The sequence below is a fragment of the Plecotus auritus genome (assembly GCF_963455305.1).
Source record: "Plecotus auritus genome assembly, chromosome: 3".
NCBI classification, from domain to species: Eukaryota; Metazoa; Chordata; class Mammalia; order Chiroptera; family Vespertilionidae; genus Plecotus; species Plecotus auritus.
Genome location: NC_137772.1, coordinates 188,384,173 through 188,456,261, shown reverse-complemented (window position 1 = coordinate 188,456,261; position 72,089 = coordinate 188,384,173). Strand labels below are relative to the sequence as shown.

Genomic DNA, 72,089 nt, shown 5'->3' with positions numbered 1-72,089 from the left:
ACTATTATATATCTTCACTTACTTATTTAAGAAAAGATGAAAAGGCATTGCCAGGTGAGTAGAATGTTTTATTTTGAATCTCAATGACAAAGCAATCTTTTAGAGGGTGTATAACCCAAAAAAAGAAGGAAATGTGGGTATTTTTCCAGGGGTTGAAGACATGGTTATATGCATATGGAAAAGGGAAAGAGGCAGTTAATTTAAATTGCAGATCTAATGTCTTGAAAACAAAGGGCACAGTTGAGGAGGTGTCTGGTTGATGTAACGGGAAAACAAATAACTCGGCTTTCAAAGGAGTTTGTTTTTTTTATGCTTGAGTTATCTGGATTGCCTGATTTAACTATAAATCACCAGCTTTCCCCTTTATGTTAAAAAGTGACCAAGGATCATAGTATGATGGAGAAAGCCTCATGTGCCCCGGAATGCTTTGCTGCAACTTTCACCTATGTGTGGAGTCTCTTTCCCCACCTCTTGGACCTGGACTGGCCTTGTGACTTGCTTTGGATATGGGACATGAGCAAATGGGACACAAGCAGAACCCTGAAAAGCATTTATGCAGTGGGTCTGCTCTTGCTGCTTTTGGAAGAAAGCTGTTGAACTGGGCTGAGATTTCCCTTCCATTGTGCTCAATCTTTCTGGTCAAAAATTGGTTAATTAAAATGTTTTTTTAAAACCCTGGCCCGCATGGCTCTGTTGGTTGAGCATCATCCCATGCTCCCAGAGGTCACCAGTTTGATTCCAGTCTGTCAAGGCACATGCCCAGGTTGCAGGCTCAATCCCCGGTGGGAGGCATGCCGGAGGCAACCAATGAATGCTTCTCTCCCTCTAAAATCAATAAAAACATTTTTTAAAGTTTTTTATAGAAGATATTTATATTTACTTGACAAGGAACTATGCAAGGAGATTGGTGAAAGTCATGACAATGAATACATTCCTGTTTATGTCCTGGAGGAAATAAAGTAAGTCAAAAAGAAATAAGGCAACAGCCTTAAATATTTACAGCAGGGTTCCAACTAACAAATAGGTTGTATTGTAACAGTTATTTGTAAGTCAGTTGTCTGAATCTTAGAATATGTATCCATGCACCTAGCATAGTGTCTGGCACATGGCTGGTGCTCAGGAAATAGTTCTTAAATGAATGAATGATGAATGAATGAATGGATGGATGGATGGATGGATGGATGGATGGATGGAAAGTATAGATGGCTGTTCTATTCCCTGACCTACAGCTAGTAAGAAATTGGATGTGCTTTGTGTTGGTCAGTTTTATATGTCAAATTGGCTAGGCCATAGTACCCACTTATTAAACTAAACACTAATCTAGGTGAAGATATTTTTTTAGATATGGTTAACATTTACAATCAATTGACTTTAAGTAAAGGAGATTATCCTTGAGAATCTGGGCCTTGTCCAAAGAGTTGAATGGTTTTAAGAGCGAAACTAAGAGGGCTAAATGGAGGGGGGCAAAGTGAGGGGGGAAATGGGGGACATCTGTAATACTGTCAACAATTTTTTTTTTAAAACAGCAAGAGAGACAGCAAAATGTCAACAATTGGTGAATCAATATGAAGGGTATATAGAAGTTTATTGCACTATTACTGCAGCTTTTTGATGATGTAAAATTTTTTTCAAAAAAAAAATTTTTAAGTCAGGAGAAAGGTAAATGAAGTGAAATTGTTCAAAGTCCTCACACTATCCAAGTGGGAAAAGTACTTATTCATATTAAAATTATAATCAAGGAATCATGTTAAAAGTCTTGGGTGACCTCTAAAAGAATAGTAAAAAAAAACAAACAAACAAAGCTAAGGGATGGGGGGAGCAATGGAATAATAAAAATTGATTAATCCAAAAGAAAGCAAGAAAAGCTAGGAAAAAAAGAATAGAACACATGGGATAAAATAGAAGATGATAGATTTAAATCCAAATATATTGGTGATAGCATTAATTGTAAACAGATTAACTAAAAGAAAATGATTGTCAGAACGGATTAAAAATTATTGTTTTCATAATAAAAGACATTATTTGCCTTTTCACTCTGTTGACATTTGTACTGATGGTGGAAAAGCAATGGTGGGAAAACTGCTGGGGCCTTAGACCAAGTCCAGTCAGTGACTCCACACCGTAGAGCAGCCACTGTACTCTACAGCCAGGCACCCACCCAAAAAGTCAGCTGCACTTACCAATGTCCTTGATGAAGCATTAAAAGGCATTAATTTCAGGGATCTAACTCTCAAGTACAGTTCTCTTCTAATACAAAAGGAATCTTAACAGTCTTCTCCTCACATCCTATTTTCATATACACATCCTCTTCAGGATTCTAATAAATGGTCAATTCGTTTTGGCTTAAATGCTATAAGAATTAGGGAATGTGTTCCTTAGAATAGAGTTTAATGAGAGAGCATCTATTTCTGTTGTCATATTCCTGATGAGCCTCTTAGCACCCCCAGAGAACAGGTGCTCAGTCTCGGCAAAGCAAACAGTGCCCTCTTTGACCATGCTTGCTGCTGAAGGATTAGTCCTTAGAAAATGTTTGCTTAACAAAGTTGAAGATTTCATGAAAGTTATAAACCCAATAATAGTGAAAGAGCCAGGAGATTACCATGTTTAAGATAACCAAACCCAGTTCTAACCGGTTTGGCTCAGTGGACAGAGCTCTGGCCTATGGACTCAAGGGTCCCAGGTTCAATTCCAGTCAAGGGCATGTACCTTGGTTGTGGACACATACCCAGTAGGGAGTGTGCAGGAGGCAGCTGATCAATGTTTTGCTCTCATCGATGTTTCTAACTCTCTATCCCTCTCCCTTTCTCTCTGTAAAAAATCGATAAAATATATTTTTAAAAAAGATAATCAAATCCACATATTGTGGATGTATACATTTCGTTTAACCTTATAATAAACACATAAACCTGACCGGTGTGGCTCAGTTGGTTGAGCGTCTTATGCACCTAAAGGTCGCCGGTTCGATTCCTGGCCTGGGTTGCAGGCTCTATCCCCAGTAGGAGGTGTGCAGGAGGCAGTTGATCTATATTTCTCTCATATCTTCCCATATCTACTAGTATGTTTCTCTCTCCCTCTCCCTTTCTTTCTCTCTAAATTCAATAAAAATATTTTTTAAAAATAAACATAAAAATTAATAAACTACTATGGTTCACTCCACAGTTCACACACACACACACACACACACACATTTTAACACATCCCCTATATTTACTTTCAGAAACTATAATATGCACATCACTAATGCTAAGTATTGTGGGAAATAAGACTACATAGACAGTAACTGCCCTCAAGTAGAGCGCTGTGCCTTTCCTGTAGACTTATGGTCACTTCTACTCTGCCCATCACTGAGAAGTAAACTAACTGACTTTCCTTTTCTGCCCAGGACCATTGTGGCAAGGAAAAACCAGCATCTTACAGAAAATAAAAAAAACAACAACAACCAAAAGCAGCCAAGAATAGAACACCTGATAGTCTATTTAGATAAACTTGGTATTAGCCACAAAGACTCGAGGAGTCAAATTGTATCTGATGGTCCTGAGGGTTACATTTTTGGAGAGAATATTTCTGACAAAGTTGCATTTCTTACATTCCAGTGAATACCAAGGATGTTCAAGGCAAAAACCTGCCTGACCGGCTTCTCTGGTGAATCTTAGTCATAAAGTGTGTGCCCATCTAACTGGGACATATTCCAATGTACACATTCATGGTAAACAAGCAGCGGATATTTGCATTGCTTATTTTGTGTTGCATTTACCAAAAAGTATAAAAGATTTCTAAAATCTCTGCTGTCCAGCTGCTCCCATCAATATAGAATAGGTGCTTCAAGTTAGGAAAATGATGGGAATCACATCACAGAAGATATTTTTTAAGTGACTTCAAATAAATGACCAATAAGCTTGGGAATGACAGAAAAAGTCTAGCCAATCTAATCTCTTTAAAAAAAACTATAAAAGCTGCCAGGCCAATGTGGCTCATTGGTTGAGCATCGACTATGAACCAGGAGGTCACAGTTTGATTCCCAGTCAGGGCACATGCCTAGGTTGCGATCTCCATCCCCAGCGGTGGGCGTGCAGGAGGCAGCCAATCCATGATTCTCTCTCATCATTGATGTTTCTATCTCTCTCTCCCTCTCCCTTCCTCTCTGAAATCAATAAAAATGTATATATTTTTTTAAATCAGAGGTGCATGCTAAAAGTGTTAACAGCCAAAGCACTCCTTAGAGCTGAAACAGCAAGTCCAGTTTCTTAAAGGGCGATCTTTGTGGTGTACCTCACGGCTGCCACAATGAAGCGGGTTTTATTGTGACCCCGTTTTTCATAAAGAAGAACAAAGCACAGAGATTATGCACATCTTCCAGTGTTATACAACTAGTCAGGGCGGAATAAATGTCTACTAGCTTCCTTGCGGATGACAGTAAACATTATTTTATAATTTACTGGAGTTTTTAGAAATGTTCAACTTTCATCAGTCATTTTAAAATGCTTTAAAAATGTTGTTTCATATTGTTTTTAAGCCTGCTAAATATACAAAAACTTTTCCCTTAAAAGCAAAGTGTGGGAGAATATAAAATATTTAGCCTTGTTTTTCTTTTCTCCCCAATCAAAAGGCACTGTTGTTAATTAAATCTCTGGGCTGCAGTCGGAGGTGCGAAGTTTCAAGGTGGAGGAAGAGTTTACAGCATCGTTTTAAACATCTGAAAACTGGAATCGCAGGAAAGCCTCGGAGACCCATAATTACAGTAGCACTCCCAGGTGCGGCCATAACAATTTTATTGTCAACCCCCTGGTCTCCCTGACTTCCTTCACTAGGGAGGTATGAAGGGCCTGAGGACATAGTCTAGCAGCAGGCGGTCTATCAGTTACAGGTACCGTTTGCCTAATAACATTTTTTTACATCGTTTTCTTTATTACCTGGAAACCCTTCTCTTTCCCCTTCAGTGTTCATGTTTTCCTGACTCTGAGGGAAATACGCCTCTGGCAAACCAGTCAAAGAGGTGCAGGCCTTCAAAGCTTGCGGACGCATCCATTGGCCAGTTCTTGCACATAACTTAGTTATGGGAAAGAGAAAGAGGAAGGGAGACCTTGGAAGGCAAATTTTAGAGCTAGAGTTAGAATCAACTTTGCCATGAAGAGCAATCCTTCTGGCTCTTTGTTTTTAACATAACTTAAAAAAAAAAAAATACAACGTAAGTTTATTGTGGAAAAATCAGAGAACAATAGGAGGCAAAAAAAAAAAAAAAAAAAGGCTGGCTCCCAGAGCTATCTAAATTTTAGTGTATTCCCTTCCAGTCTCTCACTCTCTAGTGTATTTTGTTTATTAGAGAATGTGTTTTTTTTATTTTTAGAGAGAAAGAGAAAGGGAGAGAGAAATATCAGTCGGCTCCTGGGTGCCCCCGACCAGGGGCTGAGCCCACAGCCTGGCATGCACCCTGACTGGGAATGAACTGGCCACCTTTTGGTGCATGGGATGGCGGCAGCTAACCGAGCCACACCGGCCAGGGCTGCTTTTGTTATATTTTTCCAACTATAAGATCATTCCTTAAATACTATTTTGTAATTGGTTTTTCTTTACTCAGTATCATGAACATCTTTTTATTTTTATTTTATTTTTTATTTATTTCAGAGAGGAAGGGAGAGGGAGAGAGAGATAGAAACATCAATGATGAGAGAGAATCATTGATCAGCTGCCTCCTGTACGCCCCCTACTGGGGATTGAGCCCACAACCCAGGCATGTGCCCTTGATTGGAATCGAACCTGGGACCCTTCAGTCCACAGGCCAACGCTCTATTCACTGAGCCAAATCAGCTAGGGCCATGAACGTCTTTTTAGATCAATAAATTAATTTCTACAAATTTATACATATGGCTCTAGCACCATTCAAAGAATAACCATCATTGAACACTTACATTTTTTCTTTTTTTATATTAAAAATAGCAATTGATTGAACAAACTTCGTAGCTAATTTTTTGTCAATTTTTTAGAGAAAGTTTACAAAACAAGATTTATCATTTTAAGCATGTTAGAGTGTACAAATCAGAAGTTTTTAGTATTTCCACAAGGTTGTGCAACCATTGCCAGTATCTAATTCCGGAATAGTTCCATCACCCCAAAGAGAAGCCCCATATTATTAGAAGTCACTCCCAATTTCCCCCTACTGCCAACCCCTGAGAACCACTAATCTTCCTGTCTCTATGAATTTACCTAACCTGGACATTTTACATGAATGGAATTACACTACATGTGTCCTTTTATGTCTGGCTTCTTTCACTTAGCAAAGTGTTTTCAAGATTCATCCATGTTGTGGCATGTATCGGTGCTTCATTCCTTTTTTATGGCTGGAGAATATTCAATTGCATAAATATACCACTTTTGCTTATCCATTCATCAACTGAGGACACTTGGGTTATTTCTCCTTTCTACTATTGCGAATAGTGATGCTATGAACATTTTTGTTCCCATTTTTGTGTGAGAATGTGTTTTTAATTCTCTTGGGTACAGTGTATACCTGTAAGTGGAATTGCTGGGTCATGTGGTAACTCTTTAACTTTATGAGGAACCACCAAACTATTTTCACAGTGGTTACACCATTTTACATTCCCACCAGCAATGTGTAAGGGTTCTAATTTCTCCATCCTCACCAACACTTGTTATTTTCCTTTTAAAAATTACTGTTATAGCTATCCTAGTAGGTGCCAAGTGGTATCTAATTGTGGTTTTGATTTACAATTTCCTAATGACTAATAAAGTTGAAGGTCTTTTCATGTGCTTACTGGTCATTTGTAGATCTTCCTCAAAGAAATGTCTCTTCAAATCCTTTGCCCATTTTTAATTGGGCTGTCTGTCTTTTTATTGTCAGTTGTACAAGCTCTTTATATATTCTGGACACTATGTCCTTATCAGATATATTCTTTGCAAATATTTCTCCCATTCTATAGGTTGTATTTTCACTTTCTTGACAGTGGCCTTTAATTTTTATGAAGTCCAATTTATCTATTATTTTCTTTCATTGCTTGTGTTTTTGGTGTCATATTTAAGAAACTGTTGCTAATCCAAGACCATGAAGATGTATAACTAGGCTTCCTTCTAAGAGTTTTAGCTCTTACATTTAGGTCTTTGATCTACTTTGAGATAATTTTTGTATATGATACTATTTGTTTCCTCCACTGCCTGTTAATGGAAAGCCTCCTGTTCCATATAAAGTCCATTTAACAGTTTACCTATAACAAAGATTTCTTAAACAGGACATAAAAAAAAACATTACCCATAAAGAAAAAAGGTGATAAGTTAGTCTGAGTAAATTCAAGAACATCTTGCCAGGCCAGTGTAGCTCAGTGGTTGAGGTAGACCCATGAACCAGGAGGTCACGGTTAGATTGTCAGTCAGGGCACATGCCTGGATTGTAAGCTCAATCCCCAGGAGGGGGTCTGCAGGAGGCAGCTAATCCATGATTCTCTCTCATTGATGTTTTTCTCTCTCCCTCTCCCTTCCTCTCTCTGAAATCAATTAAAAAAACACACATTTAAAATCAAGAACATCTATGTTAATTAACTTGATTAAGGAATCTTTTCATAATACATATAAGCATGTACGTTTATCAAACCATCACATTGCACACTTTAAATATTTTGCCATTTTATTTGTCAATTATTTATATAATAAAGAGCTAATATGCTAATTAGACCGAACAGCAGACCAACCATCCGGACAACCTTCCGGACGAAGCCGGGGCTGCGAGGGGCTGTGAGGGCTGGCCAGGGCTGCGAGGGGGTGCGAGGGCCGAGCCCCCTTGCACAAATTTCATGCATCGGGCCTCTAGTCTATAATAATAAAAGTGTAATATGCTAATTAGACCGGACATCCTTCCGGGTGACCTTCTGGACAAAGCTGGGGCTGCAAGGGAAGCCCGTGTCTGCGTGCCTGCCAGTGGAAGGAGGGAAGCCCAGGTCCCAGGTGCCAGAGGGAAGCCAGTGCTGGCAGCCGGGAGAAGGAAGACCTACTCTTGCACGAATTTTGTGCATCAGGCCTCTAGTGTCAAATAAAGCAAGAAAAAACAACAGCAAGCCCCACCCCAGGTATGTGTTTGAAAGTGTTTGGAATTATATGAAAACTCAGCAGTTCTCAGTTCCTCACAACCTAGGGTTGACCAAGCCAGACACATCTCCCTACACACCAGCCAAAATTAAAATTAAGAAGATACTATTCAGAAGATACTATTAAGAAATCTAAAAGGCAACCTACAGAGTGGGGAAAAATATTTGCCATTTATACATGCACACACACACACACACACACACACACACATATCCCTCAAAGGACTCATAGCCAGGATACATATAAAACTCTTACAAATCAATAAGACAATCTAATTTTTTTAAAAGGCAAAAGACACTGCAAACATTTCATAACAAGTTATACAAATGGCAATAAACGTGAAAAGTTACTCAACTGATCAATCATCAGGGATATTTGGATAAAAACTAAAATGTGACCAGAATGGCTAAAATGAAAAGATGCAAAATACCACATGCTAGCAAGGATGTGGCACAGTTGGACTCTCACTCACTGCTGGTGGAGTACAAAATGATACAGACACTTAGGAAAACCATTTCCCAATAACTCCTAAAACAGAAAAAATGCATAGCCTATAATGCAATAAGTCCACTCCTGGTAGATACCAAACAGAAATGCATCCATATGATCACCAAAAGACACATGCTACTATGTTCATCGAAGCTACCCAAATATCTAAGAAAAAGGTATGGTACGCTCACATGATAAAATAACATATAGTAAGGAGAATGGTCTAAAACTACATGCCACAATATAGATGACCCATGAACCAGGAGGTCACGGTTAGATTCAAACAAGGGTGAGCAAAAAAAAAAAAAAAAAAAAAGGCAGACAGAAAGAAGACATGCTGTACAATTCCATATACATAAAGTATGAAGAGGCAAAATTAATCTATATTTTAATAATATTTTGAATTTTATTTATTGATTTATTTTAGAGAGAGAGGAAGGGGGGAAGAGGGAGAGAGAGAAACATTGTTGCTCCACTTATTTATGCATTCATTGGTTGATTCTTATATATGCCCTAACCGAGGACCAAACCCACTATCCATTGGCATATTAGGATGATGCTCTAACCAACTGGGCTACCAGGCCAGGGCAAATCTTTAAAAGTCAGGGGAGGAACAGAGAGAGCCTTCTGGAAAACTGGTGATGTTCCATTTCTTAAAATGGAAGTAAGTTAAATGTGTGCCCAGTTATTAAAATTCACTGAACTGTACATTTATGTTAGTGCCTTTCTCTTCATGTATTACACGCGGATAAAAAGTTTGAAAATAAATGTACCCAGGGAAGCTTACATTTTCAATGACTACATTGTTTCTTTTATCTATAAACTAGAGGCCCGGTGAACGAAATTCGTGCACAGGAGGGTGTGTCCCTCAGCCCAGCCTGCACCCTCTCCAATCTGAGACCCCTTGAGGGATGTCCGACTGCCCGTTTAGGCCCAATCCTACCGGGATCGGGCCTAAACGGGCAGTCGGACATCCCTCTCACAATCCAGGACTGCTGGCTCCCAACTGCTCGCCTGCCTGCCTTCCTGATTGCCCCTAACCGCTTCTGCCTGCCAGCCTGATCAACCCCTAACCACTCCCCTGCCAGCCTGATTGATGCCTAACTGCTCCCCTGCCAGCCTGGTCACCCCTAACTGCCCTCCCCTGCAGGCCTGGTCACCCCTAACTGCTCTCCCCTGCTGGCCTGATCACCCACAACTGCCCTCCCTTGAAGGCCTGATACCTACCAACTGCCCTCCCCTGCTGGCCATCTTGTGGTGGCCATCTTGTGTCCACATGGGGGCAGGATTTTTGATCACATGGGGCAGCCATCTTGTGTGTTGGAGTGATGATCAATTTGCATATTACTCTTTTATTAGATAGAATAGAGGACTGGTGCATGGGTGGGGGCCAGCTGGTTTGCCCTGAAGGGTGTCCCGGATCAGGGTGGGGGTTCCCTTGGGGCATGGGGTGGCCTGGGCGAGGGGCCTGTAGTGGTTTGCAGGCCGGCCATGCCCCCCGTGACCCAAGCGGAGGCCCTGGTATCTGGGATTTATTTATCTTCTATAATTGAAACTTTGTAGCCTTGAGTGGAGCCAAGCCTCCTGCTTGCTCCATGGCCACAGCCATTTCTGTTGGGATTTATTTATTTTCCATAATTGAAACTTTGTAGCCTTGAGTGGAGGCCAAGGCAGGCCAAGGCTGCAGAAGCTTGGCTTCCTCCGTCGCCGGGGGCAACTCAAGCCTCCTGCTCTCTCTGTGGCCGCAGCCATCTTGGTTGGGTTAATTTGCATACTCGCTCCTGGTTGGCTGGTGGGTGTGGCTTGTGAGTGTAGCAGAGTGGTAGCTAATTTGCATATTATTCTTTTATTAGATAGGATATTTTTAAAATTAGTTTCTATTTTCTTAGATTTCTACTTACAGAAATTCTTGATATTGGCATCAAAATTGTTTCTTACTAGTTGGCCTCTCTGAGCCTCTGTTTTCTCATCTGTAAAATGAGGACAACATTAGAGTTCATTAAAAACTTTAGTTTTAAAGTAGAGTCGTTTTGCCCAGCTGGCATGGCTCAGCGGTTGAACATCCTATGAAACAGGAGGTCACGGTTCAATTCTGGTCAGGGCATGTGCCCGGGTTGCAGACTCGATCCTGAGTATGAGGTGTGCAGGAGGCAGCGGACCGATGATTCTCTCTCATCATTGATGTTTCTATCTCTCTCTCCCTCTCCCTTCCTCTCTGAAATCAATAAAAATATATTGAAATAATAATAATAATAAAGTAGAATAGTTTTAAAAAGCCAATGTCATTTTTAAAGTGCTTAGCACAGAGCCTGGAACAAAAATACTCAGTAAATGTAACCTGACATCTCCCTCTAAACCAGTGGGACTTGTTTAGAAGCGCTTCCCATTGCTGACACAGCACCCTGTACTCACCCTGCTGAGCATTTCTTACTGTGCATTCCAAGACTGCAAGGCACCTGAGAGCAGGGGTAGTGTGCAGTCCACCTGGTGTGGAATAAGAATTCAATATTTTATTAAACAGATGATTGAATAAATAAATAACTGCAACATACCACTATATTATGGAATCATATTCCTTTTCCCTGAAACAAGTTTTCTCAGTTTCTACTACCCACTAATAATTTTCCCCAAAATGTTCTGGCTTGATTGATTCTGCTCCAAGAGAACCTCTTTCCACTATTTCCTCATAGCCTTTGTTACCTGTCCTGTTAGGGCAGACATACAACAGCTAAATCTAAGTAACTTAACCTCCCTTACAAAGCCCTGCAAGCAATTTTATCTGTCCCCACCCATTTCATCACACTCAATCGTTTGGCCAGTTTGAGCATTCCTACTTATTTTCTATGGAGTTTCAACATGATAAAGAAAATACAATTTGGGGCTGAGAATCGTGGGTATCCAATTGAATGGGAGGAAAGGAAGAAGCTAGAAGTCCCCAGGTAATGCCAGGGTGTCTTTTTTTTTCCCGTCAATAACAAGGCACGCTTAATAACTTGACTCCCGAGGGAAGACAGCCCATTCTGAAAAGCACACCACTCCACATGATGAAGGGGAGAGGAAACATTACCCTGTGGGAGAGGAAACAGCCACTTGATAAGCATGTAATATAACACAGTTCTGGCAAGCAACTGTCATCCTCCTTCCCTTCAAACCTAAGTGAGGTCCGGACACCCACTTTCTCTAATATTTCACCAAAATGAGCTCTTGAAAACAGCCCCTTGTACCAACCTTCCACCACTCTACAGTCTCTAGAGCAGTGATCTTCAGGTATTTTTAATGTAAACTTCTTATTGACATGCTATACACATATAGAGCATATGCAACTGAGTATCAAAAATGAGTGTCTAGCCCTAGCTGGTTTGGCTTAGTGGATAGAGCATCGGCCTGCAGACTGAAAGGTCCCGGGTTCGATTCCGGTCAAGGGCACATGCCCGAGTTTGGGCTTGATCCCCAGTAGGGGGGCGTGCAGGAGGCAACCTATCAATGATTCTCTCTCATCATTGATGTTTCTATCTCTCTCTCCCTCTCCATTCCTCTCTGAAATACATAAAAATATATTTTTTTAAAAAAAATGAGTATCTACACTTAATTTTGAAAAATATATTATGCACATATAGCACTGTGCTAGTATTATTAAAACACTAAAAATAAAATAAAATAGATCTTAAAAGTTTTCATCACAAGAAAAATATTTTTTGTAACTATGTATGGTGACGAATGTTAACTAGATTTATTGTAATCATTTTGCAATATATGCAAATATCAAATTATTGCTGTACACCTCAAACTATAACATTATGGGATGATTACACCTCAATTTTTTAAATAGGAGAAAAAAGAAGAAGAAAAATAAGCAGAAATAGGAGTTTAATTTTTACTTGCCAATCCTCAATGGACTAACCTTGCTTACTACTTGGAAAATCACAGCGGTACCCACAATAGCAACAGGCTACGGCAGCCGTGGGCAAACTACGGCCTGCGGGCCGGATCCGGCTGTTCTATCCGGTTCTCTTGCTCTCCCCTCCGCTCCTTTACTTTGAATTTATATTAGTTCACACAAACACTCCATCAATGCTTTTGTTCTGGCCCTCCGGTCCCTGGGCTACGGTCACATCCAGATCGATCAGGGTCTCTAGGGGAGGGGATGGGGGGCACTTGGTAACTTCTGGCCTCGATTCTATGACATCAACTTAATATCCAAAAATACAGTGGACAGACGTCCGTCCAGACTGCCCCCAGCGTTCAGGACTATGGCCACAGCATCTGTGATCTCCAAGAACTGAGTCCCACAGGAGCATGTGTTTACCCACGATGGCAGTCTTCTGGAGTAAGGGCATTTCAAGGGGTACACACGTATTTTCTTTCTGTTTTGTGATCATTTAAAATTAACTGTGGAAAGCGGTTAAGGGTTCGCTTTAAGTTCGTATTCAAAATTAAAATTACCTTGGTGAAAAGGAAATAGAAATGGGTTCTTCAAACATTTTAAATGTTTCTAAGGCCTATATTTAAGTGAAAATAACTATTTAGCTGACTGTGGATAAAGCAATGGATTAACTTCAGTTTTAGCTCCACAACTAACTGGCTAGGTAAAATGAGGGTGCTAAACTGGATGATCACATTCTCAGAGTATCATGTGTGAGTAGCGCCCCCTCGTGGACATTCATATCGTGACATGTATGTGATAAGCGGGAAGCTACACAGAAAAGTTGATGTTTATTTAAATAGTAGCAAAGGGCTTAGTTCTTCTGACACTTTATGTGGCAGACCTCCTCAACAATTCAGTTTACTGGGAATATATGAAGTGGTTTGAGTTCAGAAGAAAATGGAAATTATGTTGAACTCTAACAGATTTCTTCGTTTTAACAACTGACAGATTGGCATCCCCAGGAGGTTCTCTATACAGCCAGATAGTCCTGCTGCATCCTCATCACTGGCTTATTGGGAAAAGAAAATGTTACAGAGACCTGAAGTCTGTCTAATGGAGAGTTTAAAAAGCAGAGTCTCAAGCTACTAGAGCCAACAGCCCCCTGCAATGGTGCGTGCCAGCAGCGCGTCTTTGGCGCCAGCCTCACTGGAGGACCGGCAGCGTTCCTGTTACAATGGGACTGGTGCGCCCCAGCAGTTGATCCAGGAGGCTAGGCTGGCCGGGTTTAAACTCACTGGAGATTAGGGCCTTGAAGCTAAGAGGTATGTTGTGCTATTTCAGCATGCTTTATGAATTGGCTTCACGGTACTGTTACAGCACAGCCCAATTTCATCCTTCAGAGATCATCCTGAGGGCCTATGTGGGCCACTCCCTGGATTTCTGCACACTTTTGTGTAGCTTAATTATACCTGGCATGACTTCATGCCCTCTCTCCAAGTTCCCATTCCTGGGACTCATGTGCTGCCAAAGCATAATAATCCTATAGTGAGTACATTTTCTCCTTTAAACACTGAAGCTTAAGAAAGCTTTAGGGAATTTTTTTTCGAGGGGATATGTATCTGATGTGAACTGTATGAGACCTCTCCTGTGTCCGCGGTAACTATAGATAATAAAAAGTTTTCATTCCTACTATGCCAATTAGACCTCAATGCTAGATTAAAAGAACAAATGTATCACAAATGTATCACTGGGTACCCATCACGGGCCAGGTCCTTTATGATACATTTTCTCATTTTATTCTTACTACAACTCTATTAATTTCCCCCAGTTTACAGGGAAAGAAATGAACTCAGAGAAAAGGTATCATCAGAGATCATAAAGCCACAACGTACCAGATCCAAGATCTGAACTCAAGTCTTCTGACTCAAATTCATTGTTTTTTTCATCTACGCCTTGGTGATAGTGACAAGCTCATGTGTCAAACATAACCCCCTCCCTCTATTCACCACATCTTTTCTTCTGAATGGGAGCCACAGAGAAATCAAGAAAATGCCAGTCAAATGCAATGAGATGGCAAGAATAAGCACAACCACCTCAGTGAGCTGGGATTCTCAAAGGACTAAGGATTACAGTTCTCAAGTGTCAAGGGACTATTTAGACACTTAGTAGGGCCTTGGACATAGGTGCTCAATGAATGCTTGAATACAAGGTTATTTTAAAAGTCTCACAATATCACCCCACAGACTATTGATTTACCAAAAAAAAAAAAAAAAGTACTCTGGAATAGAAAGATCTAGCAGTCACCATCTCAACCAAGGGACCAATCTTAGCATCACCAAGAGTGGAGCCACTCAACATTGTGAGGCTCTTGATGTGATATAAGAGAGGCACCATACAGCCTGTGCTTCATTCTTACCAAAAAGTGTCATCCACATCTACTAAGAAAACAACCATAAAAAGTCCAGGATATGGGACACTATACAACTGAATCAGGATACTCAAAACGTTCAAGGTCATAGGGAAAAAAGGGAACAAGTAAACAACTATTCCAAAATAAGAGAGATATAACCCAAAGCATGCATGGACCTAGATTACATCCTGGATGAGAGAAAAATTTCAAAAGACATTTTCGAACCATAGGGACACATGATCATTTATATATATAAAAGGCTAATATGCAAAGTGTCCCCTTGGGAGTTTGAACAGGAGACCAGGAGTTCGATCAGTCGCTATGATATGCACTGACCACCAGGGGGCGGTGCAGAATGAAGGAAGGCCCAGGCCGGCAGCCAGAAGGCCCCAATCAGCCCTGATTGCTGGCCAGGCCTAGGGACCCTACCCATGCATGAATTTTGTGCACCGGGCCTCTAGTATTGAATATTACTGAGTTATGGTGGGCATTGTGGATTTGAATATCCTTAGACTATTGTACCCTTTCATTGTTTTATATATGTAAAAAAATGTCCAAATATAAAACTTTCAAATTTTTTTAAAATGCAATAAACCATTAGCATAAATCCAACTCTCCTATGAACATGACATCTGAGAATACAAAATTGTAATCAATCAGTGAGTTAATATTTATTATGCTCCTACTTACATACTAATAACCACTGGGCTGGACTCTGGGAGCGATGGTGGGGAAAAAGTAAATGGTCCTAATTTCATGGACCATTTAAACTTTCAGCATAAAGTTTTATTTAGGGGGAGAAGGGGGTGTGGTGGTTGTTCTGAAGCCTACCCAAGATGCCTAAACTGAAATCTGAAAAATAATAGGAGTTGCCAAGCTATAGGGTGGAGTTGGCCAATCTGGAGACAGGAATATTTATCCCTGGTGTTTCCCCCAATCTCCCACCCTTCTTAGGTAGCATGACTCCTGGTTCCATTAACCATTCCCTCCCCTCCACTCTCCAAACCTAACAGCACCTCGAATTACTAGCCCCAATGTTACACTCCTGGGAACGGCACTCCCCGTGGGTTTCCCTGGACCCTTTGCACAGCCTTGTGAAGTCCCCACATTAAACTTCCCTCCAATTATCCAATCTCAATAAGGCATCCACTTCTGCCAGCATCCTGCTGGACAAAAAGCCCTGGAGATAGACTTGGGAGCCAGCTGCGTGTTTAGATGGTATGTGGGACAGTGGGAAGGGAGACGGCCAGGGAAGGGGGCTAAGAGGAATCCTCCCTGGGCCAGGGGCATCTGAGGAAGGAAAACCTGGAAACTGCAATGCTACCCGTCAAGAATATTTCAAGAGAGAAACTGTCAGTGGTAACAAGTGCTGCTAAGAGGCTGGGGGAGTAAAGTGAGGGCTTCGGGTGTCCCCGTGAGAAAGCCGTCAGCCATCCTTGGAGTGGTAGGGGCAGAATCAACACTGGAAGGGATTGTACTGGTAAAGGTGGTTGGAGGCAAAGAATACACTTGTTACCTTAAAAAAGAAAAGAAAAAAAAGACATAATTGTTCAGGTTCCTATTTTAACTCTACTAGTGACTTGCTACAGAATCTTCAGATTTTTGAGTCTTCATTTTTTTTTTTTTTAAGATTTGTTTTTAATTGGTTTTTATAGAGAAAGGGAAGGGGAGAGAGAAACCATGGGAGAGCAAAACACTGATTGGCCGCCTCCTGCACGCTCCCTACCGGGGATTGAGCCTGAAATCTGGGCTTGCGCCCTGACCAGAAATCAAACCGGCAACTCTGGTGCACAGGACGACGCCCAACCAACTGAGCCACACCAGCCAGGGCTTGAGCCTTTAACTTTTGAAAGTATAAACATAAAACAACCACTCTTCCTTGCAGTTACAAAAAACCAATAGCCGGACAGTGTTACGCTAATGTAAGTTATAGCCGTGTGGAGAATGTAGTTCTAAAAGTCAATTACACCCCCTCCCTTTCAGACCCTGAGACCAAGGGCAGGCTTTGCCAACATCTGTTGTCTCTCTAAACGGAGAGATTAAGCTCTTTTACACCAAAGCCTGCAACTAAGTATGTCCAAGACCCCCCTACGCCACATGCAATAGGCAGTTTCTACCCAGGATGCAAGACATCTGAAACCTGAAGCATTCTCTCCATCACAATGCGTAACCAAACTCCACCCTCGAGAAACTGTTAGAAGCCTTAGATCCTGTCTTTTCTTTGAGAACATGAGCCTGTGAAATTACCTATCTTTGATCCAGTTTGGCTTTCTCCTCCCTTCCCATTCACAGAACATCACACAGGATGGTTGCTGGGGCACAATGCTAGGTGGGAAGCATTAGGAAACTGTCCTAGGGACTCTGCATCGAGCGGCTCCCCGGGGCCTTCCCCTCCTCACTGCAGTCCACTTACTATTAGACTACCCAGGTGTTTCACTGAGCGCCCTGCAGACTATTTCCTCCACAAAGACAGTCTCTAATGTGTACTTTCAACATCAAAATTAAGAAACAAAATTTGATTAACTGACTTAGAGTCAAGGTCAACCTCTCGGCAAGGGTAAAGCTTGCCTCTCATTTTCAGCCTTCAGAAGAGACCCAGGTAACCACCCCCAAGGGCAGGTATGACGGCACCCATGGGCACCCACCGCAGGGACAGGGTTCAGTTTGCAGCAAAAGCTTTGGGAAAGTGGACTTTATTTCAGTTGCATGACCTCCTTGCACCACCACTCACCTGTTTTACTTTGCAAGGTTATTTAAATAATGTTTAAACTTGCCTGCCCATAGTAGGTGTTTGGTCATAGGAATGTTCTTTTTACTTGCTACACAAAGCACTTATATTTCAAGTAATTCAGTTTAAAAAACAAGGTGCGTGGCGGACACAGCTCAAAGTTGTTCCTCGTGATGCCCACATCCCACCTCTCGGCGTTCACTGTGTAGTTCCCTCCACTTGAGCGTGGTCTGCACCCGAGAAGACAGTCTCCCTGGCAGACTAGCTCTGGAGACCTGCTAGCTCCATGCAGAAAATGGCTATGTTGGGAGATGGCAGGTGTCAAGTGAGTGTGGAAGTGGGCGATTCCCAAGTCACCTAATGGGAGGGCAACCCAGCTGACACCTTGTTGCAGCCTTGTGAGACCCCAAGAAAAGGATCCAGCTACACTGTGCCTGGACAGAAACTGTTCGAAGATCAATGTCCTTCGAACCACTGAACGTGTGGTAATTTATTACACAGCAATAGATAATATAGGCAGTCATCTTTCCACTACCCTAGGTTAACTTAGTAACTTCATAGTAACTAGATCCACAGATGGCAAAACCACCTGACTATCCTAAAGCAAATTTAAACCCTGACTGGAGTATAGAAAGTTTGGCCCACAGGATCTACTTTTCCCAGGTCATAGATGATGTTTTCACAACTTTGATATGGGATGCACCTATTTGCATCCCTCAGGGTTCTGTAACTCAAATGGCTAATAAGGGCTGGGGCTAGGAACTAGAGAACCCAGGTCTGACCCCAACGCCAACATCCACCTTTCCCTATATCCAATTTTATAGTTTCTCTAGGTCAACAATGCTTCCCACTATGCCTATAATAAAGTCACATCAAAAACATGAAAACAGTGGATGGATGAAGGTGTGAAGTATCACCCAGCAATTAAAAAGGGTTAAATCTTGCCAGATGCACCCTAGCTGGTTTAGCTCAATGGGTAGAGCGTCGGCCTGCAGACTGAAGGGTCCCAGGTTCGATTCCGGTCAAGGGCACATGCGTGGGTTGTGGGCTGAATCCCCAGTAGGGGGTATGCAGGAGGAAGCCAATCAGTGATTTTTCTCATCATTGAAGTTTCTTTCTCCCTGTCCCTTTCCTCTTAAATCAATAAAAGTTTTTTTTAAAAAAATCTTTCCATATGCAACAACGTGGATGGACTTAGAGGGTATTATGCTAAGTGAGGCAAGTCAGAGAAAAGTCAAATACCGTATGGTTTTAGTTACATGTGTTATCTAAAATAAGTCAACCAAACACAAACAAAACAACAATGAAGTTATAGAAGTGTGGATCATGTAAGTTCTGAAACCTGGGCATGTGCCCTGACCAGGAACCTAACCGCAACCCTCAGAAATAGGGACCACAAGGCTGGCTACCAGAGGGGAGAGGGGGAGGTGGGTGGAAAAGGTGAGGGTAATATAGTCAATAACATTGTGTCAAGTTTGCAATACCAGATGATTATTAGAATTAATGGGGTGATCACACTGTAAGGTACAACAATGTCAAATCACTATACTGTCTACTTGGAACTAACATAACTAATGTATTATTATATACCAACTATACAAAAACAAAACACCACTGGAAACATTCTGTTCTTCATTGCTACAATATTATCTTACCCACTAGGTTAATTTTTGTGTACATCAGTTAAAATGTGTCCTAAAGTCTTTGTTTCTCAGTAAAGAGGACTTTTTTTTCCTTCCTGGCTAGTTATATTAAGCGTTCACACCTTTCAAACAAAGCCACAAAACAGCTGCTTTTATTTTCTAATAAGACTAAATTTATTCAACAACCTAGTAAAAGTTTTGAGTATAAGTATCCAACAGTATAAAAAGTACAAAACAGATTTGTAGATTTCTAATATATTAATACAAAGTGCATGACTACATACAGTACATCCTACAGGCAAAGAGAGGTGGAAGGGGAAAAGAAGACTGTGGTTGACTGTGGTCTAGTAATAAATAAATAAATACAGAAGTAGAGATGATCCATATTATAGTATATTCTACCACCGATACTGTAGCCAAAATGTACAAAAGAAAAGGGAAAAAAAGGCCATTTCAAAGTAACTCGGGAGGAAAGGAGAACAGCTGAGACTTGCAGTACACCTTCGAGGCTGTGGGAGAGCCGCCCCAAACCACGGTGTTGTCTCTACAGATGGTGGCTTGTAGTTTCTCCCAAAGGAATATAAAATTTTAAGTTTAGAATAAGAACTATAAAACTACAGGGTGTCCACAAAAAGTAGCTCACTCCTTACTGTTATTCATATTACCCAATTTTTAAAATCCGGCTTTAAAAATAAGCACTGAGTCATTTTATTATAAGGTCGGCAAATGGTCCTCCCTCGTTCTGAAAAGTGTGAACTGGTAATATTCTTCCTGAACTGATAGAAAAGAGGCAATGAGAGTACTTGGGTTTGGGTTCCAGTAACAGGCTTTTCATAAAAATTTTAGAACCGAAAGGCCCCACGTTCAGGATTTAGCATCTAACATCTCAATGTTCAGAAAGCCTGACTACAAAAAGCCAAACCCTAACCAACCCACTCAGCATTCACACACCTCTTTCCTTTTACTAGAATTTTACTTTAATATAGTGGGGGTGGGTGGGGGGACCTTAAAACCCTCATACATTAAAACAAGTTGAACAAACACTCTACACAGATAAAACCTTCACAAAGGTCAACCGAAGTAATCCAGAGCTAAAACTGAATTGGGTAGATTTTCAATGAAGTCACCGGTAATGCAACATGAGCAAAAGTCAATTATTTACACACTCGGTGAGCCCTCTGAGAAACGTGCCCCCAGAAGCACCAACCTTTGTTATTTTTACGCTATCCTGAAAGCTTGCATGTTTTTTCAGATAACTGAACATGTTTCATAGAGTGTGTTCTCTACCATGTGGTAAAATAAAGCTTTGGTACTATTTATATAAGATTGCTTATCCTGAAGACTTGACATTTCCCCAAGAGGAGCTTTGATTCTGCTTTAGAAGTTTCATATAAATTAAAATCTTCAAATAGCAATATGAAGGAGGTGACACAGGATACAACATATACAGTCCAGTTACCTCTTTGTATATTTAGAAATGACTCCTTCAAGGTATTTGCACCAGAGAGCTTATTCTGTCCTGCTTAATATTCAGTAGTACAGGTTTGAATCCTCAGAACCTTGGCAAGACCTTAATATTTTAAAATTATTAACAACTACCTCGAGGGGCAAGTCCAGGTTACTGGTTTATGACAAATTTATTATCATGAAGGAAAACAAGTGTAGTCAGCCATCTTTAAAAATGCCCCAACCACTGCTTCTCAATATAGAAAGACTAAAACTACGTATGTTTATCATACAACAAATCCCATCTCTGTCCCCTGAAGTCCCCCTAGTTTCATTCATGAGAAGGGGATTTAAAAGAAAAAGACTTAAAGAGCACTTTACAGCAGCATTCAGCTTTCCTATGAAATACTCAGCATCTTAAATATTATGTACACGTCTGGTTTTTCTTTTAGTAAGCTAGACACTGGCTTCAGAGTTGGTGGAACTTGTGGAAGTGGAGGGAAAAATAACCCATTCGGAACTATTCTAGAAATTGTCTTTTGGCAGAATAGCAGGTATCCAAGTGAAAAACAGGAAGATCGTTTTGTTGCTGTGTTTTGGGTGTTGGTGTTTTTTTTGTTGTTTGTTTTTTTCTAAAATTTCAATCGTTTCCTGTTCCCCTTCTACATACACCTCAGTCACCACTCCTGGGTGGAGATGGGCAGAGGCTCCGGGCCGGCCTCCTCCGGCTTCTCGGCAGCCGCCTTCTTGTTGCTGCAGCAAGGCTTGAAGAGGTGCGTGTCAATGAGGACTTCCCCAAAGCGGCCTTTATAGATAATCCCACAACATATTTTCTGTCTAAAAGAAAAATGGAGAGAACAAAATATATTAATAAGGCAGAAGAATAGGGATACAAAAACACACACAAAAAAACACACCAAAAAAACAAAAACCTCATCATAACAGCTAGTACAACATGATCCAAAGGGTCTCTTTCCACATTCCAAAAAAGGGCTCCTAAAGCTCGGCCAGTGTGGCTCCGTGGCCGAGTGTCGACCTATGAACCAGGAGGTCCCGGTTTGATTCCCGTCAGGACCCATGCGCAGGTTGTGGGATCCATCCCCAATGTGGGGCGTGCAGGAAGCAGCCGATCAATGATTCTCCCTCATCATTTATGTTTCTATCTCTCTCTCCCTCTCCCTTCCGCTCTGAAATCAATAAAAATACATTTAAAAAAAGGGGGTGGGGAAAGGACTCCTAGAGAAACCCCACTGGATAGGTAATGGGAAGTACCCAGGTCCTGTACATCCCACACTGGAATCTTACTCGATATTAAGGGGAAAGAAGGCATTCTGGGAGACAACAGTCAGTTTCAAAGGCTGCTCCCAAACTTGTAAACTGTTTCCTCCAAAAATCACCAGCTCTTGAAGAAAAACAGCCACCATAACCAGGCTGACACAGCGGGTAGTTCTATTATATTTAAATATTTAGTAGATATAAAATACATACATAATGGCACTCAAAAAATGAGAACACAAAACCCCCATACCTCACATACTATAGTGAAAAAAAAACTATCACCACCTGTGAAGTCCCCCAGTTTGCCTGTCTCTAATCCCTGCCCACCCTACTTCATTCTTTCCTCCTTAATTTTAGGTTTAGCACTCCTTTGTTCTTTTTATACTTCCCGGTTTTACCTTTTTCAAACTTCTTGATGAGCCAGTCACATAATCTCAGTACTACCATATCCCTACCTATATGATTGTTTCTACACTAATTTCCTTCCTCGTCTGCTCATTCCTGCCCTCAAATGGTGAGATAAAACTATTTGGGGAACCAAAATGATATGTATAGACAGAAGTCTAGTATAATGAGTTTACATCTCTAACTATATTGCTTAGTTATCTCATTCAGACATATGCATATTTTGTGTATAAAACATAATTATCTCATATATAAAATCAGATATAAACAGGGTGGGACAAGTAGGTTTACAGTTGTTATGGAAAGTACAATAATGCATCCTCACAACTGTAAACCTACTTTTGCCACACCCTGTATATAAAATCTGATCACACTGACTTTATGCATAGTATTTATAGAATATAGAAATATGGAATCACACGGCATGCTATAATTTTTTGCTCAGCATTAACTGAGGTTCATACATAGTAGGTAAAGCTTTATTTCATTTTAACTTATGTGCAGTATTCTACCATGTGAATATACCATAATTTATCCATTCTCCTTTTGATGGGACTGATTTTTGTTATTACAAACATGCTGTACATTATCAGTGCATATATCTAAAGGTTTTTTCCTAGGTTATGTTGTCAGGATCTAGGAATGAAAATATGCTCAATTTTGCTTGAAAATGTCAATGTGGTTCCCTTCTATTCCTATTTTGCTAAGTTTTATTTTAAACCATGAAGGAATGTTCAAATTTATCAAAGACCTTCAACGTATCACTAAGATGATAGGCATTTTTTCTGCTCATTTAGAAACTGTTGGTGTGGCAAATTATATCAGTTGACTTTCTAATGTTTAAAACAATCTTACATCTCTAGGATAATCTATCTGATCATGACATACTGTTTTGATATCAAAGTTATGTTAGCTCCATAGATTGCTCTTTTATCCGTAATCTGGAAAAGCCAGTGCAAGATCAGAATCATTTGTTCCTGATGTGTTTGGGAGAACTTGCGTGTCTGGGCATGGGATTGTTTGAGGGAAAACTTGTAACCACTGAATCAAATTCTTCATTATGAGCTAATCAGGTTTTTTATTTTTCCTTGAGACAGTTTTGGTAAGCTGTCTTTTTCTACTAATGTATATACTTCACATAAATGTTCAAATTTATTGGCATGCAGTTGTTTATAATATCTTATTGTCTTTTAAATTTCTGCTCTAGCTATATAGCTAAATCTCCCTTTTCTTAGCTAAAATGCATGTGTACTGTCTCCTTCCTCTTGATCTGCATTATCTCCAGTAATTTTTTTGGTCAGGTCATTTTCAGGAACCAGTTCTTAGCCGTATTGATCCTACCCACTGCATATTGGTTTCCTACTCCATTTATTTTTACTTGTTATCTTTAGGAGTCCCTTGCTTATATTTTTTCTTATATTGGGTTTCATTAACCTTTAAATTGGATATATGTCACTTCATTTGCTTTTAGTCTTTCATTTATAAAAAGCATTAGGAGTGTAATTTTTCTTCTTTTTACCTCCTTTTTTAAAATATATTTTTATTGATTTCAGAGAGGAAGGGAGAGGGAGAGAGGGATAGAAAAACATCAAGAGAGAATCATTGATCGGCTGCCTCCTGCATGCCCCCTTTGGGGGATCGAGCCTGCAACCTGGGCATGTATGTGCCCTTGACCAGAATCTCACCTGGGGCCCTTCAGTTCGCAGGCCAATGCTCTATCCACTGAGCGAAGCCAAACCAGCTGGGGCACTCTTTTTACCTCTAATGTCATACCACCTGTTTTGATTTGTAGTATTTTTCACTTATTTTTTAGTTATGAAGATTTTCTATTTTATATTATACTTTCTTCTTGAAACCATGGTTTTTAATTTATAACTATATGTAGGTTTTCTTTTTTTGTTTTGCAATCATTAAATTCTCTGTCCTTCCCTTCTGCTCTGGAGGTTTTGTACTTATTTTTATTAATTTTTTAGTGGTTATATACTTAATTATTCACGTTCTAGAGTTATTCACTATGTTTATTCTCAGCAATGCAAAGGACACTTATTACACTTTAACTTCTGCTATCACTTCTGTTACCTTGACTTATATGTTATTGCTGCCATGTAATTCTTTTTCTTTATCCCACAACTACTGTCATTTTAAGTAATCAGCATTTGTTTAAATTTACCTAAGTATTTGCTACTTCCTTTTTTTTTATTTTAAAAGAGAGGAAGGGAGAGGGAAAAGAAAACATCAATTTGTTGTTCCACTTTTTTTTTAAAAACCTCACCCAAGAAGTATATTTTTTCCATTGGTTTTTTAGGAGCGGAAGGGAGGGAGGAGGGAGAGAGAAAGAGAGAGAAACATGGTGTGACAGAGACACATCAACTGGTTGGGGAGCCCACACACCTGGACTCGGGGAGAGGGGCCGGGATCAGAAATGCCAAGGAATCGAATTCGTGACCCTCTGATGCAAAGGCTGCTGCTTTAAACACTGAGCCACGCTGGCCAGGGCTGTTGTTCCACTATTTATGCATTCATTGGTTGCTTCTTGTATGTGCCCTGACCAGGAATCAAACCTGTAACCTTGATGTACCAGGACAATGCTCTAACCAACTGACCTGCCCAGCCACGGCTATTTGCTACTATAATTTTCCTTCTCAGAATTTCAATATGGAGTCTCTTTATTCTGCCTGCTCTGTTGCAGAACGTTCATTATTGAGGGTCAACCTGGCATCCACTCTCAATTTTTTTCCTAGTCAAAAAGTCTTATGCCCTTATTTACAAAGATATTTTTGATACATGTATACAATTCTAGTTTGAGAGTCTTTAACTCTTGGGCCCCTGAAGAAAATAACCTATTGTTTTCTGGCTCCCTTCATTCACATGGAGAGCTCAGCTCTGTGTTTGTTGTTCGTCTGAAAGTAATATCTGTTTTCTCTCTGCTTAAAGGTCTGTTTTGTCTTTCGTGTTCTATAGTTTCACTATGATGTGTCTATGGGTAAATTTTCTTTACTCATAAGACAATTGCTTTTAATTTGTTAGTCTTCCTGAATCTGTGAACTAGAAAATCCTTAACCACTTTCTCTTTGAATATTTTTCTCTTTTCTAACCTATCATCTTCTTGACTTAGGAGTCCCACATTTACTTAATAGTGACCTGTTTATTCCTTATTAACTTGCCCACTTATCAATGTCATTTTTAAAGAATTTAAAAATATGTATTTCAAGCCCTTTTACTTTTTCCAGTGAATAAGTTGGTCAGAATGAATACCTAAGTCTACTCCATTACAGGGAAAATTCAGATTCCCTAACACAGTGGTCGGCTAACTCATTAGTCAACAGAGCCAAATATCAACAGTACAACGATTGAAATTTGAGAGCCAAATTTTTTAAACTTAAACTTCTTCTAACGCCACTTCTTCAAAATAGACTCGCCCAGGCCGTGGTATTTTGTGGAAGAGCCACACTCAAGGGGCCAAAGAGCCGCAGTTTGCCGACCACAGCCCTAACATGATTTTCATTTTAAGTCATTTTAAATAGAAAAAGAAAACACAAAATCCCAACCCTCAGCTCAATTCTTGCTTAATCCACCTCCAAGCATGTGTGCTAACAGCCATTTGCCGAATGTCATTTGATTGCTAAGGAAGGGGGAACCCGTTGCCTGTAATTAAGAAGACTTGTTGGTTAGAGCGGTATTTTCAATCGCATTTACCTTTTCCAATATGTGAGATCTAAAAAGGAGAAAACTGGCGTTCTGCTGGAGCCCGAAGCCACCTCTGTATCTGAGCCATCATCTGACTGGTTACTGTAACAAGGAGACTGAGCTGGGGAGGCACTTGAGGTGGTACTGTGAGCATCAGAATCTGCAGTAAAGAGAAAACAAATGTAATTTCATTATATGCGATTGCAACTAAACCTCAGCAAAAAAAATAAAAAATTTATTTTTCTAATCACTACTGATACTTGAAGATATTTCTACTGAAGTGTTTCTGAAAGAACACGAGAACTTAAGCTCCCAGGAAGGTAAGCGTAGACATACTTTGCCCTGTTCCTCCAGTTTTAATCAGCACAACTAAAAGCCCTGAACGTTACATAAAAAATGAACCTAAAGACTCGCAAGTTGGCAACAGCTAGAAAAGCTTGAGACCCAAGGAAGGTCATGATAGCAAGTTCCCTAGTTTTTATGAGCTTTCTTGCTGCCTCATAAATAGCCAACCCAGAAATACCTACGAATGCAGACAATTTTTTAAAAATACATTTCTTTATTGATTTTAGAGAGGAAAGAAGAGGGATAGAGAGATAGAAACATCAATGATGAGAGAGAATCACTGATCGGCTGCCTCCTGCACGCCCCCCCCCCCCCCCCTACTGGGGATCGAGCCCACAACCCTGTGCATGTGCCCTTGGCCGGAATCGAACCTGGGACCCTTCAGTCTGCAGGCTGACGCTCTATCCACTGAGCCAAACCAGCTAGGGCCAGACAATTTTTTTTTTAAGCCAACAAAAGCCTGCTCTCGCTATAACCAGAAGACCAGGAAACTTTTGTTAGATAATAACTGCTCTACTCCTGGCACACCACAGAAGAAAACGGGCCCAACCCCACCCACCTCAGCCAAGGCCAAGTGGGAAGCCTAGGTTTCCATCCTCACAAGACTGTTATGAGGCAGTCCAACATCTCCGCCAGGGTGTGTCAGAGGAAGCCTACTGAAGAGTCAGGACTTGCACTATGGCCCACCAGAAATAGGGTCCTCTCACCATGTGGGAGCCTCAGCTCCCCGCCACCTAGCTGCAATGGGGAGCTCCCACCTCAAATGTCAATGGAGACGGAGTGGAGAACTTGTGACACCACCTGGCAGTAACAAGGTGGCATTCCTCCCCAACATCCCCTGCTGGAGGAGTATATATATATATATATATATATATATATATATATATATATATAAAAGCCAGTTAAAACAAAGTTTTAATTAAGATCTAACCTCAAAACATAATTCTTAAATTCCAGGTTTCTATAAAAAATCATCTAATATCCAGTATCTGGAAGATCTCAAACTGAAAAGGCAAGTAGATGTTAACACCAAAATGACAGATGACAAAATTATTTGATGAAAATTTTAAAGTAAACCGTGACAAAAATGCTTCAACAAGCCATTAGGAACATGCTTGAAACAAATGAAAACAGAGCCTCAGCAAATACTAGGTCTGTTTAAAAAAGATGACGCTATAAAGAAAAACCAAGTGGAACTGAAATTTGAACAGAAAAAAATACAATAAATGAAAAAAAAAGCTAATTGGATGGGCTCAACAGCAGAATGTAGAGGACAGAGAAAACAATCAGTGAACTGGAAGAACAAACGACAGAAATTACCCAACCTGAACAACACAGAGAAAACAAACGAACAGAGCCTTAGAGACCTGTGGGACTCTAACAAAAAACCCAACATTCATGTCAGTGTGGTCCTCGAAGGAAGGAGAAAGAGGGCGGAGGTGAAAAAATACTCAAAGAAATATAATGGCTGAAAACTTGCCAAACTTGGCAACAGACATAAACCTATAGGTTCAAGAAGTTGAGCACACCCTAAACAGGATATACCCAAAGAAATCAAAGCCAAGACACATAATTAGCCTTCTGAAAACTAAAGACACAGAAAAATGACGTTACAATAGATCCCGATTTAATAAGTAATAAAGGCAATTCATCAGATATAAACTAAATATGATTTAGTATTTTTGCCCTCAGAAGATTTCATATAAATTTCCAAACTGGAAAGCAAATTGGTAGTCACTGTGCTATAAGGCATTATGCTGCTATTGTCACAAATAGGGTTGAGCCTACCACACATCTTACCTTTGAAGACTATCCCCCTCGAAGGCAGGGGAGGGTGAGAGGGTGAGTGGGTGGGAGGTAATCAACCAAAGACCTTGCATGCATATATGGATAGACAGTGGGGTGGTGAGGGCCTGGGGCGGGGGGTGGAGGGGTGGAGGGGAGAAAAAAGGTGACATATGTAATACTTTCAACAATAAAGATTTTATTAAATAAATAAAGGCTATCCCCCTCCCACAGGTGGGTAGAGCAATCCTTCAATTCAGAGGACCAATCAAATATTTATTAAGTATCTACTAGCCATCCAACCCTGTGTCATACTCTGCATGGAAAGAAATAGACTACAGAAAATGTTTTTGAATAGAGTTCAAAAGTGTTTTGTATTAACAAAAGTTTACATAAAATTAGGTAACTAAAACAAAGAAAGTACCATCGGTGCTCTAAAATGCTCATTCACTTCTAATATGTGAATAGTTTAACTTCATAAAAATGCTCACCCTGCCTGGCCAGTGTGGCTCAGTGGTTGAGCATCAACCTATGAATCAGGAGGTCACAATTCGATTCCTGGTCAAGGCATATGCCCAGGTTGCAGGCTTGATCCCCAGTGTGGGGCATGCAGGAGGCAGCTGATTAATGATTCTCTCTCATCATTGATGTTTCTATCTCTCTCTTCCTTTCCCTTCCTCTCTGAAATCAGTAAAAAGATATATTTAAATAAAAATACAAAAAAGAAAACTCACTATACTAGGAAGTGCTTAGTATCTATGAACCATTTGAAAGTGCAAATTATTTGACCATTTTCGACCTATAAAAATGGCAATTTCATATGGTTTACTCTAATACTTGTGATAGTAGGATACAACTTAATTATATACAAACACATTTTGTAAGAAAAACTCTCTTCTAGAATGTAGGTCTAGAAAGTCTTCAAAGAACTGCAATTTTTAAAAATTTTAAATAGGGTTTGGAAAGGCACAAAGGAGTAATTGGATAGCATGGCATGGCGTAGGTAGGTGCAATGAGCAAAACTGTGGAAGCAGAAACACTGTGCACGTGAAGGCATCTACTCAGTCCAAACATTCTTCTGAAATAGAACCTTCAAGGACTTGCTAGGGATTTTCAACTGTATTCTGTAGCAACCAGAAATCATTACAGATTTTAGAAAGAAGGATGACAAAAAATAGCTAACATTTAGAGAGGAATTTGTTGCATTTTTTAAAACCCTTTTTCATTATCCCCTTTTCTCTAATTAGGAAATTGTGGTTAAATCAACGTTAAGTGACACCGGGGTCACATATTTGTAGGTGTCAAGAACTGTAACTCAAATCCAGAGTTTCCAGCTTCAGGTCCAATGCCTTTGGAAAGAATGTCTCAGGAAGAGGAACGCAGGTCAGGTACAGGCAGGATGCACGGAAGCAAATACATTACTTGAGGCAAGGAAACCATTTAGAGGGTGATGTATAAAAATTCAGATATGTCAAAACTGTTTGGTATGCTGCATACAGGTGCTAGCAACTCACAATGCACCTGGGAAACTCTGTTTAAGTCTGAACCTCCAAAACCCACACACCTTTCCTTTTCAAAGGGACTTAATTTTCAGTTTCCAGCCCCAATCTAAAAATAACTGAACATATTCTCTAAGTAAGGCAGAAGTTAGTCACATATCACTTTCTCTATAATTAAACAAAGGAGCTAAGAATATATGTATGAATATAATCAATTTCTCTAACCACTGTCAAGTGGTATAATAAAATTACTATTTCACAAATGTTTATTAAAACATATACTGATGGTGGGAGTAGGTTAGAAGGGATCAACGGGGGAGCGGGAGACATCTTTAATATTTTCAACAATAAAGATTTTAAAAAAATAAGTGGAGAGATTTTAAACAATCAAACAAAAACATCTAGTGAGAATGGAGGGTAGAGTTAAAGTTAGGTTTTTTTTTCCCTTTTGGAGATAGCTGGTGAAGAAGGGAATATATATAATTAAAACATACATATTTAATGTTACCAAAATATTTTACTAGAAAGGTACTAACATATTTTAGCCAAAGATTAAACACAGAATAGGGCAAAATTAGGTCTACAGTTGTTCTTATGGAAAATAATACAATATTAAACTGTAAAAATATCCAAGGTCCCAAAAAGCAGTTATTTGTGTGATAATTTGGTATGCCCAAAGCCCCCCAGAGCAATGAAAATCTCATACACAGTAATTGAATTAACATGAATTTTGAATATCTAGACCATTGCTTACATGTTAATATTTTCTTGCATTTTTAACCCCACATGTCCAGGAGCTTGATTATTGGCTCTCTGGTTTTCATTCTTCAGTGAAGCATAGAGAACAAGCTGGGAAGTGAGGTGTTTGGGAAATCGTATGTGGCAGAGGTGGTGGGAAGAAGACAGTTGAGCTTTTTCCCACTGAGAAACTGCATTTTCTACCTTCCCAGGCAAAACAAATGGGTATTCTTTTCATACCATTTTCAACAGTACCTTAGGAAAGTCTTGTCATTTAACAAATATGTCATACACTTAGATTAATAAGAAAGGTTTTATAAAATAGTGTGACTAAAGAAAATGACTGTACCAAACCTAGCAAATTGCTGAAAATGTTAAGCGCCAGCATGTTCTAATTGGGACTCTAAATATAGCTCTTATTTCCTACTGGCTTAGAGTATTTGATGTAAAGAATGGAGTGCAATGATAATGATATATTCCCACTTGGTCATATAGGACCAGCTTCATACTCAATATATTCACTAATGACTCAAACATCTGGCTATTAATATACGCTAGTTGCCCCCCCCCCCCCCTTTTTTGGTTAACTGCCATGGGTCAAATGTCTCTTCTATACAATTGATTCATTTATTTTAATGGCTGCCTTTTAATTTTAGTCTTTTCTTGCTTGCTGCCACCCATCTATATATGTAATCAGTAGAAAACAAAATGTGACCATACTTTCTGGTGGAAAGACTTCATCTTAAAAGTGAAAATTTTGCAAGTTTGATTACTGATACAAACCATTGTGAATGGGTGAAATTGTTAAATGGATAACGTTGATAAAGTTTTCATGCACAGGCAAAATGTATTCACCACGTTTCTAGGTGGTAGTCTGCTTTTACTTTGTAATTTGTAGTCCTCAAAACACTTAAAGTCCATCCTTATACTTAGGTTATATAGGTCAGTCTTCTTTATTTATTTTTTCTAAATTCCATGTTAATGTCCAGCGGTAACATATACATACATGTATGTTATATATTGAGGCATCTCTACTATGTAGGCATGAAATAATTGCTCTTTTCGCCCTTCTAGCTCCCAAACTGTGAACACCTACACAGAATTCTGATGTAGCAGAAACTAAATAACATTTCTATAACCAAATCATTGCATGTTACTGCCGTTCAAAGTGTACCCTGGAGTTCCGAGCTCCGCCCCTCGCGTCGCTGCCCCGCCGTCTGGCCCCCATGGACCCGCGACCCGCTACCGACCAATCTGCCCGGCACTCTCGTGCACCATATCTGGTTCCTCCAGCGTCACCGCTATGAAGAAAGTGGTTCAACAGCTCCGGCTGGAGGCCGGGCTCAACCGCGTGAAGGTTTCCCAGGCAGCTGCAGGTTTGAAACAATTCTGTCTGCAGAATGCTCAACATGACCGCCTGCTGACTGGAGTATCTTCAAGTACCAATCCCTTCAGACCCCAGAAAGTTTGTTCCTTTTTGTAGTAAAATGAATTTTGAACGTGTTCTAAACCACTTTTCTTGAACCGGTGAATATTCAAAGAGAGCTAAATCTGAAACCTGTACAAAAAGCTTACCCTATAACATGTGCCATATTATACAAACTTCTGCTTTTGTCAGTCCTTACCTCTCTGAATTTTCATGAATTTCTATTTCACAAGAATGATTATTTTATATATACTGGCAGCAGCATACAAATAAAATACTTAGTATAAAAAAAAAAAAAAAGTATACCCTGTTCTGTTATATACTGTTTTTAGTGAAAGAATGTGTAGTCTTCCAGAACTACATTATGATCTTTGTCTGATCATAGTTTTTTTTCTTCATAATGACAAGGTAGTGTTTACTTACCGCAATATTATTATAACTAGATAAGTCACCTGTGACAGTATAAAGAAAGGAAGTGCTTTCTGAAAAGACTGGAGACATTCATTTAGAATTTTAAGTGGTAATCTTGGAATTCATTTGCCAATGCCAACCTATGGTCTCAAATATATAATTTTTTAAATTGATTTTTAGAGAGAGAGGGAGAGGGAGAGAGAAACATCAATATGAGAGCAGAACACCCCATATAGGCCCCCTGGAAGGGATCATCAAGCTACATCCTGGGCATGTGCCCTGACCAGGAATCAAACCAGCAACTCTTCAGTGCACAGGACAACTCCCAACCAACTGAGCCACACCGGCCAGCACTATGTAATTCTTAATATAGATGTTAAAATTGTATTTGTATGACTGGATAAATGTTGATTTCCCTAACTTGGTGCCAGTTTCAAAGGATAAGTCTCTTAGATACCATAATTAAATTTGTGTTTAAAGCTGATCCTAAGTTTTTTAATCTTAATTATTTTGGAGTATTGACTTAGAGACATTATCCTGTCCTTACGAAAACTCCAACAGGACATTCTGACATAGCATAATGATGGTGATGACAGGAAATGCATGTGAATGAAAGATTTACTTCTAATTTCAGTGTTTTTCAAAGCTCATTGTCACCCTTCCCTAGGAAGCCTCTTCAGACTTCTCTAATAGCACCCTAATATATATTATTATAGATTAGAAAAAGAAAATACAAAATTAATAAATACTAATACAAGAATAAACCTAAATTTTGCCCAACTCTGTAAACCATCAGAATAACTAAGGACTGGTAACACCTATTTACCCAAGAACACAAACTTAGCAGCAGATCTGGAAAGACTTTGGAGTTCTGGGATATTGGTTTTAGTGCCCCAGACAGCAGGATGGTATAGAAAGAGCACAAGGCTTTAAAGTTAGACAAACAGGAGGTCAAATTCATCTCTACCACTTACTAAGTGACCTGGGTCAAGGTTAAATTACCACTCCAATGCTAATCCCTGAAACAAAAATCATGGCGATAACTATGTATGTGAAGTGCTGGGTAGATACACCATAGTGCTCATGAGATGGTAGCTATCCTTCCTTTCTCAGTCTACCTGGATCAGTAGATTTAACTGTGTTTTCCCATTGTTTCAAAACAAGCATTGATTGATAATATTTTGTCTATTGATTTTTTTTTAATCCTGAAAACTCCAATACTGACCCACAACCCATATCTAAAATTCTAAAAAAGCTTTGAAAACGGAGAGTGTATTCCTAACCCATGTGGTCACTGTATCTGGCTTGACCCAAACTATAATTAAGGAGCCAAATCTGACTAGCCGCTAGTCAGTTGATTCCACTAACATGAACACTGTGTGAATAATCTATTCCATCTATGTGAATACCATTTCACTGCAGAAACACAAATGTGTTTGATTTAACAGCACTGCCTCAGACCTTCCCCCGCTAGAGGAGGTGATACAAATGTCACATAATAGCATTATATGCCCTGCATTTCCTTTTCAAAATTTTAAATCTAAATTCCTACATACAGAAGTACCACTATGGGTGCCCTACATGCAACAATGACTTCCTATACGAGTTTATGAACTGGGTATTAATTTGTCATTCCTTTGCGCTTCCATCACTCCACACAATACACACACACTCCTAAATTCCAAAGTACTGAGGCTGACTTCACCGCAGTAGGTGAGTTAGGATTTCTACTATTACTTTCCTGGGCTTTAGTCTCAGATCATCCACTAATTATTTACGTACCATTCTGCACATATTCAGGCCTCAATATCCTTATGCATAAAATGTCAGGTAAACAAGCTTGAAAAATGTATCTTCTAGAAAATTAAGATGTCAGTCAAGACAGCAAAGTGGCCTCAGCACAATATGAAGAAATGGCTGGTTTGTGAAAGAATTTTCATGACATCAAAATCAAGGACAGAGTTCCAAGATTCCACAGAAATGATCTCTCGCCCTGGCCGGTTTGGCTCAGTGGATAGAGCGTCGGCCTGCGGACTGAGGGGTCCCAGGTTCGATTCCGGTCAGGGGCATATACCTTGGTTGCGGGCACATCCCCAGTGGGGGGTGTGCAGGAGGCAGCTGATCGATGTTTCTCTCTCATCGATGTTTCTAGCTCTCTATCCCTCTCCCTTTCTCTCTGTGAAAATCAATAAAATATATTTAAAAATATATATATTAAAAAAAAAAAAAAGAAATGATCTCTACCAAGTCAACAATCCCCTTCCAACACTCTTTTTTTAAAAAAGCAATAAAAGGAAAAAATGATCCATATATAGCATATGCCACCTCTAGGCAAAAATAAAAACAAAACAACTATTCTTGAGTACTTGTGTTTCAGTTTCAAACTTACTATGACGTTTAAATTCCTTCTGTAGTTTGCTGATCTGGTTGCTTTTTATCCTGTTTCCAGATAGAGTTTTCACTTTCTTTGGTTTCAGTGTAGTCTTCAGACTGGGTCCTGCCCTTGCATCTACCACCTGGAAGAAAATACTGAATATTTAATACCATTTTAAAAATGACACCTCTGTATTCCTTTGGTTCAGACAAATGCCTATTTGAAGGAGCCCAATTTCAGAACCACAGTTTTCTATTAGAGTGTTTGAGAGTCCGTGTGAACCTTTTTTTTTTATCATTACATGAAATTTAAAAATAGTTTACTTCTAACCATTATGCTGTACACCTGAAATTAATATAAAATAATATTGAATGAAAACTGTAATTGAAAAGTAACATTTTAAAAATAAACAGAAATTACAGCATATCAAGGAAAAATAAAGAATAGTTTATATAGTGAGGGTTTGTTTTGTTTTTTTAAAGTAGGTAATAGTAGGAGTCTGGTGGACAAAGACTTTAAATAGATTTATATATGGTGAGAATGGCCCATGTAGGTTAAGAAAAATCAAATCTAACAACTATCATTTCTATAGGAGGTTTTGTAGTTTATAAAAAGCTTTCATATACTTTTGATTTCACCTTCACCACAAAGCAGTAAGGGGGATATTTTTGTTACTCCAAAAGAAAGAAAAATAGAAAGAGTGAAAGAAAACAAGAGAAATTAAATTATTTGCTTCACCTAGGCTAGTGAAAAGGGCAGGGTGAGTGGGAGGGGGACAAGACTCAAATCAAGGTGTTCAGACTTATGCTGTAAACTCTTTTCACCACCCACCCCTAACCCCTGAGGTCACTTAAATGGCGGCAATGGCATGTTCTCCCCCATCTAGCATGGACATGGGTTCAGCCAGTATGGTCCCATTTCTCATGCACTCACTCATATTTACTAGTTGCAGATTTCTACCCTTGTGATGAAAAGCTGCCATCACCTTCGAAAGCAAAATTTGGATCTCCTCCAGATGAGGCATTAAAGAAAAACTAGTTTTTTTTAATAAGTTAACAGACCCTCAGAAACCTACCATAATAATGTAAGTCACCAAAGGATAGTGTAAAGCAATTATAGGGGAAAAGGTAGAGAATAAATGACTGCCTGCTTAAAAACACAAATAAGTTGTATAAATGTCATAAATCTTCTGAAAGCTAGCAAACAGAAGCATTAACTAAGTCTCAGTGCTGTTCTGGTCATCAAATATATATTATGAAGAATTCTAGTGAAATTACAAAGTGAAAGGTCAGAAGAACACACATTTATACACCAGTTTGATCTCAACAAGATTTAAACATAGAGGGTAACAACAGCTTTCATCTAATTGAGTGATTACTATGTTATACTTTGTCTCATTCAGTTCTCACAACCGCTCTGAGACAGCTATTATCTTTATGCTCTACAAATAAATGTAACTTGCCAGAAATTCACAACTAGGAGGTGATAAATCCAGGCCTGATTAAAAACCCACAGGCTCATTAGTACCAACAGGAGTTAGGATAAATGTCATTCTGAGAGATGAAAAAAAGGCTCATCTGATTAACTCTAGGAATTTCTGGGTTAAACCTATAAATATGTGAAATGTATATTGTGAATTTCTGGGGGTAGTGGATACAGCCTTAGGGAAATGCCACACCAAGCTATTTTGCTTCCAAACAGAACAAAATGTAAAACAATTATATCTAAGTGGCAACTGTTTTTCTTTATTCTTTTCATACTTTTCCATCCTAGGAACATTATTACTTCCTACACAGTGGGGAAACTAATGTTACTTTAAATATAACAGGTATAATTGAGAAAGATGACAGATGCACTAACGTGATTCCAGTTTTTTTTGGATCCTGCTGGCAATTTCTTCCATCTTTTCACAAGCAGGACACAGGCATTACAGATGTCTCCTGAACGTGTCTCATGCAACCTGATAAGAAAACAACCAAGCCTTTATTGGTCTCCTTTACATTAAAGAATTCAAGCAAGTACATTCCTTTAAGAAAAGAAGTTCCTAGATGCTATTTCTAATCACCCGGGATGATCCAGTTCCACTGTTTCTGTAATATATTTAAGAAATATAATTAACTTCCAGATCCAATAAACCGAATTTTTATACGCTGCAAAATAATGTTTTAAAATTTAAGAATAGTAAAATTTAGACCCAGAAGAGATCCTGGTCACCAGGGGTTTAAACAATACTGTCTAATTAATCTTTCTTGAAATATGTATAGATGCTTCGTAAGCAACTAAATGCCATCCTTTAAAATAATGTGCGATGGCCCTGGCTGGGTGGCTCAGTTGGTTGAAGCGTTGTTCCATGCACCAGCAGATTGCAGGCTGAATTCCAGTCAGGGCATGTGCCTACGTTTCGGTTCGCATGTGGGTTGGGGCGAGTGCAGAAAGCAACCGATGTTTCTCTGTTTCTCTCTCTCTCTCTCTCTCTCTCTCTCTCTCTCTCAATAAAAACATGTCCTTGGGAGAGAATTAAAGGAAGAAAAAAAAAAGTAATAACAATAAAGGGAAAAAAATAATGTGTGATGGTATTCTAGTTTCACAACAAACAAAACCAGAGGCACTGTAATTTTTAAAAAGTTATTTATGTCTGCTAAGGGAGAAAAATCTATGAAACTAGTCACCAAGTTGTTACATCTCTGAGGAACTTCCATTTATTACGTTTGTCCTGTATTAAATACATCAGAAAAATAGTGGTAATATTTATTATGTACACAATTGGAAATGAAGACATTAATTAGGAGGAAAACGTAATTTAAAAAGGCAAGGTCAGTGAACCCTTTTTGACAACGCTGAAAATAAATACAAAGTCTAGGATTAATAATAAATAATCAACAAATGTTTTGATAAGAAAAAAAAAGTGGTGAAATTAATTTCTAACATGGGAACTAGTTCAACATTATGTATTTTATTTCATCCAAGGGTTTGTTGGGGAAGTAAATTCCACTTCATTAAGCAGTGGATTATTGTCAAAAGATAATAAGGAAAATTTATATAAAATAAATGCTAACATACCCTGACAGGTTTCAGGGCAGAACATTAAGTCTTATTACTATCCTCAGCAGGTTAGGTTAAAATATATTCCTATAATTTAGAAAAACAATATAAGTGACAGAAAACTACTGGAGGATAGATAGTATAAGAGAAAATAAGGGTAATTTTTTTAAATCTCTTTATACATACTGAAATTAATGAACAGAAAGGGTTTGTTTGGTTACAACTTTGAAGTGGATTCCAATTAATTCAGTAGTTCCTCATAATCTGAAAAAAGGTAGGCTGTCAGTATGTTAGATTGGTTTTAAGAGCAAGGGCCTTAAAACAGCCTAGATTAGAATATAAGTGATTTTTAAATATTAGCCACATTGCTCCAATCGCCTTGCTGGGAAATATTTCTGTATGCTGTGACCTATTTCACGCTAAGAATGATACAAACATCAGATGATCTTACCCAAAACAGCTCTGGAAATCCTTCTCATAGCGTTTACTGTCCGTGAATCGAGAACTGGAGGACTTAGCTCTGCAAATACAGCAGCCTTCTATACTTCGGTACATCTTTGGCTTGTGAAAACCAAACATCTTTTCTTCTAGACAAGTCTGTAAAGCCAAGGGAATTGACACAGCTTGGTGGAGGGCTATTAACAAGAAACCACTAAAGGAGAGAGAGCTCTCTGCTCCACCCCACCCCCAGCAACTTGGTGTTACATAGCCAAGCCAGAAAGCAGGGCTCTGGGGAAGACCTCTCGCATCTTCCTCCATTCTTGGCACTAGCATGACAAGGGTGTAAAACACACAGAACAGCTCAGCTATTAACAAGGCCTCTACCATCTCCTCCTACCTTCCTGGCAAAGACTCATTCTAAGAATAGGGGATGGGAAGCATTTTTTAAAAAATCAAGTTTTAAGTAGAAAATAGAACTCTGTCCACAATCCTATAAAACGATGGAATCAGACGCAATGAAGGGTGTGCCTTAACATTTAAGCTAAGGCACCACCCTTTATTTTGCACCTCTGCATTCGTGATTCCCCTCTGGGGAAGTTTTGAGCATTTACCATGACCACTAATTATTTGATACTAAGCATACAAGTAATGCATCAACACACACAACTTCTGCCCTATGGGAAACGAGAGGGGATTTCTTCTATGATAAATGGGAAGTCCTAAACAGGCAAGTTGGCCCTGAATTGAAACTACAGAAAGGAGGATGTAAAATTCACAAAAATCCAGTTAGACTATAAGAGCAATAATTTCATAAATCATGAAGATGAATTAAGAATAAGCTCACTGGTCTGCCTCTCAGTTGTTAAAGAGGTTTTGGAGCTTTTACCAGGTTCTATGCCTGAGCACAGTAATAGTGGGACTGAGGTGTTCAAGAAATGTAGAGTCATATAAACTGTGATTCCAATGATCAAAAAATCTTAACATCAAGCAAGGAAGGAAGAAATAGCTCTAGGGCTAGATGCAGCAAAAATGTAGCGGACAGTAAATGTGCACCTGAGAAGTAATTTAAAATATCCAAACCAAGGGCCAGCTTTACCAGAACATCTGGACAAAAAGAGATGATGAAAAGGCAATGAATTTCCATAGGAACTAAACCCCAATGGACAAGTCCAGAGGGTGTGGGTGTGTGTAAGAGACCAATTACAAATTATCACAAAAGCATCATAGAAAGTGTCAGTAATAGAGATTATTAATACCAATTAGATTTGTGCCCATAGTTTTGGGACTTATAACCACAGAACACCATCTTCCTTTTAAAGTTCTTTTAAAAATATATGTGTAAAACAAAAACTTCAGTATTTGTCTTTGAATATTCTCTTGCTTGACCCCATTCCATTCCAATTCTGGTTACTATACCAGAGCAAATATTTAAGGAAGTGATTCAGAGAAATAACCAAATATCCAGGCATTTTGTTTGTGTGTGCATGAAATTGAGGGGTTCTGAAATACAGACAGAGGCTAAGAAAATATTTTATTAGCAATTCATCAGCTAAACACTGGATCTTTCCTTTTAAGCAGAGACTACTGTTCATCAAAAGTTCATTAATGTTTTTGTTGGTGAGGGACACTGGGAGAGAAGGGAGATGGGATGGGGCAGAAGGCCCCTGAGTCATTTCAATAAGTCTAAATAGTTACTTCAATTTAAGAATTGTTAAAACAAGAAAACAAAATATTCTTACCTGATTAAATAGTTGTTAAATGAAATACTTTGGATTTTTATTGTTTTTTGGAGGGAAAAAATGAGGAAGGTGCTCTATACATAGCAGGTTAAAGGTGTAGTGAGGCCTGTGAAATAAGGCAGGTATTTTTCTTCAAACTAACAACCAGGCTTCATGATAAATGAAAACAAAATGCCCTCCTGGAGAAAACCATTGCTTTGGAAAAAAACAATGTCAAATGACACAGGATCATAGAAATGTTTTAAAAAGAAGTGCTAAGAAAGTGTAAGTTATTGCTTTAACTTGCATATTCCTGTTTTGCAGCAAAAATGAAACACAACTCTGATCCTCACACCAACCTGTGGGCTCTCAAAGTCCCCTAACCCTCCATTACCACCAAGAAGGTCAAAAGTCCACAAGTTCCTCTTACCGTTGCCAGCTCCATCAATAGCCCTAGGAAACTTCAGCCTCCCTTCTCAGCAAGGACAAAGGAAGTCCAGCAGAAAGGCCAGTTCATTCCATTAACACACAGACCAAATCCTATTACAAAAGACAGATTCCTATCTCTACCCTCACAATCCCCCGTCCTCCCACAAATAAACATGCCATCAAAACTGCACAGCATTCCGGTCATCTCCAATATATGAACTACCTTCACCGAGGCTGGATCTGACCAAGAAGCCAATCATCAGGCTGACAAGCTGTTAAGGAATGCAAGAGCTCTAGCCTTCTATACTGAGGAAACACTGAGGTTTCCTTTTCATCAGCTGCTCCAGTGAATGAATCGGTGTGTTCATTTCCAGTGATTCCTTTTGTCAGGGGGATCTCCACAAAACGTGCCCAATGGTTCCCCCCTGCAAGGTATTTCATTCTTCAGTTTGAAGAATCTTTTTCTTAAGACATCCGGGAACATAAAATAGCTTGATGTCTTCTGATTGGTAAACCTTTATGCAGCTCTGTGACCTTATGTTTTTACTGACAAAAATTCTTCTGTCTAAACATCTGAGGGGGATCTAAATCCTAGGGTTCACCCTCTTCTAGGAAGTGCTAAATTCAGTAAAAGTGCCAGACACGTGTCCTAATACAACAGACAAGTAGTGCAAGAACCTTTTAAAGGATGATTATTTAATAAACCCTTTAAAGCTTTTCTGAGTTTATTTCAGTACTTGAGAGGCACCTGGGAATCTGCAGTAAATACACAGGGGTTTCACTTCGGGCTTTGTTTACAGCAACCCTATTAAGTAATAGTTGGCTTTAACCACTATGAGCTTTAGGGAGCCCAGAGAGTAAATGAAAATTTTTCACAAAATCTATAGATGCACTAAAGCTTTTTTAAAAATTAAAAAAAAAAAAAACAAAACACCTACCTGATCTGTGGAAGGAAACCAAGCACACAAAATGGCTCTGAAACCAGGTTACTTTGTGTGTGTCTGTGTATGTATGCACACACCCAACAGATAGATGATAGATAGATAGATAGATAGATAGATACAGAGAGAGAGAGAGATGAGTGTGGTACAACTTGATTGTAAACTTGGGGTGTCTGTTATTTCAACGAACCTATAGTTCTTTAGAATACTTCTTTCCTAGTCCTGCATTTATGCAATATTAAATGATTCCTCCAGAATAATCTATTTTATTTGTTCAAATGGTACTGTCAGCTATTAAACTACTCATGACTTTTGCATCTTTCTCATAGCATCACGTCACTCAGCACTATGTTTTAATAGAAGGAAGCTAACACCATCTGCTTCCTAATTAATGAACAGTTACACATGAGAGTGGACCCCATACAATCTCACCCTTATGTGTGTGCTTAGGGAAAGCAGAAGAAAATTAAGGTTTGAGATAAAGCCAAAAATAAGGAAAGTCTTAAAAATGCTGATTAAAAACTGTCATTTGTCTTCTAAAATTCAGATAGTGATGATGAGTGCAAAACTCTGTAAACATACTAAAAGCCACTGAATTGTACTATTTTAGAGTAAATTTTATGTTATGGTATGTGAATTATTTCTCAATAAGCTTGTATTTAAAAATAAAAATAGACCGGGCTAGGAATTCTTCTGTCTTTATTCATCTTTGTAAACTCAGCATCTAGAATAGTGCCAGTCAGTAGATACTCAACTTTTTTGAAAAGCTGTCAGTTTTTTGAAGAACTTTCATTGACATTATTATTATTAATTTGGGGGGGGGGGGGGGGGCTACTGTCATCCAAAGAGCCACAGAATTTTACTATACTATAACAGTTAAAGACAAATCAGCCACACTAAAATTGCTGTTCTGTCCAATTTAGTTCAATCTCCCAAAGTTAAAAAGATTACATTTAATAGCTAAGTCAGAAAACACCTTATATTGACAATTAAAAGTGAATTTTTAAAATGTAACAATTAATTTGAAACATTTGTTTTGATTGATTTGTTGAGATTTCTTCCACTTTAAAGCTGTAATTTCATAAACATCTAATGACCAACTTAATGAAATGGGGAATGTAACCTTAGTGTTGAGACAGGAAAAGGTGTGGTGACCACTTGTATATCAAAGATACAAGAGAGACAATTTGAAACTAATCTAATGAGATTATGAAGCCAAAGATCAGGGTCAATGTCATAAGGTGAGTTTACTGATTGTAATATAACATAAATGAAAAAGAAAAGGAATCTTCACAGCAATAGCCATTACTGAAGGGGTATTATTCAAGGAAAAGTCTTGTGATAAATAACTCTAAGCTCAAAGATGATCTCTTATAAATTTTCAGCCTTAAAAAGAATGCAGCACACATCTACAACATGGGCAGGGAGGGAGGGAACTAGCCAAGATATTTTGTCCTGTGCAATAAGCAAGTTGACCAATAGTTATAAAGTATAATCCCATGGCATGTTTTTAAAATGAGATCTCAAACTTTAAAAACCTGACATTTAAAAATGGATTTTTAAAAACTGGTAGCTAGTGGTTGCCTCTGAGGGGTGCAAGAATGAAGGAAGTTTACTTTCACTTTACTCCCTTCTATATTGCTTTTTTTTTTTTAATACTGCCTTTTTAAATTCAAGAGTACCATGTCCCAAAACTTTAAGTTACCATCACACTTTGACTTAACTAAAGAGGAACCTGAAAAGGCTTCAACCAACTTCCTCAAAGACCCACAGATGAAGAGATACACATTAGGAAGTATATTAGGCAGGAGAGAATACAGAATAGACTAGTAAGATCAGAATAGACAGAGAGCAGAATGAGAAGGAAACTGCTGAGAAGAGACAAGTGAACGATTTGTCAAGTGGGAAGGAAGCAGCAGTGAAAAAAAGACAACTTAGAAGTGAAAGAGACTCATTAGAGTTGAACTTTAAATGACAGGATGATGGGAAAGGAAGAGAAATAAATATGAAAAAACACTGATCAAAAGCCATAAGAACCTTGAGTTGCTGTAATTGACAATGCTACCCTTGATATCATTTTAGTCTATGGTATTCTATCCTTAATCACATATACTGTAAGTACAAGACCCAGTAAACACTAACAGTGTAACTGGAGCAACACCTCACAAAGGGTCAAACAGGACTGCCACAGTGCTGTGTTCTCAAGCTGCTAGGCCACTTGGTTGCGGTATTCAACAAAGAGACATGTTTCGTCAGAGCTTAAGGAAAGCCATGGGGCAATCAAACACTATTGTTCCCTCTTACCTGCGCCTAGATACCGACCCACATGCCAGCATCAGTGGTTCTCAATTTATTTATTCTCTTTGAGGGACAAATTTAAGTTTCCCTGGAGGCAAACTTACACAGGGTGGTGAACCTTACTTGTTACCAACAGCCTCTCCAAACATGTACCCAGTCTTTGAAAAATTATGTGGTAAAATATGTATAACTGTGGCCGCCTATGGAACCCACACTTTGCAGAAGAGCCCAGAACTCATCCTACAGGAAAAGGGTCAAACTCAGAAATAAGTCTTCAGCTGAAACAACCTAAGTTTCAAAACTCATTTTTAAAGATCAGTTTATTGTTTTTTGTGGTTGTTTTTTTTTTTTAGAGAGAGGAAGGGAGAAGAGAGAAATATTGATGGGCCGAATCCTGCCCACCCCACAATGGGACGGAGCCCTGACTAGGAATCAAATCAGCAACCTCTCAGTGCAAGGAACCACAGTGCCCAACCAACTGAGCCACACTGGCCAGGGCTCGATATAAAAATTAAAAAAAAAATTACAAATCCACCCTGGCCAGTGTGGCTCAGTTGGTTGGAGTGTGGTCCCATACACCAAAAGGTAGTGGGTTTGATCCCTGGTCTTGGCGCATGTGGGAGACAACCAATGGATGTTTCTCACATCAATGTTTCTCTCTCACATCAATGTTCCTCTCTATATATCTACCTCTCTCTATCTCCTTCCCTCTCTAAAATTTTTATTTTTTAAATCACAACTGCGAGTCTGTAAGTTTTAGATAGTGTGTGTGTGTGTGTGTGTGTGTGTGTGTGTGTGTGTGTAAAAATACTACGTCCTCCCATTTTGGTAGTGCAAAGAAATACTGGGCCTCCCAGTTCTAGATTAAGAGCGATTCCAGTGGATAAGGAAGTTGTAATGGTTGAAGAGGTGGTATTTATCTGCTCTTAATATATATATATATATATATATATATATATATATATATATACTAGTAGCCCTGTGCACAAATCCGTGTGCCAGTAGCTCCCTCGGCCTCCGCCCTTCTCTCATAGCTTGCTGCCCTACCCCCTCCTGTAGCTCTCCGCACCGCTTGTAGCTCCCTGCCCCACCCTCCTGCTGGTCCAAGATCGGGTCATTACTACGCAGTCAGCCGTTGCAGTCAGCCGTTACGCTTCACGGCGTAAGGACCATTTGCATATTACATCTTTAGTATATAGATTTTTATTGAAGGGAAAGGATATAGAAACATCAATGATGAGAGAGAATCATTGATTGGCTGCCTCCTGCACACACCCCAACCCGAGCATGTGCCCTTGACCAGATTCGAGCCCAGGACCCTTCAGTCTGCAGGCCAACACTCTATCCACTGAGCCAAACCAGCAAGGATGCTTTTTTTATTATTATTCTTTACCAGAGGATGCTTGTGTTTTTTAAATATATTTTTTATTGATTTTTTACAGAGAAGGGAGAGGGATAGGGAGTTAGAAACATCAGTGAGAGAGAAACATCGATCAGCTGCCTCCTGCATACCCCCTACTAGGGATGTGCCCGAAGCCAAGGTACATGCCCTTGAATGGAATCGAACCTGGGACCCCTTAGTCTGCAGGCCAACACTCTATCTTCTGAGCCAAACTGGTTATGGCGGATTTTTTTATTGAGAGAGAAACATGGATTGGTTGTCTCCCATACATGTTCCGACTGGGGACTGAACCCACCTAGGTATGTGCCCTGACTGGAATCGAACCCAAAACCTTTTGGTGTACAGGAAGATGCTCCAACCAACTCAGCCACCCGACCAGGCAGTATTTGTTTTTAAGGGATCACTTAGGAAATGTAACTATTGTGAATCAGATGAAAAGAGCACTGTAATTAGTTAATTTGGAGTTTATTTCTGCTTTTATCTTTACAACTGAATAGAAAGTCACTTCTAATTTTATTTATCCCTTTGTAATACTAGGGTGAAATCTCACTTCTACTTTCCAGGGATGCTGTGAAGCAAGAGTATAAAAATATCAGTCTATGTATAGCACTTATTTTCTTGAATTGGAGACTTGCACATTATAGAAATATGAACTCTATCTGTCCCAGGAACTGCACAACAAATTAAACTGAACGTAGAACATGATTTCTGAAGGCTTTCTTTTAAGCCAAGGTCTATGGGAAAAGAGGAACTCGGCCTTTTCAGGGAGAGTTAAGGTCATGAAACTGGACCATACTCCTTCCTGTGAAGCTGTGCTCCCATTATTAAGACTGACAAAAATGTCCCTAGCTGGTTTGGCTCAGTGGATGGAGTGTCGGCCTGTGGACTGAAAGGTCCCGGGTTCGGTTCCTGTCAAGGGCATGTACCTTGGTTGCGGGCACGTCCCCAGTAGGGGGTGTGCAGGAGGCAGCTGATCGATGTTTCTCTCTCATCGATGTTTCTAACTCTCTCTCTCCATTCCTCTCTGAAATAAATAAAAATATATTTAAAAAAAAAAAAAAAAAAGACTGACAAAAATGTTAAGAAAGGGGGTATGGTAGCACACATCTGGTCTAACCTCAAGAAAGTTCCTTAAGCTCTCTGACCTTTCCATTTCTCTTTATAAAATAAGGATAAATCCCTACTCTTTTGGATAATATCTGTAACAAAGCACCTGGCGATCCTAACCTTTAAATGCCCTAAATTGATTACATAATCTTGTCTTCCAGGCATGCTCTTCCTGTGTTCACCTGTCTCAGCATCCATACTGTCACACAAAAACTATGAACTCTTATATTACAACTGGACTCTCCCTTAGCATCCTGGGCATGGCCCCCACCATATCCACTATGTATGAAGTCCTTACAGATTCTGCTTTTTCACATCTCTGGTTTCATGTCCCTCCCACCCCTGTTTGTCCCTCATCATGGTGCTTGAACTCCTGTCAGAGCCTCATAACTAATTTCCCTGCATTCTTCAAACAGGTGGTATCTTACTCAAGTTCAAATATTAATCATCTCTTCCAAGGTACTAACACTGGCTTCAAGATAATATCTAAAATCCTTGGCAAGAAATTCAAAGCTTTGCAGGATCTGGTCCTGCCTTCCAGCTGCTCCCAATTTGGAATTCTGATATTCCAGGAGTGTCAAACCAACTTTACTAACTAGCCACACATCTCAGGCTGTTCTTTCTGTTTGAGATAGTTTCTCCTCCATCCCCTTAACCTGGGAAATTATTTTTTTTTTTTGGGGGGGGGGTAAGGGTGGGGGAGGCTTCTTTAAGAATTATTTCTTTTTACAAAACCTTTCCATTCCTTTATTAGAATACTTAACACGCAGGATTTCACATATTTATTTACTGTATTATCTCCTCTACCCAGTGGTAAACTGTTGCAGGGCAGGAACTAAGTCTTACATTACAACCAGGTGCTGACTACTCAGCACACAGAAACAGGTTAAACTTCCTAACTGCCCTTCGAATGGTGGAGCCAAAATGGATCTGAACAATGTATTTAAGGGCATGAATAAGAAAATATCTCCACAATAAAGATGTGTATTAAGGGCGATGTTCTTTTCAGTTATACACTTGAAACCTGTTTGGTTTTAAGAACCAATGTCAACCCAATAAATTCAATTAAAATTTAAAAAGATGTATATTTAAAAACTGATGTCTTTTTTAAAAATATACTTTTATTTATTTTAGAGAGGAAGGAAGAGGGAAGAGAGAGATAGAAACATAAATGATAAGTCATTGATCGGCTGCCTCCTGCACGCCCCCTACTGGGATCAAGCCCACAACCCAGGCATGTGCCCTGACCGGGAATGAAACTGTGACCTCCTGATTCATAGGTCGATGCTCAAGCACTGAGCCACGCCAGCTGGACTAAAAACTGATGTTTTGAATGGAGTCATTTTTAACGTTTAGTCTACAGATTTTTTTGGTAAGAAAAAATTGTTTTGAGGCTTACAGATTTCCAGAAAAGGTAAACCAAATCAATTACTTTAATTACAGAAGATTAACAGTAAACAATTCAATGCTTTCCTAACAATTGGTAGAAAAATTATTTCTTGCTTATTTCAAGTAAGCATATGGGGAGGAAGAGGAGGCTAGGAAAATAATGTGGGAGAAATGAATCTCAAAATGAGAGCTATTTAAACTCAGCATACATTAGCATCAACCAAATTAAAATAACATTAAGCCAAATCAAACCTATAATAGGTGGAAACAACTAAATACAGCTAGCAATAAGTTGTTTTAATTCAATGGAAACTTGGGTCTTGAATATGTAACAGTAAATGTGCCTGTGACTCCTGTATTTTTAGTGCAAAAAAGGAAATCTCCCTCCCTTCTTTTGGATGAGGTGCACTTCCAGATTATTTCCATAATACAGAAAACCTTAGTTGCTGATTCAATTAGAGGAGAAACTGGAGAATCAAAGAAAATATTTTCAATTTATAACCCCGAGTCAAAACTAAGTGTGGGAATTCCAGGACACTCTTGTGAAAAAGAGAAAGCAGGAAGTAAAATGGTTGAATCAAAACTTCTAAAGAACCAGGAGCTGAAGATGGTGTCTTCCCAGAACCAGTTCCTGAAGTGGGGGAGGGGGCCAAAGACTCATTCTTTCCACTCATCATTTACTATTTCCTCAGTTTGGTCTTCTGTAAAATGTCTACTTCCCGAAGTTGTGAGAATAACAACAGCCAATATTTACCAAGCACCTTCCTTGCTTAATGATTTACAACCCCATGAACCCCATCATTGCTACTTTGCAGATGAGATAACTAGACCACAATGGGACTTATTTAGGATGACCAGGGCTTTGGAATTTAGGCATTTTAACCCCCGAGACTTCTGAACAACTAACCTAGTGCCTCAACAAATGTGCTCCCTTCCTTCTCAACCAATTATATTCCTAGCTTCTCTTAAGGAAAAAAGGAAATGCCCTATTTTTAAAGCAACCTACTGTGTGCCTGGCATGGTAAATTAATGTCCTCATAACAGTTTAGAAAGTTGGTTTATATTTCAAATAAGAGTAAGCTTTCCCCAGTGAAAAACTTATTTTACATAGAAAATCATTCTCAAATGGCTTTCCTGACATTAATCTTCCTGAGTTTGAGCCCCATGAGCCAGGTTTTCCCAGGGCCTATTCCCACTCAGGGGGAAAAGTGACTATCCAGGGTCCAGATCTACAGAATTGAGAATACTGAGCAACAGCAGCTTTGAGGTTCTAGAATAAGCCACCAATTGAACTTTTTTTAAAAATATATTTTATTGATTTTTTGCAGAGAAGAAGGGAGAGGGATAGAGAGTTAGAAACATCGATCAGCTGCATCCTGCACACACCCCACTGGAGATGTGCCCGCAACCAAGGTACATGCCCTTGACCGAAATCAAACCTGGGACCCTTCAGTCCGCAGGCGGACGCTCTATCCACTGAGCCAAACCGCTCTATCCACTGAGCCAAACCGGTTAGGGCCAATTGAACTTTTCATCTCCAACCTCCCGCAAAAGTAACGAAAAAAGGGAAGGCAGCAGAGACCTTGTCTGTGTGTCTTTCCCACTCAGCTCATTCACCTTGATAAACCAAATCTGTTGCACATATCCCTGATATTGAAAATATCTGCAATTTAATAGTTTTATTAAGGTCTATATATTGTATTTGAAATGTCCCAGGATATTGAAATCCTCGCCGGAACTTGACTATAAAATACTAATTAAGAAAAAAAAAAAAACAAAGAATCTCAGTGTATTTGCAAAGTACTTCATATGCATTTTAAACACATGACCGCAAGAAATGACTGCCCAAAGGAAGCCATAAAGTTATCAAATCCAAAGCTTTTCATTTTCTTTACATGCTCTTTGTATTCACTTCAGAAGTTTACTGTTACTGATACTGTTTGCCTTTGGGTATCTGCAATTTGGTGAACCAAAACTTGGGAGAAATGTGATTATTTAATAACAAAGCAATGAAAAGCAGAAAAAGGATTTCAATTTGTACAGGTGTGGGGGCGTGGCCTCTGAGGATATTCTTTTCCGGTGAAGATTACTTTTGGATTCTAACCCTTACACGTGATCTAAATGCAGGCGCAATCTCAGCAAAGAAGCAACAGATACGGTGGCTGCTTATTGGATGTCTAGACTGCAGGCAAACCCCAAATACCAAAGAAGCATCCATGTGTCAAACCAGAATAATTTTTGAGCTATGCCTGGGGTCACATACCAAAAAAAAAAAAGGGGGGGAAAGAAAAAAGTTAGCTTGAAAAGAAAATTTAAGAGGGGTAACCAGAAGGTCAACCACAATTCCCAGGAACTGGGACGAGGCCAGCAGGGATAGCACAGCTAGCCATAGTCTTTCCCAGCAGCTTCCTCCCCAGCCCCCACATAAAATCTCCAAGGCCCAACTCCCTGTGTGCAGGCTTCTTCAAGGTCATCCTAAGATAACACAGTGAACAATCGCCAGACATTGAGCCAAGCATACCTTTAGGGCCAAAAATTATCCCCCCCTTCCCCAAATCATTATATAAATACTTCAAATGCCACCAGGCTTTCTCCAACTTCACCAGAAACAAACTCCCATACTTTAATTATTTAGACCGAGCAATTAATAAACGTGTTCGGTTTTGCAACATAAATTATTAAAAGGCTTTTCAAGTCTGGCGAACTGCAGTTCAAAAACAGGTGCTTACTGACAAGGTCAAATCCTTTTTTTTTTTCTTTTAAACTATTCAAAGAAAAAGGGGGGGAAAGTTTTATTAACCTTCTTTAGGACAAGGTGAGGAGTTGTGGGGAAAGGATCGCGGGGATAAAACTGTCTCCCCACAGGGACCATGCTTGGCTACACAGTAATTCTTAGTCTAGCAATCGGACGTTAGAGGAAGAAAATAAAAACAAAGAACTACTAGGGTCATAGTTACCAGGACAAACTCTGCAGCGTCCTACCACCCAAAGAAACCACCACCACCATCCCAACCCAAACAAACCTCGCCCCTTCTGGTCCCCCCTCCCACACGCAAACACAAAAGAAAAGAGCAGCACGCACCCGGAGCCCCGAAACTTCCCCACGGTGGTTTTTTGCGTGTCGTCGGGGCTGGGTCCCCTGAACGTGCGGGCCGAGGCTCAGCTGCTGGGAATGGGGGTGCTGGCCGCACTCGCCGGTTTCCCAGAAAGCAGCAAATTGTCTCCCCCGCCCTCCCACGCAATCGGGTCTCCCACGGCTCTCGTGTGTCCCCAAACTGCGCCTCCCCCTTGGGCACGCGGTGACCACCAAGAAAGAGGCACCGAGGTAGCAAATAGAAAAGCTCCCCCCTGGATCTGTTGGTAAATAAAACAGCTCGGGTCGGGAAGAAAGTTCCACTGGAGAGCTGCTGGCCGGGGCGAGGGCAGCCAGCGGGAAGCGGCGTCCCTCCTCCCTCACCTGCGCCGGAACAACGGGCCCCTCGCCGCCGGCGCCCGCCCGCCCAGCCCGGCGCCTCCCGCAGGCCGCGCCTCCCTCCCGCACGCCGAGCTGCTGGGGCTTGTTCCTCCTCATGGCTTTGCCCTGACGTAATTCAAACATGGCAACAGTTCGACTTCAAAGGCGAAGCCCCAGACCTCCCAGACGCAGGCTCCAGGCCGCGGGTAACGGGCCGAGAACTCGGGGCCACGCTCTCCAAAGGCCCCTTGGCCGTCGCCGCACCGGGCGCCGGGACCCCGAGATGCCACCTCCCTCGCCCGCCCGCCGCCCGGAGCGCGGAAGCCCGCCGCCTCCCCGCGCACCAGCATGGCACCTCACCCGAGTAGCGCCGCCAAAGTTTCCCCGCGAGGGGCAGAGAGACAAAAGCCCCTCCCGAAAGTCGCCCGAACTTCAGGGGGCCCAGCCCGCACGGCCCCCCGCCCGCAGCCACCCCGAGCGCCGGCGGGGCCCGCATGGGCACATGCAGCTCTTTGTTTTCTGTCCAGCCCGGCGCTGCCTACGTGCAGCATCAGGATGTCGGATGGTTTCCCTGGGGCGAGACACTTGGCGATCACCCCGGGAAGGCTCGGGACCCCGCGCCCCGCGAGTCCGGAGCCCTGTCCTCCCGACCTCCCCTCGGCTGCAGGCCCGTTTCATTAAAGTTTTGCCCTGTCCTGGATGAGAAACGCCTGGGTTACCCGCCCCGCACCGGCCGAGAGTTGGTGACTTTCACTCTGCTTTTTAAACTGGCAAGACGCCATCATCAGCAAATCACATTGTCCTGCCGGGCGGCCGGACGCGACAGCGCCCGCATCTCACTGCTGACCTGGAGCCGGACACTCCGACGAAAACCAGGTCGCAGCTCCAAGCACGTGGTCTGTCATGTTCGGCACAAAAAGCAGTGCCCTGCGGAGTTCTCTCACCCCTTGGGCGCAGACAACGCCGCTGCCTCCATCCCCAAGTCAGTGGGCTCGGACTGGCCATCTTAAGCCACACACGCTGGCCCTAGAAAGCCCTCGCCGTGGCGCCCACCGCTACGCTACAGGTGAATACATGGCGAACTAAACTTGGGGCTCCCCAGACACCTCGGGCGGCAGCGCTGCTTGGGCGCGGTCCGGAGGCGACGAGGCGTGGGGGAGCCCCGGCTGCTTCCGAGCGGCCGCGTGTTGCTCTCATTGTCGCATCCGTATCCCTCCGGAGTTCGGCAAACAACGCCCCGCCGCGTGCACTTGGCAACCCCGGCACCGACCCAAAGGCCGATTTAAACCCCCTCCTGCCCGCCAGCTCGCAAGTACACACGGCAACTTAAGTTTTTCAGCGAAGGGCGTTTATGGTCCACCTTTCTCAAAACACGCGCAAGGGGCTGCCATGAACTAAGCCACGAGGTTCAGCCGCGGAGCCCGACCACTCCCGGGCGCGCGCCCACACCGTGCACCGACCCGGGGGCCCCTCCGCAATTGCCAGCGAGTCGTTTTCCTCTCGGGCCTTTCAGCCACTGGGCTCCTCTGCGCCCGAGAACGCTGCGGCTGACAAAAAGTCATTGTCACCTTTAACGTGGATGCCCCAACTCCAGCGACTCCGCACTCATTCCCAGGCTCCACTCACTTCCCCCACCGCAAGACTTTCGGTTTGCCTTCAGTCCCCTCCCCAATGAAAAGAGACACACTAAACGTGCGCATACAAAAGAATCTGGGGTCTGGGGAATCACGAAAACAGCGCTCCCCGCAATGCCATCTCCAAGACAAAACTTCCTGTGTGTGTGTGTTTGTGTGTGTATGGAAGGACTGGGGGAGGTGGGGGAGATGAAATGAGAGGAAAAAAAAAGAAGCCACTCTGGAATCAAAGCCTAGGGAGAGTTTTGCACCAGAGTAATGGTTAGAGTCACTCACCTTCCAAAAACAGCCGTTCCACGCGCAGTAACGTTCCCAAGGTGCGGAGTGCACGCCAGGCCAACCCCCCCGCGCCTATCGCTCCCTCCTCCTCTACTGCCTTGTCTAGAAAGATTGTCTCCTGCAGTTCTGCAGTTGCTACCGCTGGCCGGGAAGGTGTAGATTCCGCTTTCCCTCTGCGCACGCGCGACTCCCGGTGCAAAATTCTACTGAATCGAGCTCATTTGCATACGGGCGCGCGCGCGTCGAGGGCGGTGAGGCGAGGAGGCCCGGCGGCCGCGCGCGCTCCCGGCGCCTCTATTGTCCTTTTAAGGGGAGAAGCGCCGCGGCGCGGGAAACGCGGCGGCCGGAGGCACACAGGGGCGGGGACTGCTTACTACAGGTGACGTCACATAAACAAACGCCTCCTGGATGGAGGCGGCGGCGAAGGGGGCGTGGCGGGGTGGGAAAGGCGGAAAGGTTAGCCACCCGGGGCGAACACTAGCCTGCGTGACGGGCTTGCCACTCTGAAGTTCTCAGGTAGCGCGCAAAGGTATTTCGCGTTGAAAAATCGTTCTGAAAGCTGTTTTGCAAGATGTTCACACCTGTGCCCAGTTTCTAGCCTGAGGTGGTCTTGCAAGCACCCAGACTGCATTTATAGGTCTCCTACGTTTCCTAAATTTTGTTTGAAGTTAGATTTTTGAAGCTTTTTTTTTTTTTAATCCTCTGGAGTCAGCAGAGGTTTATTTTTCGTGCCGTTTTAATGAGTCGTTTAATAAAGCCCCATTTGATAGTCTATCCATTCACTAATTCCCACCTGCCCTCCTCCAACAGTAACCCAACCCATAAGAATCCAATTTTTTATCTCCACTTCGGCCTTAAGATGTCAAGCCTGTCCGAGTTAAAGGGTTGTTAATTTCCGTGGGACCAGTGTCACTTTCCTAAAAGACTAGTCAGTGGAAAGCCAGTAACCTAGGGCTGTGCACTCCTCCCCCAGCTGCTTGTAAAGGGTGTTTCACTCATCCAGAAATAATACCACTAACTGGTGGTCTTGGGAATTGAAAAAGTAGCCAGTGGAGTGCAGACTTTCCCTTATGGAATATATAAATAAACCAGCAATCTAAACGCTTCTTGCCCTGGGAGGGGAAAAAAGAAAAATAGAAGTAACTCTTCTCAGATTGATAAGCGAAAAATGAAAAATAGAATTATTGTGAAATACCTTTATTCTGAGAACACAATGCCAACAGGCTGAGGAGCTGGTTTAATGATAAATGGAGGGTGGGGAGAGAGGAAGGATGATTTGCCCAGAAACTTGATATTGGTCCCAAGCTACAAAAGTGTGCACATCAACCGTAAAACTTAATCATCTGCTGACAAGTTTCACTGCTTTCACTGTAGTGTCAACAATATGGATTTAAATAGACAGTTCTGAAAACGCTACTTTAATTCAACAGCCAATCCCTAGTATATACAACACAAACCCACTTCTGAAACCTTCAGTTAATGCTTCTTTTCTTTAGGTTCTGAACATGCCACTTCTATAACTGTATATGAAAACTCTATGTTTAATACCTGCAAAGGAGAAAAAACCGGACACCTCTCACTAAAATGCTAGCTCCCGAGGGGCAAAAATTTTATATTGTATTCCTTTTTGTGTATTCCAGTGCCTAACAGAGTGCACATCAAATAATAAACTCTAAGTAATTGCTTGCAAAATAATAATTCAATGGACATTTTCAAATTTATTATAGATTTATCTCAGTTCAAAACAACTTTAGTTTAGAATTTTTGCACTTAACCTAAAGTGAGTTTGGAAGTTATAGTGATCACCTCGATTGATATGAACCCTGTCCTTATAATAAATAAAACAGAATAGGCTTAATAACTTTCTGGGCTTTCGTTGGTGGCAAACTGGCCCCTGAGCATAAACTCCTAATTTCTTTTTAAAGAGAATTTTTTTAAAGTTTCCTGGATTGTCTCAAGTATTTATTTGGTTTATGACAGATCCTCCAAAAGTAGTTTGAAATTAGTATATACAGTATTTTTGAAAGTATGAAAACTGCAAGTATTATAATTTTTTTAAACTACAATTATTGCTTACAGGATATGCCTATATATTTTATGTAAATTAAAAATATACATTTATATAAATATTAAAATGTACCTCGAATGCCTTTTCTTTTTAAAGTTTATGTAGACAATATATATATTGTAATCCAGGGATGGAATAGGTTCAAATGTGCAAGCAATTACAGTATTTAGAATATAGTGTTCAGGTAAGAAAGTACCTGGAGTCTTCAGAGCTAGCTACTGAGCAACACATCACACAGTAAGACTTCCTCTGCTCTCAAAGTAGAGGTCAAGAAGTAATCTGGATAATTTTGTAGGAAAGGTAGCAACAAAATCCCTGAAAAGAAATTTGAGTTCCTTAGCCTTTTTTTTAAAAAAAAAAAAAACACCTATTATTTTCTTAACATCCAGGTGCATTCCAAAGTTTCTTTTGTTCATTTTGTTGCTTAATCACATTGTTATGGCTGGCTCTACCCAGGGCCAATAGCTCATTTATAGGCTTCTTTAAAATAGTTACCTAAATAGCCCAAGTGAATTTTCATTAGAAAGGAGGAAAGGAAATAAGGGAGGGAGAGAAGGAGTGAGGGAAAGAAAGAGGAAGGAATTTATAATATAAATTTGAATTATAGGAGATTGAATTACATCATGTTAGAAAAATATTTGAGTGTTTTTAGTGACTACAGTTTAACTCATACTGAGTTCTCAAAAATATTGAAATTGAAAATATAGTAAAAACTGAAATTGAAAATAAGTTGCCAGATATTCTGGCTAAGCCAATTATTTTGCTTATAATATGTCATCCCTGCTATGGAATTATCCCTAATGCTTGAATGTTTTCATTCATTTAACAAATATTTAATGATCATAACTATGTGCCAGACAGGAAAACCATTTCAGAAGTGGAGAGGCTCAAGTCCCCCCCCTCCCTTCTAATCTATTTCTATATAATTTTATTTTATTTGCTACTTTTTCTTCTTGCAGCGTTTGTTGCCTTCTTTTGAGACGTGTTGACAGCAACTTTACAATATAATATTTTTGAAATGAAGGATAAATTATATATAAAGGACTGAAAAGGACAATTCTTGCTTTGTAATGAATGTTATTATCAGCAATTTAGTAATGTTGGTAATGACAACTCAAACTAATGGTTGTTTTTTAAATGAAGGCTGATACCCTCATCAGAGGCTGGTACCAACCACATCAAAACATTTTTTGCTGAGCCCAGGAAAGAGCTGATTATTATTATTAAACATTGGGTTTGGTTTCTTAGTAGGTAATAGCTATAAGAGTAAACCTTTTGGACCAAAACAAGCACAATATTTTGTTACTTATTTGTTTAAAACTCTTTGAAGTTCACCTAGCAAGTGGTCAGAGCAAGTGAGATCATTTTAAACTATAAGTTATAGAATTGGTTATGTGATCTATGCAATCCTCCAACAACCGTTAACAGCTGCCAGAAAACGGTATCTATTACTTAATCAAAATTATATTTTCAAGTTTCTGAATTTAAAGACTTAAAGAGCCATCACAAATTTATTCTTAGAAAAAGTAACCTCTGAATTTTTTAGAAATTTTAAGTCTTTTATTACTATCTTATGACATTTAGAAAAAAAATTACTGATAACAAAAGTAATTTTATTTTAGGAAGGACCTTGACAAACTAAACTGGTATCACAGGAGAGTAAATCAGAATGATGAAAGAAGTTGGAAACCACAATATAAAAGCAATAATTAAATGAGGGCTGTGTTTTGATTGAGCAGGAGAGCGGTCTTTGACTATCTGGGGGACCATCATTAGAAGAACAAATGGGCTTATTCTTTTTTATGCTAAGGAACCAAATTAGTCTTGAAAATCACAAGAAAGTAGATACTTGCTAAATATCAGAAAAACTAAAACTATGAATAGTCCAAGGATGATGGTTCAGGAGGCAACTTCCAATCACTAATGATGATATTCACAAAACTAAAACCAAGAATTGTATTTCAATGAATTGCATCATTTACAATATAAAGCTTGCTACCTGTAAACCCCTATTAAATTCTATGAATCTATGATTCCAGAGGACAAATGAATGGTACCAGCAACAAACGCCTCAAATTCAAGAGAGGGATTTATCACAGTGGCTGGAGAAGTTAGAAATGTTTTTGTAAAGAGGGTGGGATTTGAGCTTGGACATGAATTCATTCATTCATTCATTCATTCAACAAATACTTAGTATGAACGAATTGCCAGGCTCTGATAATAAAATAATAAGAAATGCAGAAACAGTCTTTCACTAAATGTGCGTGGCAGGTAATCCAAATAACCATACAAATATCATTACAAACAGTGAGAAATAAAAGGGGGGAAAGGAATGTGAACCTAACCATGTATGGTCTGATCTAATCTGGAGGTAAGAGAAAGCACCTTTGAGGAAATGAAGTTGAATTATCAATTAGATGGAGATTTGGAGAGTGGAAAGAGTATTGAACCAGTGGCAACTTCAGAAACAAGTTCTTTGAGACAGCCAACTGCTTGGTCATGGGAAAGGACAGAACTAGAAGAATCCCTGTTCTAATATTCAAATCATTAGTGAAGACAAGCATGCCACAGCATCAACATGCTGGATTGCTATTTCTAAGAACCTTGGGTATAAAATACCCAGGAATCTAAAAGAATTTAATATTTGCTTACAGTTAACTTTTAAAACTTTTTAATATATATTTTTTAAAATTTGAATTCTTTACACGAATTTTTTAAAAAATAGAATGAATTATCACAGCTCAGATCAGCAAGAGTTATTCGTTTTGATGTGTCAGACGATATAACCATTAATAGTTTATCTAGATACATTGTTAATATAGCAGTGCTTTGGTGTTCCAGAAATGGAAATACAAAGTAAAGCAGATGAAATAGAGGTAACGAATGTACCATACTGCACTGTGGCAATGGTTAGAAAAGGTAGTACTAACAGAGAATATAACATATTGCATGCTATCTTCCTAAGAGGCAAGGTTTAGTATATTAACATAATTTAAATTTCTTTGTAGGATTGAATTAAGAAACATATCCTTAGGTTTGCTGAAATTAGGGAGAGAAGGATGTTAGTACTCAATTTACTGACAACTAAAACGCTACTGTAATGGCAACAATATAATCTATACTTAAACTAATTATCTACAAAATAAGATTCTGTGGAAGAGAATAGAGGGCTCTAAGACTATTTCGGAAAAAAATGCGTTCTTTAAAATTTTACCTTCCATCGTTTTTTCAAATTGGAACAAGTGCCAGTTGTGTTAGAGTGAATTTCGTATATTAAATCATTATTTTGCCCAAATTCTTGATTTGGAGAACTGAAATATACCAAACATAAACATATTCCTGTTAACATTTATGATAATAGATGTAAGTAATATAATCAAAAGTGAATATTATTTTTTTTAAATATATTTTATTGATTTTTTACAGAGAGGAAGGGAGAGGGATAGAGAGTTAGAAACATCGATGAGAGAGAAACATCGATCAGCTGCCTCCTGCACACCCCCCACTGGGGACATGCCCGCAACCAAGGTACATGCCCTTGACCGGAATCGAACCTGGGACCTTTCAGTCCACAGGCCGACGCCCTATCCACTGAGCCAAACCGGTTTCGGCAAAAGTGAATATTATTTTTAAAGAATGTTGTAATTAAAGGATAGAATTAAAAATGTATATAAATAATTTTTTAATCCTGGAGTGAGGGAACTCAAAAGACTTAAAAGATTAACAGATTTAACTACATAAAATTTATAAATTCATAAATAGGGAAAATTACCACATAGCCAAAGAAAAAAAAGTCAAATTGAAAAAAACTTGCAAAATAAAGGAATAATTTCTTAATATGAGTAAAAATATGAAAAGTTAACTCATCTAAAAGTATGTAAATGGAAATAAGCATATAGAAAGATGCTGAACTACAATTGCTTATTTATAAATTTTATAATAACTTCATTAGAAATTTTAATTTAAATAGAATCAACCACTACTTATCTATATTTGATTGTAAATAAATGTATTTGATAATATCCAAGTTTTGTTGACCATGTAGGGAAAGAAAACCTCTCATACTCTATTTTGGGGAGTATAAATTATTTGTTCCATTAAGACACCAATTTAGCATTATCTATTGAAATGTAAAACTTTTTTTTTGGTTCCATTTCTGGGAATTTTCCCTAAGATACATTCACACAGGACATACAGATATGTGTATAAGGATCTTCATTCCAGCACTATTGCAACCCAAATGCCCATCAATAGGGAACTGGTTAAATAAATGATGGAGCATCCATAAAATGGAATTCTATACTGCTATTACAAAGAATGAGGTTGTGAGTTGTACACTTGAAACCTGTATGGTTTTGTGAACCAATGTCACCCCAATAAATTCAGTTAAAAAAAAAAAAGAATGAGGTTGCTTTATGCATACTGACATAGGTGGATAGTAACACCCTAATTAGTGGTTAAAAAGCAATTTCCAGAACAGAGGTTAAAATATTATTTCATCTGAGGGGTAAAAAGAAATAAGTATATGTGTATTTATATATATATGGAATATACCTATTTACATATATGTATGAATACATATATATGTATATAATGCATTTGTACATGCATCAAAAGTGATTGCAAGCCATATCCCAATATTAATCACCTTTACTTCTGATGATAAAAGTGAGAAACTGGGAGAAGTGATTTTTATTTTATATAATATTTTTCTCTGAACTTTTATGAGCATCAATTACCTTTAAATACAAAATATATTAAGGTAGAAAACAGCTATTAAAACACATGAAGTACATTAGGAATACAAGCAACGTTACTAAAAGAAAAAGTGTCCGTATTAGTTTCACAAATGAATTACTGAAATTAGCTTCTTGAATTCAAGATCCAATCCAAGTGGATTGGCTTTAAAGCTTCCAAAATACTATGTATGGTACATGCATATAAATAACTATAAAACCATGTGGTCCTTAAAAGCTCTTCTTCCTTCTGCCCGGAATTCCCTTCCCCCCTCATCTCCCAATGTTTAAATCCTACCCATCCTTCAAGTCATCCTTCAAATGCCAGTTTAGGTTCAGACATAATTGTCATTTATTGATTGCCAGCTCTGGATTTAGGTAGCATCACTCGATGTGCTTGCACGTTTTATCTCTCTTCATTGTTTAAAATCTTCAGAATAATCCGGTAACACAGAAGTGAGTCTTTCTCATTTACATATGAAAAAATGGGCCTTAGCAGTGATGAGGCTTATTTAGTGTCATATGTGTCATAGTAAGTGGTGGAGGTGAGAGAGGGAAGCAGATCCCTTGAGTCCAAATTCCAGATTCATTCCACTTTACTCCTCCAAGAGCTTCTCCCTGATTTCTCAAACAGGAAGTCATATTTTCCTCCTCTTCATTCTACCGACACTTTGTCAGTGCATCCTAAGGAGCACATCAATTTCTGCTTTTATTTAAGTTATTCATGTACAACCTTGTGTCTCTGTATGATAAGGAGACCTAAATTTAATAGTGTCAATTGCTGGAGAGCATGAAAATCACCCATGAATTTTTTTCCCAATTTTCTCTTATTGTGATAAAACACATAAAATGTATTATCTTAACCATTTTAAATGTACAATTCAGTGATTTTAAATACATTTAGAAGGTTGTGCACCCATAACCACCATCCATCTCCATAACTATTTTCATATTTTTAAGTTGAAACTTTATACCCATTAAACAACAACCCCCATTCTCCCTCCCCCCAGCAACCACCCTTCTACTAGATGTCTCTATGATTTTAACTACTCTAAGTATATCATAAAAATGGGATGGCGCAATATTTGTCATTTTGTGATTGGCTTTATTTTACTTAGCATATCCTCAAGGTTTATTCACATTGTAGCATATGTCAGAATTTTCTTCCTTTTTAAGGCTAAATAATATTCCATTATATCACATTTCGCTTCTCCATTCATCCATTGCTTTCACATTTTTGCAACTGTGAATAATGCTATTATGAACATAAGTGTACAAATATCTCTATAAGAGCCCCTTTTTTCTATTCTTTTGCATATACACCCAGAAGTAGAATTGCTTAATGATATGGTAATTATATTTTTAATTTTTTGAGGAACTACCATACTGTTTTTCACAGGAGCTATATCATTTTACATCCCCACTAACAGTACCCAGGGTTCCAATTTCTCTACATCCTCGCCAACGTTTGTTTCTTTCCGTCTTTTTTATATTAACCATTCTAATGGGTGTGAGGTGGTATCTCATTGTAGCTTTGAATTGCTTTTTGCTGAAGATTAGTGATGCTGAGCATCTTTTCATGTGCTTATTAGTATACTAGTGGCCCAGTGCACAAATTCGTACACATTAAAAGGGAATTAATTAGAGGAAATACTTTAATATTGTTATTTGCCCTTTCTCTATAATAGAAGTGTCAGAGATAAAAGAAACTTGGTAAACTGTATATGAAAATCTTCCTCCTGTCAGTGTCTGGGGCATGACAAGGGACCCAGAGTCAAGTCCCCACCCACCCGCGCGTGCCTCAAAATCACGCGAGACCCAGACCCGGCCAGCCCCACTCCCATTGTGCAAGATCCAGACCCAGCTGGCCCCACCCCTGTCAAGCCCCACCAGGCAGGGGGTACAGCCTCAGGTCCCCCGTCAAGCCCTGCCAGGTGGGGGGCGCAGCCTCAGGGCCCCCATCAAGCCCCGCCAGGTAGGGGGGGGCGCAGCCTTGGGTCCCCTGGCCCGGTGCCGGGCGGGAGGCAAAGCTTCAGGTCCCCCAGCGCATGCTGGGCTGGGGGCACAGCCTGAGGTCCCCGCCCAGTGCCAGGGTCGGGGGCAAGGCCTGAGGTCCCTCGGCCTGGCGCCGGGGCGCAGGGGTGCGGCCTCAGGTCCCCCAGCCTGGGACAGGGGGCGCAACCTGAGGTCCCCCATCACACCCTGCCAGGTGGGGGGGCGCAGCCTCAGGTCCCCCACCCCGGCCCGGTGCCATGCAGCCTCAGATCCCTGCTGATCACTCGTTACGGGAACCCTGCCTCCATTGTGGGTGCAGCCATCTTGTGTTATGGGAACCCCGGCTCCGCTGTGAGCGTAGCCATCTGTGACGGCGTGAGGGTCAATTTGCATATTACCTCTTTATTATATAGAATTTGTATATCTTCGTTGGAGAAATGTCTATTCAAGTCCTTTGCCCATTTTTTTTTAAACATATTTTATTGATATTTTACAGAGAGGAAGGGAGAGGGATAGAGAGCTAGAAACATCGATGAGAGAGAAACATCGATCAGCTGCCTCCTGCACACCCCCCACTGGGGATGTGCCCGCAACCCAGGTACATGCCCTTGACCGGAATCGAACCCGGGAACCCTCAGTCCGCAGGCCGACGCTCTATCCACTGAGCCAAACCGGTTTTGGCTCCTTTGCCCATTTTTGAATCAGGTTGTTTTTTTGTGGTTGAGTTTTAGGAGTTCTAAATATATCCTGGATATTAATCCCTTATCAGATATGTCATTTGCAAATATTTTCTCCCATTTTTGGTTGCCTTTTTATTCTGTTGACTAGAGGCCCGATGCATGAAGATTTGTGCATGAATGGGCCTTCCTTCCCCTGGCTGCTGGCACCGCCTTCACTCTGGCTAGAGCCGCCTTTCCGCCTTTGTTCCGGCCTGGAGCTGCCTTTCCATGCTGCCCAGAGGCCCGGAGTGGCTGGGGCAGTGTGGAACACCTGCGTCGCTGCCATGGTGACAACGCAAGCGTCCCACCCCCAGCCACTCGGCATCTGTGTATGCAAATTAGCCTGCCATTTTTTGTTGGGTTAATTTGCATAGTCACTCCTGATTGGCTGGTGGGTGTCGTGAAGGTATGGTCAATTTGCATCTTTCTCTTTTATTAGTGTAGATACTGTCTTTTAATGCAGAATATGTTTTAATGTTTACGAAGTCCAATTTGCCTATTTTTCTTTTGTTTCCTGTGCCTTGGATGTTGCATCCATGATCATTGCTACACCCAATGTCATGAAGCTTTTGCCCTATGTTATCTTCTAAGAGGTTTACAGTTTTAGGTCTTAAATTTCAGTCTTTGATCCATTTTGAGTTAATTATTGTATATGTTGTTAGATAAGAATCCAAAGTCATTCTTTTGTAGATGGATATCCAGTTTTCCCAGTACCATTTGTGGCAAAGATTATCCTTTCTCCATTGAATGGTTTTGGCACTCTTGTCAAAAATCACTTGATCATATATGCCAGGGTTTATTTCTGGACTTTCAATTCTATTTCATTGGTCTATATGACTGTCTTAACACCTATACCACACTGTTTTGATTACGGTAGCTTTGTTGTAACTTTTGAAACCAGGAAGTGTAAGTCCTCCAGCTTTGTTCTTTTTTCAAGAGTCTTTTGGCTATCTAGGATCCTTTATGATACCATATGAATTTTAGGATGACTTTTTCTATTTCTGTAAGAAAAAGCATCATTGGGATTTTGATACAGATTGCACTGAAGGCCCTGGCGAGGTAGTTGAGTTGGTTACAGCATTGTCCCAATATGCCAAGGTTGCAGGTTCGATCCCCAGTCAGGGCACATACAAGAATCCACCAATGAATGCATAAATAAGTGGAGCAATGAATTGATGTCTCTCTCTCTCTCTCTCTCTCTCTCTCTCTCTCTCTCTCTTTCTCTCTCTGTCTCTCCCCCTTCCTCTCTCTCTCAAAAGCAATTTTAAAAAATAAATAGATTGCATTGAATTTGTAGATCACTTTGGGTAGTACTGACATCTGAACAATATTAAGTCTTCTAATTCATGAACATAAGACATATTTCCATTTATTTAAATATCTTCTTTAAATTTTTTCAGCAATATTTTACAGATTTTATTGTACAAGTCTTTCACTTCACTGGTTAATTCCTAAGTATTTAATTCTTTTTGATATTATTATACATGGAATTATTTCATAATTTCTTTTTCAGTCTGTTTATTATTAGTGTGTAGAAATGCAACTGGTTCTGTGGTTTGATTTTTTTATCCTGCTACTTTGCTGAATTTATTTATTAGTTCTAATAGTTCTTTTTGTGGAATCTTTAGGGTTTTCTACATATTAGATCATACCATCTGTGATAAGGTTCAGGACATGCTACCCCAAAATATGACACCATGGCATATTGAATATTTTAAGCTGGGGAAGGGACTTCAGGAGACCACACCAGGAATGTGGTTGAACAGGACTGATGACATATGCACCATAAAATGTGGTGTTTCTTACCAGAGGAAGTGCCTTTTAACAGAGCCCATTTTTGTTACTATCTCTGCCTGTTAGCCTGATACTTTTACAATAACAACCACAAAAATTTGTGTGTGTATTTGTATGTGTGTATGATTAGCTGATTCCTCACCTTTCTCAATCAATTTTTTATATTAACTATCAGCATACGAATTTCGAACTATTGTTGGAATTTGTTGGAATTAGATTTGGCCTGAAATAGGCTGCTTTTATTACATAGGGATGATAGAGCTGACCCGAAGTTAGTAGAGAATACACTTAAGTGGCTTTTAATAGAGTTTACAATAGTAACTATTAATAAATATCCTTATGCACATAATCTGCTATGTGATAAGGATACACAATGTTATAAAATATATTTCCTTACCCTTAAGGGGCTTCCAGCCCCACGAGGGAGACACAGCAGTTACATAAAAAGTAAATACCCAAATACTCAAAATAAAGTTATACGAGGTCTGTATGAAATGTACTCACCACTATTGCTATATGAGTTCAGATGGTCTGTGCCCTTCAGGAGCATATAAGGAAACCAGATAGGTAAATAGATCATTTCAGTATAACATGATAAAATATGCAGAAGGTACCAAAGGAGCACAAAGTTGAGTTATTTGGCAGCCTGATGTCCAGAGAAAGCTTGGAGAAAATGCTGCCTGAGTGGGTCTGGAAGGATGGATATGAGGTGACAGGTGAACAAACATGGGCGGGGCTTTCCAAGCTGCAGGAACAGCATAAGCAAAAGCCCTTAAGTGTACGAGTAAAATAGCATGCCAGGTTGAAGAAGCATGCAGACTTATGACAGTGGCAAGTGCATGATTGAGATTTGGGGGGGCATAGTCTGGTCAGGTCATAGAAGCCCGTGAGTCATACTAATAGAGAGCTTGGACTTAGGCCGTAGGCGATGGGAATCACTAAAAGCATTTAAGCATGGGAGTGGCATGATTAAATTCATCTTTTTAAGTATTAATTCTAGGTGCAGTGTAGAAGATGGATTAAAAGGAAGTAAGACTGGAGGCAGGCTTATCACTTAACATTATAATGCTATCTAGTTTAGGCAAAATATCGTGAAGGACCATAACTGGATAAGAATGAACAAGGAGAGGACAGATTTGGGAGATTTCAATGAGAGAAGACAAGTGCTTAGTTACTGACTGAATGTACTAGTATAAGAAAGAGAGCACAAAGTCTAGATAAGTCCCATGTTTCTAATTTGGATGGTGATCACATGAACTGAGATTGAAAAAACTGGGAAATGAACAAGCTTAGAGAGGAAGATGATCAGATCTGAACTGAGGAAGGGAAGGAGAAAGAGCAGACGCTAGAGAGGGTTGAAAGATCAAGAAAGTTTGCTGTTTATATGTTCTACTAGAGGCCCATTACACGATACTCGTGCAAGAGTAGGCCCCTGGCTTCACTCCCAGCCGCCTGGGAGCCGGCAAGTCCCCGCTACCCGGCCGCCCAGGAGCAAACATGTCCCCGCTCCTGGCCGGCCGGAGCCAGCAAGTCCTCGCTTCTGTCTGGAGTACCACTCCAGTAGCTCCCTCCGCTGCCCGGCTTCCCCTCATAGCAGGCTTCACACCGCTCTGCACCTGCATATGCAAATTATCCTCCATCTTTGTTGGGTTAATTTGCATACTCACTCTGATTGGCTGTGGGCGTAGCAGAGTGATGGTTAATTTGCATGTTTCTCTTTTATTAGGTAAGATTATGTTTTAGTGTGTGAAGAACTTGATCATACTCATAGGCTGAGACCCAGGGTTGCATTTTATGCTACATTGTAGGCACTCAGTAAATATTTGTTGAGAGAATGGAAACAGTGAATTGAGAGGAAGCAATTGGAATGAAGAGAGCATGTCTGATAGAGTAAGGTCCTGGGGAAACAACAAGGAGCAAAAGAGATGAGTTGGTCTTAAGCAGTGGGATAGCTCATCCTCTGAGACTCACAGTGAAAAATGAAGCCACATTTTCAGGAGTGGGAGAAGCTCAGATTATCTGTTGCTTGATGACCTTGATTTTCTTAATGAAATGGAAGCAAGTTAGTTTAAGAGCAAAAGTCAAGCCCAACCAGTGTTGCTCAGTGGTTGAGCATCAACCTATGAACCAGGAGGTCACGGCTCAATTCCCAGTCAGGGCACATGCCCAGGTTTCGGGCTTGATCCCTAGTAGGGGGTATGCAGGAGGCAGCTGATCAATGATTCTCTCTCATCATTGATGCTTTTATCTCTCTTTCCTTCTCCCGCCCTCAACTGAGTGGATTGAGAAGACATGTAAGGGAACATTGCTGAGTAGATTAGGAGAAAGTGCTTTCAAAGACTAACTAAAAGGGTTATTGAGGGGAATTGAAGGCTTAGCTGAAATTGGACATCATAAATTTGTAGTGCTGATGATGTGTAGTTGCCTAATTTTTCCCCCTATCGGGACTCAGGATTTCTAGAAACAATAGATTTCTGGATAGGTGGGAAAGAAGACATGAATGCAAAGAAGTAGAGGATGCTGGAGAGAGAGTGGTTTAATCAATTAACCATGACAGTATAAGTTAAGGAAAAAAGAAAGATGGGGCAATGTGGAGGGCTGAATAATGACTGTCAAAGATATCCTAATCCACAGAACCTGGGAATGTTACTTTACATGGCATAAGGGACTTTGTAGATGAGACTAAATTAAGGAATTTGAGGTGGGGAGATTAACCTGGATTATCTGGGTTGGCCCTAAATGTCATCACAGTGCCCTTTAACAGGGAGGCAGAGAGAGACTTTACTATAGGAGACAGAGAAGGCCATTTGCAATAACAGAAGCAGAGACTGGAGTGATGCACTTTGAAGATGGGAAAGGGGGCACCAGCCAAGGAATAGAAGTGGCCACTAGAAGCTCAAAAGGGCAAGTTAATGGATTCTCCCTCAGAGCCTCCAGAAGGGACCAGCCCTGCTGACATCTTGACTTTAGTCCAGTGAAACTGATTTTTTTACTTCAAACCTCCAAAACTGTAAGAGAATAAATCTGTGCTGTTTTAAGCCACTCATTTGTGGTAATTTGTTGCAGCAGCAACAGAAAACTAATATAAGCAGTGAAAGAAGACTTGTCAGAAAAGCTGGATCTTAGAAGAACAGTAGGATATGCATAAGCAAAGATGAAGGAATGGGGAATTGAGTGATCAAAAATGCAGATAAGAAGAAAATGACATACACAGCATACTGAAGAACCAGGAGAGTAGTTTGCTAGAACAAAAGATAGTGCTGAAAAATGAGGCTGAATTGGGTGAGCCCAAATGCTGAAGGCCTGCATGCCTCCTTAATGAGTTGGGCTATGTCCTACATGCTGTGGGAGGCAACCAAAGGAAGATGAACTTTAAGTTGATTTGTAAGATTCTGAAGCAGAGAAACACTTAAAGACTAGCTCAGTTTCCAATAATGCAAATATTAGATGATAAGCTCCTTATCTGGGGATGGTGGCTATGTGTATCTTTCAGGGTTCTCCAGAGAAACAACCCATCGGAGATTTTATACTATGAATCTATATATATATAAAAGCCAAGTGACCAGAATGACCAGTTGCCATGATGTTCAATGCGGGGGACCAACTGGCCCAATTGGGGCCCTGATCAACTCCCCCACCAACCTCCCTCGGCTCCTCCCAGGGGCCCGCCCTGTCCCTGATCGCCTCCCCCTACCCCATCAGGAGCAAGGCCTGCCGACCTCCCACGAGGCCCCCACCTGTGCTCGAATTGGTGCACTGGGCCTCTAGTATAATATAAAACCTACCCCAGATCCATTCTACAGGGGAGGTTCTTTAGGGCCCTGAGGGAGATGGGAAAATTACTCAGACCCATATAGATTAATATTATCACAAACATGCTTATCTCCTGTTTATTCTTTGAAAATTCATTATCTTTCCAAAAGGTCATTTGTTTTTCCATAAGTACCTTTCCCATCCCCCTGCCCAACCTATTAAGATAGTATATAAGCCCCAAATTCTAACCACTTCTTCAAGTTACTCATGACTGAGTTCTCCTGCTATATGTCCATTATGCAGGTAAATAAACTCTTTTTTCCCTCCTGTTAATATATCTTTGTCAGTTTAATTTGCAGCTCTCACTCACACAACCTAAGAGGGTAAAGAAAAATTTTCCTCCCCTCCCCTTTCAATGAATTGAATGAGGCCCACCCACATAATGAACGATAGTCTCTTGTACTTAGTCCAGTGGTCGGCAAACTCATTAGTCAACAGAGCCAAATATCAACAGTACAACGACTGAAATTTCTTTTGAGAGCCAAATTTTTTAAACTTAAACTATATAGGTAGGTACATTGTTATTAACTTAATTAGGGTACTCCTTAAGCAGGCCTTTGCTAAAAACTCAAGTGGCCAAAGAGCCGAATGTGGCTCGAGAGCCGCAGTTTGCCGACCACTGACTTAGTCAATTAGTTATCGATGTTAACCACATCTACAAAATACCTTCACAGCAACACACACTTAGATTAGTAAATAACTGGGTTCTATAGCCTCGCCAAACTGACACGTAAAACTAACCATCACATAAGTTTAAGAAAAAATGGATAATGTAAAAAAAAAAAATTAAGAAAACATTATCAGGATTTGGTGGTTGACTGTGTCGATGTAAAAGCATCAAAACCTATAAATAATTTCTATAACATTTTATTTGAACCAAACTGATGACAATTGCTTGGCAGCAAAATCTCAAATGCTCCAGAGAATAACAGTTTTGCAGCTTCTTTTATGCATTTGAAATTAAGGAAGAAACATGAGATTACACCAAGGTGGGAGAAAGCAAGGAGGGGATTGGGTTAATGCAGAGTTAACAAAATCCTGTGCTCTCTGGAGAATGGGTACTTCAAAGATGTGTTAATTTAGATGAACAAAAACAATGGACAGGTCTTGCTTAAGGCAACGATAAACCTTTTACTAGAAAAGTTATGTGCCTGGGGTGTGACTATGCACCATGACCTGTCCACTTAGGAATTTATGATCAGATCACCCTTTGAGGTTACTTTCCATAGAACCCATCTTATTGTCTACAACTATGATATGGGGGCAAAAGAAAAAGAGGTTCAAGGTTTTAGGACTGGAGGCAATGGTTTGCAACTATGCATCTCACCCTTGTCCTACCCCTAACAATGGCACACATGTTCCTAACAACCGATTGCGTTTATCGATGCAACATGTCACAATGTAACAAAGGTCTGCATGGGTATAATCAATGGCCTTGGTCCTTAGGAAAAAGTAATCCCACTGGAAGTATTACCGTGGCTCTTATAGAAAGAGCAGTCTGTTACCTAAGATGTGAACAATCATCGGACAGGTTAAGAAAAAAGAGCAAGACCTGATGTGAGAAAATTTTCTGAAACATGAGAGAATTGTCCCTTTCCTCTGGGCAGTGACAGGCTGACTGGTTCACGCACTTGCTTTCACCAATTGAAATGTAGGCAATTTAGTGTAACCTTGATCACAGGTTTACAAGCGTTCTACATGAGACATAAGATTTCTTTATCTGGGTTGGTGTTTTCCTGAGTTTCATTTCTATTTTTAGGTGTGGGTTTCTTTTTAAGTGACACATGCGGACTACTTGTAAATTACAAGCTTGGCGTTTTGGCAACTGTAATAACGAAAACCTGAAGCCTAGGATTAAAAACCCTGCCTGGCCAGGTTTTAAATTGAGCCTGGATGCACTTCACTTACTCTGTTAGACTGGTAACCTGTTGCCAACAGAAACTTAAAGAAGCACTCTCTGCAATTAATATGTTAACTATCATTAATGGCTTTGTTTTCTCCAGACAAGCCAACGGCACAGGCATTAGTCTTTCCTCTTGATAAGCTGGTTCTGAGAAATGAAAAGCACATGAGTTCAGGAAAGATGACCAGCAAGCAGTGAAACTAGCTGCAAAATGCGTTCGGCTCCTCCAAGGTGAATTAAAACCTTGAACCTGGAAGCCGATATGACAGACTTTATCTCATGTGTCAGCGGTGACGGGTGACACAAGCTTTATAGCCAGTGGTCCAATCTCACTGAGCAAGCACACCACTTTGCACAGCCCTCAGGGCCTTGAGCCTCGGGGACACCCACAGCTCCCCAGTTGTCCAGATGAGTGCTTTGTTCACTCTGGAAAAAATGTTTTCAAACCCCCACTGATTCCTCCTAATTTTCTCAGAGTGTCTATGATCCTGCTTCCCTGTATTTCAGCAGCAGACCAATGGCTAAGGTAGAGGTTGGGGAGGAAGGGAATTATTGTTTCATTTTGGTCCCTATTACACAAAGCACCAGGCACTTTATCTACTAGTACTTTCTCTCTGTACTTCCCACTATCCCTGTGAGCTAAGCATTATTGCTTTCATTCCCACTTTGTCACTGAGCAAAAGGAGCCTGAGAGAAATGGCCTTAGGTCTCACAGTAAGTGATGGAAATGGGACTATCCCCTGGTCCTTTGGAATCCAAATATTGCACCTTTAATGAAGCTGCATTACAAGCGATCCTTTTACGTACTTAATTGACACAGGATAATTTCCCCAGGAAGGGATGCCTCTTCTCATGTTGTCTGTCACGAAGTGTGTCTGGAGGAGTTCTGTAGCTCACCTACAAAGTGAACGTTTCTCACAACGTTGGTTTACTTGCTACAATCAAGGGGGAATCAACTTGGGCTTCTCAATTGTCCTTGCAGCTTTCAAAGGACACGATTCACCTTCCATTTTAATCTCCTTGCTGTCATGAAAGAGGGATGGGCCGGTCAGTTGGGGGATGCAGGGAGCCACAGCAGCCTGTATCACCTCCTTGTTGGGCTCACTGGCTCACAGGTCCTGAGCTCCGGGCTAATACAATGGACTGCTAGTTCCCTTCCAACATCACCAAAAATGCACCCCACAGCAGCATGACTGTACTATTCTCAAAGGGATTTTATATCCATTATCTCATCCCAACTTCAAACACCGTTCCCAGAAAATTAAGTTGCGGGAAACTTTTATTCTCCCAGTCGCTCTGTGAGCTGGAACCAGGAGAGTACTAATATAAGCCTGCTCCTGGTTAATTGCAGTTAATAAATGCATAATTCCAGTCTGATTGTCCACAGGATCCAGATTGTTTCTCAGTCTCATTTTAACTTGTGAGAACATGAGCTGAAATTTGTGGAATGACGGTTATTCCGTGAGAGACTCCCAAACGATGAATTCAAGGCACTTATTAGTGTTTTTCAGAGCCGAACTTGACATTTGTGCCCACAAACAAGCTGCTTCCATCCCTCCTCCCTCCTTCTGCCGAAAGGCTAAGGAGTGCTCAGAATATCTGTGATTCTCTCGTCCTCTGCATCCATCCCAAGGGCCATGAAACCACATGTGTAAACACCCAGTTAGAGCTCTTCTTGAGATTTGGGGTTTAGACGACCCAGGATCTGCCATTTCTTGGCTATGCAATCTTGCAAATCGCTTAACGTCTCCTAGTCACAGTTAAATGGAGATAATAACAAATCCTACCTCACAGAATTCTTATGAAGATTAAATGAGGTAATATCTGTGAAATTAAGATGCTTATTAAAGGTAACTCCTATACTTAAGTTAATTATTATTAGTTCTTACTAAATGATACTTTGGGGCAAGGATAAATTTTACTAGGCTGTTCCAATCACACCACTTAGGCAATCGCCCACAAACTAGAGTTGGTACATGGAGACAGAAAATTTCCCATCAGTATAGTGCCTAAGAAAGATGGCAATACTTCCCAAAGGACTAAGCTATAAAATTAAAATGCAGTGGAACGAGCACAAAGGTATGCTGTCACCTTTTTAAAAATACATGTTTTTATTGATTTTTAGAGAAAGAGAAAGGGAGAAAGAAACATCAATGTGCGAGAGCACCAACTGGGGATCAAACCCACAACCTAGGTATGTGCCCTGACCGAGAATCAAACCAGCGACCTTTCAGTGTATGGGATGACACTCAACCAACTGAGCCACACCAGCCAGGGCTGCTGTCACCTTTAAAGATTCTGGCTCAC

The 72,089-nt window shown here is 40.2% G+C and overlaps 2 protein-coding genes across 2 annotated transcripts; one reads left to right on the top strand and one right to left on the bottom strand.

The window, feature by feature from the left end:
• Positions 1-19,385: 19,385 nt before the first annotated feature.
• SINHCAF (SIN3-HDAC complex associated factor) lies at positions 19,386-52,931 on the bottom strand. The gene is made up of 6 exons (XM_080660759.1): positions 52,752-52,931; positions 38,114-38,259; positions 36,481-36,580; positions 34,636-34,762; positions 26,052-26,202; positions 19,386-21,509 (listed from the first exon to the last, which is right to left on the bottom strand). The coding sequence occupies exons 2-6, from the start codon at positions 38,239-38,241 to the stop codon at positions 21,350-21,352; spliced, it is 666 nt and encodes a 221-aa protein (XP_080516885.1). The 5' UTR covers positions 38,242-38,259; positions 52,752-52,931; the 3' UTR covers positions 19,386-21,349.
• Positions 31,560-31,892, top strand: LOC308243338 (guanine nucleotide-binding protein G(I)/G(S)/G(O) subunit gamma-5-like; the record flags this gene model as incomplete). The annotated part of the gene is made up of 1 exon (XM_080658651.1): positions 31,560-31,892. One exon carries the CDS (start codon positions 31,560-31,562, stop codon positions 31,890-31,892), a length of 333 nt encoding a protein of 110 aa, XP_080514777.1.
• Positions 52,932-72,089: the final 19,158 nt, after the last annotated feature.

Excerpts from the sequence above, each read along its gene's own strand:
- SINHCAF (XM_080660759.1), bottom strand. The coding sequence starts at position 38,241 with ATGTTTGGTTTTCACAAGCCAAAGATGTACCGAAGTATAGAAGGCTGC. Across the intron at positions 36,581-38,113 it reads GATTTCCAGAGCTGTTTTGG|GTTGCATGAGACACGTTCAG; the intron begins GTAAGATCATCT and ends TTTTCTTATCAG. Across the intron at positions 34,763-36,480 it reads CCAAAAAAAACTGGAATCAC|GTGGTAGATGCAAGGGCAGG; the intron begins GTTAGTGCATCT and ends ATTTTCTTCCAG.